The sequence below is a fragment of the Triticum urartu genome, chromosome 5A, assembly GCF_056163025.1.
Source record: "Triticum urartu cultivar PI428250 chromosome 5A, HENAU_Tu73, whole genome shotgun sequence".
In the NCBI taxonomy this organism is placed as follows: Eukaryota; Viridiplantae; Streptophyta; class Magnoliopsida; order Poales; family Poaceae; genus Triticum; species Triticum urartu.
Window position 1 is genome coordinate 624749092 of NC_141877.1, and position 72089 is coordinate 624821180.

The 72089-nt window shown below is 46.2% G+C and overlaps 2 protein-coding genes across 2 annotated transcripts; one reads left to right on the top strand and one right to left on the bottom strand.

The window, feature by feature from the left end:
- The first annotated feature begins 7805 nt into the window (after positions 1 to 7805).
- Positions 7806 to 17992, top strand: LOC125511135 (SCAR-like protein 1). The gene is made up of 11 exons (XM_048676425.2): positions 7806 to 8416; positions 9566 to 9729; positions 9824 to 9947; positions 10034 to 10160; positions 10786 to 10844; positions 10986 to 12058; positions 12161 to 12562; positions 12672 to 17017; positions 17109 to 17273; positions 17356 to 17475; positions 17562 to 17992. Exons 1-11 carry the CDS (start codon positions 8262 to 8264, stop codon positions 17607 to 17609), a joined length of 6783 nt encoding a protein of 2260 aa, XP_048532382.2. The 5' UTR covers positions 7806 to 8261; the 3' UTR covers positions 17610 to 17992.
- A 143-nt stretch (positions 17993 to 18135) lies between these two features.
- Positions 18136 to 19127, bottom strand: LOC125511136 (CASP-like protein 4B3). Its single transcript, XM_048676429.2, has 3 exons — positions 18748 to 19127; positions 18520 to 18658; positions 18136 to 18419 (listed from the first exon to the last, which is right to left on the bottom strand). The coding sequence occupies exons 1-3, from the start codon at positions 18978 to 18980 to the stop codon at positions 18228 to 18230; spliced, it is 564 nt and encodes a 187-aa protein (XP_048532386.2). The 5' UTR covers positions 18981 to 19127; the 3' UTR covers positions 18136 to 18227.
- Positions 19128 to 72089: the final 52962 nt, after the last annotated feature.

Below are 72089 nucleotides of genomic sequence, written 5' to 3' on the forward strand. Positions count from 1 at the left end.
ATCACATCGAGCATATCGGTCATCAGCGAGTGATTCCGGGCTGTAGCACTGGGCTAATAGGACTCCGGGGAACCCGGGCTGTAGCAGGCTAGGCAGGACTCCGGATGTCACCGCGTGACATTTCCTCGAAGGGACAGACATAGGAACGACGTGAAACACATGCCGGCTAGTCAAGTGTCCTGATCAGTAGTGCTGGGCTAGCAGGGCTCCGGTGAACCGGGCTGTAGCGGACTACTATGGCTCGAGGAACACTAGACTACATTTCCCCATAAGAAAGGCTGCCAAGGATAAACAACTAGATTGTCGGATCCCACTCATACCAAGCATTTCAATCATACACACAATATGCCCGATATGAGTACATACAACATGGCATCACAACAAAACTCTACAACTCAAGTACTTTATTTAAAGGCTCCAGAGAGCCATACATAACATGTTCATACAGATAGGGGTCACATGACCCGACACTCAAGTCATACAATCATACAAGCACAAGCGGAAGCAACTAATCTGAGTACAGACGCTAGAAAGAAAGAAGGCTTCTCGAAGCCTGATTATCTACATAGGGCCCTCCATGGCCAGGATCACCACCTGGGTGGCTAGTCACTCGTCGACTTCAAGGTCTACGTAGAACCCATCGGAGGGGGCGGTGTTGTCGTCTGAAACAGTAATTAAGCAAACATGAGTACAAAGGTACTCAGCAAGTCTTACAACAGAACCTACTATACATGCTCATTCTCAAGAAGGTGGTGGGGTTATTGCAGCAAGCCAGCTTTGACTCTTGGCTAAGCTATCCTACGGAACTTCACTAGTAAAATAGTTTTCGCACACGAGTCCACTACTCACCAACACAATACTCCACCGGGGATCCTCCCTCGTCATCCTACGAGAGGGTCATCCTCGGTACTCACACTTATCTTGAGTCTTTTAGTAGTATCCATTAACTTGTCTATGAACTGTATAGGCAACCAAGTAGTCCTTTACCGCGGACGCAGCTATTCGAATAGTTTTATACCCTGCAAGGGTGTACTTCTTCATACACGCTTTCACCACTTACCGCCGTTTACACGACATGTACTCGGCAACCTTCAAGCGGAAGCCCAGCGAGGGTGTCGGCCACGGCCTACCTAAACACTTAAGTCTCTAGTCCAGGTTTATCGCCTATCCAGGTTCCATCCGCAGGGAGTCCGGCCGAGGTTTCCACATACGGCCCCGAACGATGTGAACAGGGTCCCGAGACGCCAAACGGGCGCCCGGCATACCCGGCCACGGTGTATCTACCGCAACATAGCCCACCCCTAGGGTCGGCGCTACGCACGGCCGCCAACACATAACCTACAAACACCAAAAACTATTTTCAACTCCTGGACAGAGTACTAGGGTGATTAAGAAGCCGAGAGGGTCCATTGGTTTCGGGCCCAATGTATGGTAGTAACTGCATCTTAAATCACACATACAGATCTCAGTTCTTATGGACGGCCTCAATGAAACAACCCACCATGTACTCCTACATGGCCTCTCATCGATACCTTTACCAAAACATGTTCAACACATCCCTCACATTACCGAGATAATCATATCACTCTAGCCCATCACCCAGATGAACCAGACCTGACACAACTCTAAGCATAGCAGGCATAGCAAGGTAGGAATCACATACATGGCTCAATCAACTCCTACACATGCTAGTGGGTTTCATCTAGTTATTGTGGCAATGACAGGTCATGCAGAGGATAAGGGTTCAACTACCGTAGCACCCAGCAGTTTGAATCGCGTTGTCTTAATGCAGTAAACAAGAGCAGAAGCGAGAACATGGGTTTGTATCGGAATGATCAATAGGTTGCTTGCCTGTTGTAGAGGTAGTAGGGTACTGCCCTTCAGACGGATACTCGGGGTTATCCTCGGAGGCAGAACCTACCACGAAAATCACACCGAACATAATCAACACATGGCAATATGCAACAATATGATGCATGCTATGACATGGCAAGATGAAAGTGTCTTGGCCTAGTGCAAGCTAAAACAGGAGGGGATGAACTCATTTGAATCAAAGATTCAAATATTAGCTCATTAAACATGGCCTTATTAGTGCATTACCTTATTCTGCTTAAACAGCAAGGTTAACTTGTTTTGTCATGCATGAAACCATTACAGATGGATAGATTGAATTTTTCTGATCATTTTTCATATATAAATCTTTGCATTTGGAGCTATGGTTGATTTTCTATGATTTTTAGAAGTTTTGAATATTTTCTGGAATTTCCTATATAAGAATAATTCTAGTAATTGAATTAATGCGTCAGCATGACATAGGTGTGACGTCAGCGGTCAACTGGGTCGGCCAGTTCAAACCTGACTGGTGGGCCCTCTCTGTCAGTGTCACAACTAGTTAACAGAATTAGATTAACACTAATTAGCTGTCAGTGGGGCCTGGGCCCACATGTCAGTGTCTAAACTAATTAGAATTAGTTAAAACTAATCTTAAACTGATTAGCAGACCGGCCCCACCTGTCATAGACCCAGGGGGGTCTACTTGGGCCCGCACAGGGGTCAAACTGAGTCAAACTCACCGGCGGCTTGACGCCAGCGACGTCAGACGCGGCGGAGGGGCTCGGGTTTGCGTTTCCGGCGACCAAAACGATGGCGGAGAGAAGCTACGTGACGCGGGGAGTGAGCCGCATCGTTTGGTGGAGGAAGTGGGGCTCGGGAAGGCCGGAAACGACGCCGGCGACGACCTTGGCGGTCGCCGGAGTTCGGGCGTGGATGAACCCGGCGCTATGGGGCACGGCGAGGCGCGGGGAGTGGTGCGTTAGGCTCCTGGGAGCGCGTGGAAGACGAAGGCGTGCTCGGATTCGAGCTTACGCGCATGTGGCCACGGCGGCGACATGGCCGGCGGAGCCGAGCTCTCGGCCTCGATGGCAGAGGGGGTTGGAGGACGCGGACGAGCGCGGGGAGAGGGGGAAACGGTGGCGGAGCTCACAGCGGTTGTAGGGGAGTGATCGGCAAGCTCGGGGAAGGGCTGGAGCGAGCGGGGCAGCGAGGGGGATCTCCGGTGGCCAGAGTTGAGGACGGGCTCGGTGCAGCGTCTCCGGGGCGAGCGAGCGCACGGGGCTTGGCCTACTTGATGCAGTCGACGGCGGCGGAGCTTCCTGGCATGTCGGGGCAGCAAATGGACGGCGGTGGCTGCGGTGAAGCTTGTCGACGGCGACGGCTGCGCTCGGCAGGAAGAGGGGGAGAGAGCCAGAGAGGGAGAGAGGCCACGAGGAGAGTGGGAAGAAAGAGAGGGGAATGTGGGGGTCGGCGTGGCACTCGTGGACGCCTCCAGGGCGTCGGCGGAAGCAGGAGGTGGCCGGCGTGTGGCCGCGGGCGCCGGCCACGCGCTCCTCGTCCTCCTGGCGAGAGGAGGGGGACGACTGGCAAGCGCCAGTCGACTGGGCCGAGCCAGGTGGGCTGGTGGGCTGCGTCTGGTAAGTTCTCTCTCTCTCCTTTTTTGATTTGTTTCCTTTTCCTATTTTTCTGCAACTGTTGGGCTTTATTAAAAATACCTAGACATCTTTAAAAATCCTGAAAATAATCAGGGGCTCTGTTTAGATTATTCCCAATAGCCCACACGTATTTCCAGAATTATTTGAGCATTTAAATTATTTTATAGCATTTAAATGCCCAAATTCAAATACTTATAATTTAATTCAGAGAATCCAGAATGTCCTAGAAAAGAGTGCACCATTTTTGCCAGGGGTTTTAGCCCAAACCAGAAATGGTGAACATTTTGTGAAGGACATTTTGGGTTCATTGAAAATAATTTTAGTAAACCCTAGTTGTTTCAGGGGGGGGGGTGCTGGGGGTTCTGTCTTCCCCATTTCAATTTTAAGGGAATTTAAATATGATGCACACTCTAATGCTTGAACTAGCTAGGGTGTGACATTAAAAATGATACAATATATAATTTTGTTTGTGTAATTTTGTAAATATTTTGTACCATTACAAAAAAGTTTGTGACATTTCAAAAATGTTGTAACACTTAGATAATGTTTCACAACTTAAAACAAACCATGGCATTTATGCAAATGTTCAATATATGTTGAAAAAATATTCATCATGTATTTAAAAATGTTCAATGAGCATTTAACAAATGTTCAACATGTATTAAAAAAATGTTCATCATATATTTTAAAAATGTTCAATGAGCATTTAACAATTGTTCAACATGTATTCGAAGAAATATTTAATGTGTATTTTGAGAATATTCAACTCATATCTGAAAAATGTTCAACATGTATAGAAAAAATGTTGAATGTGCATTTGATAGATGTTCAACATGTATTTGGATGAAAAGGTCAACATGTATTTGAAAAATGTTCAACTTGTATCTAAAAAAATATTCAACGTGTGTTAAAAATGTCCAACTTGTATTAAAAAAGCCGACATGTAACTGTAAAAATTAAGAAAAGCAAACAAAAAACAAAATGCAAAGAAAACCGATACAAAATACACACAGAAAAACAAAAGGAAAACAAAACTGGTCGGAAGTTTGAAAAACCAGTCTGAACCGGTCTATAGAAGCGTCACATAACAGTTTCCAGGAAGCTACAATATGCGGGAGCTCAGCATAAACCTGGGTTGCACTTCTCCGGATATCCAGTCCTTCTTCCTTCAGGCGAGCGGACAGCTAAGCTTCAAAAAGCAATGGCATATCACTTTCACGACATCCGCTGTTGCTCTTTGGCACACCAGAAACGATCGCGTTTTTAACGGAAACTGCTGGTGTGAGCTTAGGATCAGATTCTATGCTGCCAACTTAATTAGGACCACAAGAGCTCGTAAACAAGATGTTAAAACAGACATGCAAACGTGGGTTATGATGCTTGAGGCTTAGTTTTCCTGGTAGCACAGCATAACTGATCTTTCTGCTGCTTGTTTCTTCTACCCCTTTTCCTGTCGGCCACTTGCGGCCATGCACCTTGGTGCATCTAGCAAGACCCTGTAACCTGCTATCAGGCTTATGCCTGTTTTTGAAATATAAAGTTGGCCATGAGCCATCTTTCCTTACAAAAAACAATATGCGGGAGCATCAGAGGCAAGTAGGTGATATCTAGCATTTGCAGAAGAAAAATGCCCAAGCACCGGTGCCACTCAGTCAAGTTGGGCCGGCCCGTAGTGTAGCTTTCATGCATGATTCGTATACCGATTAAGTACTAATTTACAATCTTTGGTATACCATGAAGCTCAAGTCGTGGTCCATGAACTCTATTTGAAGAAGATTTCAATCACATGTGACTGCAAGCCGGTCATTGATGACATTGAAAATGGGACAGAAGGTCGACATAGCACAATACAATTATTAAGGAGATTATAGCTAGGAAACATAACGTTAATTGCTATGATCAATAAAGCTTAGCAAGTTTCTAGAAAAAGTATTCCCTCTGATCCAAAATAAGTGTCGCAGTTTTGAACTGGGGTTAGTTCAAAATCACGACACTTATTATGGATTGGAGGTAGTACTAATTTACAACCCCTAAAAAAATAACTACTCTAAACAATGATCCTAGAATAGAAATTTCCAGTGCAATCCTCCTTTTTAAACGAGAAAAATAATATGTTGATCACTGTGCAGGCAACAACGAGCCCAAGCAAAACATCGAGGCCCAGTTAAAACATGGAATACAAAAGACGGCATTAATTGCCTGCTCAGGGCCTTGTTCAGTGTTCATCATACTGGGTCTCGCATCCACAGATTTGACGCAGCTCAAATTTCCCACAGCCTGATGACAGAACAGGCAACAATGGGAAAAAGAAAAAGATGAGAAACCATCCATAGTACTGGTACAGTACAGTTGGTTATACGGTATTGTCAATTAAATTCGAGGCATAAATAAACTCTCACAACGTTGGCCCAACCGTGAAAATGTAGCTGGGCCACTGCCATGCCATGCCATGCCATGCTGGGCCCCAAAAGAGCCGGCCTCACTGTGAGTACATTACATACACCCGAAGCAGCCACGTGACTGTGAATGTGATGGTCGGAGCGCTCCTGGTTTCCAGTTCTGGACGGGGCCAATAGCAGCAACCAGCAAGCAACGAACGAAGTGCCCACGGTAAAACCACGGAGGAACGAACGAACTCCGTCCGGTGAAACGAAATATCTCCGCCAATGTAAGAGATGGCCGGTGGAGGAGGGCGACAAGGCAGTAAAGCCCAACCGCCGGACTTCACTAGCGCCGAGTGTGGCCCGGCAGGCACGCCATTATTGGCGGCAGCGCGATCTCGCTCGATGCCAAGGCTAGACGACGGGGCCGATGGGCCCGATCCATCCACCCACCCATGCATTGCATAGGGAAACTACTGTGCGGACGACAGTGGCCCGCATGGGGGATGGGGCACACCAAACGTCCGTCCTCGCCGGCGCCGTCGCTTTCCGGCCGTGAGGCGTCAGGACGAAACGACGGTGGCGAGCCGGCCGTAGCGACCGGCCGACAGCGCGCGCCTCTCGCGGTCTTGCTCGCATCACAGCTTGGAAAACTGTCCGTTGCTCTTGCTCATCTGAATCTATGATGGTGGTTTATCGTGAGCACGTGAAGGCAAACGCAGGTAGGCAGGAGTGGACTGGACTGGACTGGGCTGGATTTCCCCCTGGGCTTATCGGAGAGACAAGGAGAAGGTGACAAGCCAGCGGCAGCAGCACGTACACCTTTTTGTTTGGCGTCAAGTTGGAACGGGCACGGGAGGACTGTACATCTGTTAAAGGACTGTACCGTAATGCGTACGACGGGCATGCCAAACACTCAACGCCGGTGAAAGGCATTTTCCGTTCAAGGACACTCAAGACTCAAGACTCAACAGTCTTTGTTGCTTGATTAGGGAGGGAATCAGCTAGCCGGGTGAGGTGATTAATAAGCTCGGTGGAGCCCCGTACGTGCGTTCGTACGTACTGCTCGTGTCTGTTTCCATTTTAAATGCAGGGGTTGATTATTGCAGGCAGCCAAGAAATTTAGAGTATTTTTCAAGCCGCAGTCCACATCCAGTTAGGCGCAAACGTAGCAGTACTGCTGCTTTAACGGATGGAGCTGAATATAAATTCGGAGTGATGCCGATCGGTCGCGAGAGGAATTTAAGAAGCGTTTGACTCCGCACATGGCAGGCAGAGGTGGCGCGCCATGGCAAAAAGGGCAAGGTAAACCACAGTTTAAGCCAGACATAACACGAAGGATCTAGTTGACCCCCAAGACGTCCCTGTACCTGTACGTATCATCAGCCTATCTTCAGCTCCACTACACGCGTCTGCACGCGTAGCGCCTTCAGTTAGCAGCCCATGCACGAAACCAACCTGACTGACATTCAGTGGTGTGGTGGTTGTCAAGAGAAGAAGTTAAGTGCAGAAGATGGAGATCTTAACTCCACGACTAAGCGACACCTGACCAGACAAACACCTGCGTTTTGCTCGCTGATAAGTTTAGGCCGGCGGCAGCACTGCCTGCTTGCGTTGCGTGTTGCCTCTGCTGATGAGTGATGGCCACACACATGTAAATGCACTCGAGGAGATGGAAGGAAACAAATCTCATCTGCATTTGTGGCTCGCTAATAAATGTTTGGTTGGGTTGGAGCCTCGCCCAACCCACTCGCTATTGCTAGACTAGTTGCCGCCTGCCATATCGCATCATGAGATGATGAGCTTCCGACTTCCAAGCGCTCACTGTCACCGGCCCGAAGGAATAAATAGCCACTCTCCCTCCCTCACCCCAGCTCAGCACGATCCGGCCTCGGCTCCACCACCGTCAAAGCCTAATCTACTCCGTGGAACCCCTAATCCCGGCGCTAATCAGACAACGCGGCCGGAACGGCTTTGATCCAAACCCTTCGTACCCAGAGACTCACTGACGGAGCGACCACCACCGTGTTTGGCCTGAGACCGGGCCCGCCCGCCAGCGAGGAGGGTAGAGGAGCCCTGCGTGGGCGCGAACCGGGGAGGGGTCACGGGCCGCCGCGGGGAGCACGAGGGCCCACGTGCCAGAGAGCGCGCCCCGTGATAAGAATGTGTTCTCACTTTCTCTGACGCCCCACCTCGTCTTCCTCCCGTCTACACTGAATCGAGTAGTGGTGGCGGAATATTTTTCTTTTCCACGCGCTACGGCCACCCGAGCTCACGCGCTGCTGCTGCTGCTGCGAGTGGAGTTGTCCTCAAGGAAGGCGGGGGAGGAAGAGGAGGGCGGGCGCTCCTCCAATGGTGGCCGAGTCCTGAAGGCTCAGGGGCGGGCGCGGAGATGATACGGTACCAGGTGCGCAACGAGTACGGGCTGGCGGATCCGGCGCTGTACGCGCCGGAGGAGGAGGAGGAGGATGACCCCGAGGCGCTGCTCGAGGGCGTCGCCATGGCCGGCCTCGTCGGCCTGCTCCGCCAGCTCGGGGATCTCGCTGAGTAAGTGCCGCTACTGTACCCCCCGCCCCCGCCTCCTTCTGTGCTGCAACCTTCAAGGGCACCAATCCGGGTTCGTTCGTTCGTGCTGCGCCGGGCGGGCGAGTTACGTGGCTGGCCTCGCCGCGGCGTGCGATTCTGCGAAACAAAAATTAAAATAATTGGGCGGGCGTATGCTGTTTTTGGGAGCATCTATGTGTAGATAGATAACTTTATGAGTTTAGTCTAGTTTAATGCCTTTTAGGTTTGATTTGAGGGAGGTTTCTGCGCATTATGGGCGGGTGGTTGGTCTCGTCCGCGCAGTTCGAAGGAGCCAATTGGCTGGGGAATTCGATTCACGGGCAGCATTTTGCTCCGAATTCTGAACTATTATTAAGGGATACGCCTCAGAATTTTCAGTCCAATTTGGGCGGCCTTTAGCACTTTCGACTTTGAGGGTGTGGAATTGTTTCCCCATTCATACAAGGAGGAACGGGTTTCGATTTTAACGGGGTCGAATTGTTTCCCTGCGTCTGCGTCGTGAGCTTGGCCAATGCCTGACGTTGCGCCATGTTTTGGTAATCTATACTGCGCGCTTTGTGGTTTCCCAGAGAATTCATCTTCTGCATGCTGCAGTTGGTAGTTGATTTTTAACAAGGACTCTAGTTATCAGAGACAGCTTTGAGGTTGCACTTTAGGACACAAGTCAGAATTTGGTAGGTTAGGTAACGCTCTTGGGCTGAATTGAAAAGATACTTGCCTTCATTTTTCTTCTATTTCTGCACATCCTTATATCAGAATTGGGATTTATCTGGAGAACTGCCAAAGGATAGCATTGTTGTGAATCTCATTACAGAAAATAAAATTTTGGTCAGGTAATAAAGTCGGTCTTTAGAAAAACATTCTATCCTAACCCATCATGCCCCCAATTAGAACTACACAAATGTGAATTGTCATGTGAACACTTTTACTGGCTCTTGGCAGATTTTGTTGTTAGTTTTGCTTTCTTCTTGAAGTTTTGTTGGAACCGTTGGCAGTGTAATGTGTATCTTGTCGATTACCAATGCTTCCATCCATGTTGTAATATGTGTACCAAAACAGTGTTCTAGAAGTGAATATGTCCTTCTTTCCATCCGTACTGAAGAACTTTTGTGTTTCCCTTGTGCAAAAAAGGTTCGCCGCAGAAATTTTTCATGACCTGCATGAAGATGTGATGGCCACTGCTTCTCGAGGGCATGGTTTGATGCTTAGATTGCAGCAGCTAGAGGCAGAATTTCCTGCAGTTGAGAAGGCAATTATAGCACAGACTGACCATTCAAATTACCTACATGATAATGGTTAGTTGGAAGTGGGAAAATACGACATGATCTGATTATTATTTTGTACTGCTATGGTTCTTACTTCAGAAGTTTTTGGTACACTCTCTTGTAGGTATTGAGTGGCACCCAAATCTTCAGCTTAATCAGAATTTGATCACGATAGGAGATATGCCTCGTTTCATTTTGGATTCATATGAAGAATGTCGTGGCCCACCACATTTATTCACGTTGGACAAGTATGTGGATGCTTTTATTTTTATTTTTATGTGGGTATATACCATGGATGTGTTATCAGCAATTTCACACTAGGATTGTTCTTCAGGTTCGATGTTGCTGGTGCCGGGGCCTCCTTAAAACGATATTCAGACCCCTCTTTCTTTAAGATGGGACAGACCTCCAACATGATTGAACCGGATTACTTAAGAGAGAAGAAGCCCCGTAGGATAAAGGCAAGTAATACATTCTCAATTACTGCAAACATTTCTACGGTAGTTTCACTTTGTGCTAGATACTTTACTGAGAGAGCCTCCTTCATGAACTTAAATAACATTTCTATTTGAAAAATGCTCGTGTACTCCCTCCGTCCGAAAAAGCTTGTCCCTCAAATGGATGTATCTAGCACCAAGTTAGCGCTAGATACATCCATTTGAGGGACAAGATTGGGACGAGCTTTTTCGGACGGAGGGAGTAGTATTTTACCAAATTGACCATGTGCACTTGAAGTTTAGATTTGTCTTTACAACACATAAGCGTAGCTTTAGCTTGAGATTTGGCGTCATCCAAATTGGACAACACAAAAATAATAAATACAAGGAAAAGCTGCCACACAGTAGTGTTTATTGATTTTGAAGGACCGTAAAGAGAAATTGCATTTTTCAACTATCAATAGCTGATAATAAGTTATCATCTCAACTTGCCTCGGACTTTTGAGAGTAGAACCGGTTCTTTCCCGTGCTATGTTTGTCATATCATTTACTCTGTTCAAATATACGCAGATCTTCGTTGTCCCTAATATTTGTCGAATCAGAACAATTTCCTTGAAGTTAGAAACTTACCGAAGTCTTTCTCTTTCAGAAAAAGGCTATGCGAAGGAAAGGGGAAACACTCGAATCATTGCTTATTGCGAACTCTGAGTAAGTTTAGGGCCACTGGATTGGTCATGTGCATAAGATTCACCAAAAGGAGCCTATATACTAGGGGAAATTTAGTTCGAAACGATTTTAGATTGTATTTACCATGACACAATGTAATACTATTTGTTGCAAAATCTGCAGGTCTCAAATTACTTCATCAAAGGATCGATCTTCTAGAAAAGTTCCACCAAGGACAACAAAACTGAAATCCAGGCATTTACGGGATTCTTACAATAAAACTATAAGCAGAATCTGCAGGGAACAATTGCAAGAAGTAATTTCATCACAACAGAAGATCTTGTCAAATTGTTCTGCAAGGAACTTCCATGCAAAATTTAGGTCAACTGACTCGAGTGAAATAATATCTTCATTTGGAGAATTAGACAATTTCAGTGCTCCTGCTCAGTCTTTTACTAAACATGAACTGACGAAGGTTGTCCCAGTAGACGAATCTGATACTTTGGTGACTGCATCTGCACCCATTAATGGACCGATTCATCTTGAGGTAGATGATGGTCAATATCTGGCAACACAACAGGAACATTTCGAAATGGAACAGATCTGCAAGGGATCTCCATTGCAGTCAGTGCAGGAAGAGAAACTTCAATTGGCTGTAGTTCCTGTTTACCATGATGATGATCCCTGCAGGCCTGATGATATTGGTAGTGATCAAGACAAGTTTATTGACACCCTTAATATAGAATCAGAAGGTGAAGCCGATCATAGCATGAAAAGTCAAAAGAATCTCAGTGCCGAAATGGAAGTGGATAATTTGAACTGTGATGGCAAGGAAGCTGAAAGTGTGCTGGATGTACAGTTTTCAGAACCAGGTCCTGCAGAAGACCTGTCATCAGGGTTGAGCAATCCATGCAATGACACAGAACCAACCCGTGCAGACTCATTTCTGCTAAGTGATTCTTCTCCTTCTGCAGTGTCAGACACAAAAGATACAGACTCTGATTCAGATTCTTGCAAACAAGTGGGTGCTGATAATTGGATCAACGACAAAGAATCTTGTAATGATGTTGATCTAATGGATGTCAGCTCATCATCCAGTGTAACCTCTGATGACAATGGTAACTTTGAAACTGACACTAATCTCAATGGCTGTGTACAAAACCAGGAGGCGTCTTTTCTCCCTACCAACGATTATCATGCTGTTGCTATCCCTAGTTCTGAAAAACAGTTATCCCAGACATCTAGTGGCTTGGATGGTAATTCTTTCTATCTTCTTGTATATGTTTGGATAGACCCAAATTGCCTCAATGAGTTTTCTTTTTCTTCTCTTTGACCTTACATAGTTATTGTGTTGCCAGGTTTGGCTAGCATTAGCAGTAATTACCACGAAATAGCATATCGCTCAGCGGAGGATGGCCGAAATAATGTGGTAGATGGTACTTCTACGATATCTGGACAACCCAATGATGTTTCACATGCTGTTGGAGAAGTTGAAGTTCCACATGCTGATGATTTGTTACTCCAGAGTGGCACACACAATCAAGAACAAATACAGTTGTCCAAGAAACCATTTGAAGAATGCACATCTATAGCTACAGTTGTCCAAGAAACAGATACCAAAGTTGCATCACTGCCAGGCATGGATCCTGTTGTGCACATGAATGACTTGGAGTTCAACAATGTTGCACTTCCTGCAGAAATTGACACGAGTACAAAACCAACTAGTTTGGATCCTGATGTTACCCACAAGCATTCTGACAGTAAGTCAACCATTTGCTTTTCTTTCACCTCCGCATTGTTTTACTTAAATTATTTGTTTAGCTCAATTGTTTACTGTATTACATCGGTTTATTGGAACATTTTTTGTAGAGCTTGATTCAGGAGTTATACCTATTCATTCAATCACATCAGATAATCCATCGTTTGAATCAGATCAGGGTGAACTGGTTGAAGAATCACACTGTTTACCAGATGAAGATCTATATAAGCATATCACAGAGGATCAAGAAATAGCTGCACTGGAAAAAGGGCCCTGTTCAGTTAGGCTCGACACACACAAAGAAGATTCTATGCAGGCGTCTGTTGTGCCCATGCACTTCTCTAATATTCAGGTGATCCCAGGACTTGCTGAATCTGTACCTACTTTTCAAGATGACACAGAAGCTCATACAAGCAAGATGCTGGAACAATCTCCACGAGTATTGAATGATGATACAAAATCATCGTTGGTTGATGTCCCATCAGCTTCTAGTACTGCCCCTATACTTGATACCGTCAAGTCCTGCATGGAATACCATGAATCCATTGAAACGATAAAAAATGTGGAGCACAGTGAAGTTCTGGTTGATGCTGAGGTTGTAGAAGAATCAACTACCGGCAGGTTTGATGATGACAGGATACCTTCTGAAGAGGAGCATACTGATGGTGTCAAACATACCGAGAAAGCAGAGGTTGATGCCGAGGTTGTAGAAGAATTGACTACCGGCAGGTTTGATGATGACATGATACCTTCTGAAGAGGAGCATACTGATGGTGCCAAACAGACCGAGAAAGCAGAGGTTCTGCCTACAAATTCTAGTCATGATATACCATTGCAATCCAGTCCTTTCAGAGAAGACATTGAAGCAGTTGAAGCTACCTGTGAAAACCTTGGATCACTAGAAGAGTCAAGAGGACATATCTTTAGAGAAAGTATGCTGCAGAAGGAAAATACACAGGAGCTCCTGCTGCAGACAGCCAATCTTCCACACCCTATTGAAATAGAAACGTCAGGCGGAACACTGGGTGGCAGTGATGACATTCTATATGTTCCGCCATCGCATTTTCCAGAAGATTCTTCTTGTCAAGAGGATTTATCAGAAGAAACCACTCTAATTGCTGAAGAAGTTCCATGTCAGAGTGATTTGGATAAGGATGTTACAGTAAGCCCGAACAGTAACATGGTGTGGGAGCAACTATCAGATGTCGATCAAGACTTGGTGAGGGAGTTATCTGCTCAAGATTCTTTTGGCACAAACCCATTCGTCGATCCTGGGTACATGGTGAGCTCTACTGATCCTTTGCCCAGTATGAGCTATCAACCATGTTGCTCTGAAGAAGAAGATGATTTTCTCTCAGAACTTCTAATCCAGCAGTGTAAGATCGAAGCAAAAGCGAACCTGTATCCACTTGATGATTCTCTTTGGGAACCTGCAACTCCACCCGATGAAGCACCATTACCATCAGAAGTTATGACTGAACAGGACTTCAGATCCTTGTGCCATGAATACCATGAGATTGATTTTACTGCTGCCACAGAAGGTTTTGATCATAAACCATCCTCAGATACTAAAGATATTACAAATGCTTCTGTGGTCAGTGTATTGGACTTTCCTAGTTCTGTATCTGTGCTGCCAGTGGAATTAGACCAGGAAGCGGTTTGTTCTAAGCCAGATTCTCAACGTGCTGATTGTTCTTCTGCCAGGGATATATCAGGCGAAACATTCGTGCCCTTATCTGCCATAGAAGTTCCAGATGCCGAGAAACAAGCAGCGGATTCTGACTTGAGATCTCACGAGTCTTTCGGTGATGAGAAAAATCTTGAACTGGATATCCTTTCCGTTCCAGTGAAATCAGAGCAGGAACAACGTCCCTTGCCTGAGGTTGTTCCAGTGAAAGAAGAGCAGGACCCCTGTGCTAACCTTCCTCCACATGCTTTTATAAATGAAAACGTAGGTGAACTGGATGTTCACTCGAGTAACTCGCCAGTGGAACCGTTGGTAGGAGCACGTGGCTTGGATGAACCGGATGTCCTTCCTTTAAGGAAACCTACTCCAACCCAGGAATCAGACTCCTGTGTCTTTGATGGACCTAACTCTCAAAGTGTTCCATCTTCCTCAATGGATAAGACGGTTGACGATCTAGATGTCCCTCCTCCGAGGATTGCTCTTGAAGCTGAGGAGTCAGAAGATCAGTTTACAGGTGAAAATGATTCTCAGATTGGTACATCTCACGTTTGTGAGAAGATTGAAGAACCTGCTGCCCCTCCAAGCAATGCTGTTCTTGTTGAAAAGGAGGCAGAAGTTTGTGCTCCAAGTGAACTGGATTCTCAAATTGCTTCATGTTCTTTGCGTAACAAGAAAATAGACGAACTAGATTGTCCTCCTTTGAGTGGTTCTGCATTGATAGAAGATGAGTCGGAAGATCATATCTCTGGTGTTCCTGATTCTCAAATTGCTCCATATTCTCCAGTAAATGATAAGATTGTTGGACCAGGTGCTTCTACATCAGTAAATGATAGAGAGGCGGGGTGGGAAACTTGTCCGTCTCCTGAATTGGATCCTCAGTTTGCTCCATGTCCCTTAAGTGATTACAATGTTGGTAAACTAGACGTGACTCCATCATGCAATGTCCAAGTGGAAGCAGAGAATGGACCCTATCATTCACCTGAATTTGGTACCCGAATTGCTCCATATTCTTCAGTAAATGATAAGATTGATGTACCAGGTGCTGCTACATCAATACATGATATGGAGGTGGAGCAAGGGTGGGAAGCATGCGCATCCCCTGAATTGGATTCTCAAATTGCTCCATGCCCCGTGAGTGAGGACAGGGTTGGTGAACTAGATGGATCTTCATCATGCAATGTCCTAGTGGAAACAGAGAATGGACCCTATCACTCACCTGAATTTGGTACCCAAGTTGCTCCATATTCTTCAGTAAATGATAAGATTGATGTACCAGGTGCTGCTACATCAATACATGATATGGAGGTGGAGCAAGGGTGGGAAGCATGTGCATCCCCTGAATTGGATTCTCAAACTGCTCCGTGCCCCATGGGTGAGGACAAGGTTGGTGAACTCGATGTATCTTCGTCATGCAATGTCCAAGTGGAACCAGAGAATGCATCCTATTGCTCACCTGAATCTGATTCCCAAATTGCACCGGGTTCTTTGAATTCCAGTGCGCTAGCTGAGAGATCAACAGCGGCTTCTACTTCTGTCATGCATAGTACCGAGGAAAACTATCGGGTCTCTCCTGTTCCACCACACACTGAACCGTTTCAAAGTGTATGCAGTGAAGATCCTCCGAAACTACCTCCTCTTCCTCCGCTTCAGTGGAGGCTTGGAAGGCCTCGTTTGGGACTTCTGAGTACAAAAGACCGTGCGCCTGACCCTGCAAGCAGAACAACTTCCATTTTGCCTGTATCAAGCCAAAATATGGATAATGGCCTAGTTTCACTTGACGGAATGGCAGAACCAATAGCCTTAGTTTCCTCTCAAGATATCAAAGAGAGGCATCAGAATTCTGTGGTGGACAATAGTGATCAAAGGGTAGAATCTGGAATGCCAAGGGAAAATGACAGGCCATTTTCAGAGGCTTGTTGGAACATCAAGCATCAGGGGCATATCATTTCATCACCATCGGAGGCTGAAGAACATCTGAATGACAGTGGGGCCACTGCACATGTAATTAACCAGCAAGATCGTCAACAGCACCTCTTGTGTTCAGATATTTCAGACATCGCTAAGCATCTCAGTTCTACAGATCCAGCTGCATCTGAGGATGACAAAATGGTGGATGATCACAGTGCTGCACGTAGCGTGCATTTCCACAAAGTGAGCTCTTCAACACCAGGGCATGTTTCTGAAAATGGTAGTTGCCAGCAATCTCAGCACGGTGAATCATTATCAGGGACTTCAGACAATGAAGAGCATAGTTCAAATTCATCAGATGAGGAGAAGAATCTGAAAGACCAGCCAATCACAAGAGGATTACCTTTAGACACAACAAAACATACTGCATCAGGCTCAGTGTTAGAAGAAGGCAATAGCCAGGAGAGTCAGTTACAGGAACAAGATGCGGATAACCTCAAGGGTGGTCCGTCTGAAGGCCAGTCACATACTGCAGAATCAATGGTATCTGAAGATTATCCCCATGGTGATCATAATTTGGACACAGAGAGTATACTTCAGCCAAACCCGTCATGGCCTAGCAATATAAGTAAATATCTTGGTGACCTTGATGAAGGCGGCTATGCACACGTTGAGCAGCCACCAGTGATGGGATGGACTGTTGGACCTCAGATGCTTCATCCTAATTATGGAATATCAACGGAAGGGAGCAGATTTGAACCAGAGGTCACAGATTATCGGTTGACCAGAAAGCCAGTTTCAGTGAGAAACATCCCAAGAAATCCACTGGTTGATGCTGTTGCTGCTCATGATAGAAGCACGGTATTCTTCTGCCTTCCTCGTGAACATTCTTGTGTGCGTGCTCTGCTTATGTTTTCTGTGTTTACGCTAACTCCATTTATGCTTTGTGCAGATGCGGAAGGTTTCAGAACTTGCTCCCCCCACAGATAAGCCAAATACCGATGATAAAAACCTGTGGCTTGAGCAGATAAGGAACAAGGTTGGAGAACTTGCCCCCACCGCAGATAAGCCAAATACCAATGATAAAAACTTGTGGCTTGAGCAGATAAGGAACAAGGTTGGTAAATAGAAATCCCTCCCTTCTCCCTGTAGACCCTCTCACTATCTCACTGACTTGCTTGCTGTTTGCACTTGATCAGACCTTTGACCTGAAACCAGTGGGTTCTGCTAAACCGACATCCATGATAGCCCCTGCTAGAGCCTCTAGTGGAAACCTGAGAGTTGCTGCAATAATAGAGAAAGCGAATGCCATACGCCAGGTTGCCCATCTAAAGTTCACCTCCAATGTTGCTGCCAACATCTTTTCAGTTATTTGTATCTTACATATGTTTCTGTTATGGATCAGGCGGTGGGAAGTGATGACGAAGACGACGATAATTGGAGTGACACATAGAGAACCCATTATTTTGCCCTCCTGCTGTTTTTTCCTTGGCAGAAAGGTGCCAAACCAGCAAGATCTTGGACAGGGTGCACAGCCATGCCATCTTATGGTCCTAACATTCTTAGCCTTGTCTCTCTCTTGTATATATAGTGTAGGGAAATGCCCATATGTTCATGTTTTTTTGCCATTCTTCTCTGCATTCTTTTTGGCCTCACAGTGTGTATACTTGCCTCCCCGGGCAGCAAAAGGCTGTCGAAGGTAGGCATGTTCTTAGGAGACCAATTTGTTCAGGTCTAATGTAAATCGTTAACCTCTCTTTTAAGTCTTAAACTTTTGCTTGTATTATATAGATTTGTAGTAGATTTATCTTGAATACAAAATGGGTTAGCATGCTCTGATTAATATCCCCTCACTGTGGTACCATGTGGCAATTGGCTTACAGTTTACAAAATCCTGAGTATCCATTGATCCAATTATACAGGTGCTTTCCCTAGAATCATGTGTGCTTGTGATTATCCATGTGGAAATTGACTTGCCATTTTACAAAATTCTGCGTGTCCATTGATCGAATTGTACATGTGATTTCCCTTGGTGACATGCCACAGGACAGGGAAGAATAATGTGGCTCTGCTAAACAAGGGCTTCTAAGGAAAGATTGTACCCAGAGATGAGGGCAGAGAGGCCGATGGCCAAGAAGGCGAAGAAGGCCAGGCTAATGGCGGCCGCGGCCGAGTCGTTGAACAGGTTGTCGGCGGCCTGGCGCATGTAGTCCGTCACCGGCGCCGCCGCGGACAAGCCCGATATCAGGGAGTAGGCCACCACCTGCCACGATAAAAATTTCAGACCAGGAAACGCGTTCAGGTTGTTGGCTCCAAGCCGGTTGGCGATATTGGTGGTTAGACAGACAGCTGGGGGTTGGTACCTGATCTCCGGCGAAGTCGAGGACGGCCGCCGCCTTCCTCCCGGCGACGAGGTCCCAGCCGGAGCTGAGCCTGTGCGCGTCGCGCAGCAGCTGCGCCGTGGCGTACAGGAGCGCGATGATGGACATGCCCAGGCAGTAGCTGCACGGTAGGTGAAAGAAAGGGTCAGATCAGGTGATCATGAGACGGATGATGAGATGGGGATCAATGGATGGATCTAGTCGACGTGCTTGTATTCCGGGTAGGTGCTGAAGTCCTGGGCGCCGCCGCGGCCGTGCACGTCGGTGGCCATGACGACGAGGGCGAGCAGGGAGAAGAGCCACGCGAAGGCCCGCAGCAGCAGCCGCGCCCGCACCGGCGCGGCTTCCATCTTCCACCGCTCCGCGATCGACCTCGACGCCGGCACGCTGCTGCCGGCGGCCGGCGCGTCGTGCGGCTCGCTGCTGGCTGGGGCGGACGACATCGTGGACCGGGCTGTCGGAATGGACGGCGATGAGGCACACTTGGCGCCGAGCTGATGACCTGGTATATAAAACTCGAGCGTGCCGGCCGCACGCCGGCGGGCCGATACTGCGGTTACAAGCCGGCGCGGTTTCGCCGTTGGTTAATCTACCGGCTAAGTCACTTCGACTCTGGGTGCTCGATAGTATAGCTGGCCAAACGGGCCAGCCCGGCCCAGTCCATCCTAAGTCTGGCCCGGCCCGGCCCACCGAGGCACGATTATTATATGGGCCGTGCCGTGCCGGCCCACGTGCTGCAGCCTGCAGCCCAGGCACGGCCCATATGTTAATCAGGCCAGCCCACCGGCACACTAGGCCCGCTAATCTACCTTCTATTTTGTGCACAGAGCGTTTTTAACCTATTTTTATCTGTTGGGCCACATTAGGATACATAAAAAAAATACAAAAAAGATAATCGAGCCGTGCCGTGCCAGCCCGCGTGCTCAGCCTTCAGGCCCAGGCACGACCCTTGGCGTGCCGCGTGCCGGGCCTGGCCCGTTTAGCACGTGCCGTGCCGTGCCAGACCCGTGCGGTGCCAGCCGTGCTACCGGGCCGGCCCAGCTATCCCGACCCGTTTGGCCACCTATACTCGATAGTGGCATAATTTTATCTTATCGGTTTATAACATGTTTTTTTTTCAAAAATCAGGGGCCTCCCCCGGCTCCAAATTTCATTGAAGAAAGATAAGCCATACGATCGCCACAACAACGGAAAACTTGAAAAAAAAACTTCGGTTGCTATGGTAAAAGCAAAAGCTAGTGATTCACCATGCTGGAAATCCCTTTTGAAAGTGAAAAACTTATATATGTTGGGCTGGGGTATCAAATTGAATAGGGGGATGTGGCCAGACTCTGGTTCGATGAACTGGAGGGTAGGACTCCCTTTAAAGAAAAATTCCCATTGTTGTTTGAAATTTGTGTTGAACAAAATTGTATTGTTGACAGAATTGATTCGTTGAATCAAATCTCCTCCTTTAGGAGGAGGATGTCTCCTGAGATGATGAAACAATGGGAGGGGATGAAGAAAGAGGTATTGACGCTAAAACAAAACGATTTGCCTGATGAGGTGTATTGAAAGTTACACAATTCAGAAAAGTTTAAATCCATGTATAGATGGCTGGAAAGTGAGATTGCTGGTTCTAGCTTCAAATGGGTTTGGGATGCCAAACTACCTCTTAAAATTCAAATTTTCCTGTGGCAAGTGGGGCAAATGCTATCCTGACTAGAGACAACATGAAGAAAAGACTTTGGCCGGGGAATCCTTGTTGTTCCTTTTGTGATCAATTGGAAACAATCCATCACTTGCTATTTTTATGCCCTGTCTCTAGAGTGGTGTGGAGAACTGTAGGATCTCTACTTGAGACTCATTGCTGTCCTAATTCTGTTTGGCAATATTATGCTTGGGTTTATAGTTTCTTGCCTGGCCTTGATCAAATTTACACCGTTGGTTTGGTAGCTATATGCTGGGCTATCTGGCTGGCTCGGAACCGGGCCACCTTTGAGTACAAATGGATTAACACTCCGTTTGAGACTGTGTTCACAACTTGTGCCTTTTTGATGTACTGGGAAGGTCTCCAGAAACCTGAGATGGAAGGGATGGTGAAGAGGGGCGTGGAGATGCTGAAAGAGAACACAACACAGATGATGATGCTATGCGGTCCTCCGGCTCCGACCATGGACGGGCGCGATGGGAACTGAGATAAGCTGCCTCGCTCATCATGTTTCTTGGGCTACCATGGGGACACGCGCTGGAAGATCCTGCTAGATATCAATAGAAGTTTTGGCTTATCATCTTTTGCCGGAAAATGTGTTGTGGGTTATGGTGGGGGGTCTTTTCTTCTGGTAATTGCTGGTACTTCGGCCTGAGCCTGATGATGGCGTTTGTAATATGTGCGGTACTTGTTTAGGTTCTCATAGTGCGGCTTTGGGTGACATCAGGTTTTCACCCCATGATCTGTCGTTCCTGATGACAGGCGCAGATAGTGGGTTTCCTGATGTTGCTCCGAACTCGCTTTTCTTCTTTCCCTAGCCCTGATAGTTTCAGTTCCTGAGACAATGTATTTCCGTTATGAAAGTAATGGAAGGGGAAAAGCCCGATTAAAAAAAACCCGGAAAACTACACCAATCTTACTCGAAACCAAAACAGGGGTTGAAACAGTTCCCTGCATGCCTTATTACAGACCCAAAAGCTAGTATCTCCCCCTAAGCAAACCTAAAGAAAAACCATTCCACGCCCAGGCACACCGTAGGAAGGCCAGCCTCCTTCAGCAGATTTGGATCTATACCCTCACCAGCCCAAGAAGACCACATGAATGGAATCAGCTTCTTGAGGGCTCTTCTGCTGGTACTCTCCCGGTGCGCCGCCCCTTGGACCGCCTTAGCCCATGTTAGAGAACCAAAGCCTTGTTTGCAGGTCGTCGGCCTGGTTCCAACTCCAGCGGATTTTTCAGTTTTCTTTAGATCAGATCATGGAACTCCAACAGCCTGCCTCCTCTTAGATCCTCGAAGGGTTTTGTCTAGTCCTTCAGGTAATGCAGAACTAATCCAAACACCTGCTTCATAGAGCTCCAAGAGCATTTATCAAAAACAAGAGAATTCCTACAATTCCACTATCCTCACTGGATTGCTGAGGTGACCACATTCAGATGCAAGCTTTTTCTTTCTCACAGAGCCACCACCTAGCAATCAATTCAAAGTTAGTAATAGAAATACCATACAAATCTTCCACCTCTCTCCAAACTAGCCTAGCCACTATACATTCAAAAAACAAGTGAAACACTGATTCTATCTAAGTGTAGTGCACACATTCAAGAGGTTTAGCCAACCCCCTCTTTCTCAAATTATCACAAGTCATAATATGATTATGAGAAAATAACCAAAGAAACCCTTGTATTCTGGGTGGGACCTTGATCTTCCAAACACCAGGAAAGGAAAATAGGTTGCACCCCTCTAAAATTCACAAATAGCATACAACTGTTTTGTGGAGTAACCCCCCTTAGATTCATATTGCCAGATCAGAGAGTCCTCATCCTGACAAAACCTAGTAAGCTTAAGGATGTTAACTAAGTCAAACCACTGAATCATCATATCATAAAAAAAACTCTCCTAAAGGTACATTTAAGTTCTTGCCCACCCCAAAGCTCTGGAATAGTGTTATTCTTTTATTTAACCAAATAATTAAGATCCTAGGATTGAGTGGCCAAAGGAGCATTCCCATGCCAAATATCTCCCCAAAACCTAACCATTCTGCCATTGTCCACAACCCACTTATAACCAATCCTAACAGCCTGCATAGCTCACATGAAATTTTTCCAAAATTTGTCATGACAACACATGATGTTAGGGCTCATGGTGCTATACTTACTGTCTACCACCCTCCTCCAAAGAGAACCTTCCCCATCAATATACCTCTTCACCCAAGAACCAATCAAACAAACATTCATATCTTGCAAAATTTAAACCCCCAAATTCTTTCTTCATACAAATGGAAGGTCAGTTAGCTAAGTGAATTTTATGGTTCCCCTCACAATCACTCCATAAGCAATTTGCCATGTGGGGGCTAATAAGTTGGAGAGACCATTTGGGGAATTTAAAAAAGATAACAGATAAAGAGGGATCTAACTAAACATGATTTAATCAGAGTGATCTTCCCTAGATAGGAAAGCAGCTCCCCCCTCCACCAAGTAATCCGAGCCAAGATCTTATCAATCAGGAATTGTAAATCCTCTCTACTCAGCTTATTATAGCTAAATTAGAATTAAAATTGCCCTTAAATTGCACGAAAAAAATGAGGCAAGTAAATCAAGTATGTGTCTTTCTTCTTTAATGAGAATTGAAACTCTCCTTAAATCACGCGAAAAAAATAATCCTTTCTTTTTCAATGAGAATTGCAGCTCTCCTTAAATCACGCAAAAAATTAGGCGCGATACTGTCGCAGGATGAAACTCTCCTTATATCCCGCGAAAAAATTGGGCATGATTCTGCAATGGGAGTAATTAGGGCGAGCAGGGAAAAGATGGACGCCATTAGACAAGTGAGAGCAGCAGGACGGAACCGCGGTCGCGTAGGATGCGGATTGGAGGGCGATGGGTGAGTTCGGTCGTTTTGTAAAAATGATTTGATGTGCCACATACATTAATCGAATATAAGGACATCTTCAACGGCAACCCGCAAATTTTCTCCAGCATCTGGTCGCGGACAGGGCAGACTAGTCCAAGGATACGGATGCGGAAGCCGTCTATCCAACGCTGCCCGCATACATTTCAACCCGCATGTGAACTAACTGAACGAAATTCATGCAAACCGGCCAATATTCATCAAAGTTCGGATAGAAAATAACACAAATCATCCATACATAGCATGCAACTTAAGTCTAGTACACCAATGTCTCAAATTCGACTAGATTAACCTGATGTCCAACAAGTTTTTATCAACGGATCATGTCATCCCACTCATACTCTCCATTCAGCTTTATCAAATAGTGTGTGTACGTAAATGGCCGTCCCACTGTCCTGTGGTACATCACGGCAACGCGTGCGGGTCACGTAATGTGTAGATCAACATTGAGTGAATGAATTAACCAATAAGTTGAGTAAGAGGAAGCAAAACTTACGATCTCGTCCTCTGCCGCGTGCAATGGCCACCTTGCCTCCAGCTGACGAACCACATTATAAAGCTTCGTGACGCTGGTCCGGATAGCGTACCAGCGATACAATAACAACCTCACATTGCGTTCTTGAATGATGTATATATCGTAGGGCGCAATGTGCTTTCGTGCATGAAACGATTAATGCACTTGCCACCAGAAGCCCCCTGCTCCCGCCTATGGAATCCGCGGATACGACCAACCACACATCACACAACAACTCATCCTCCATGGTCGAGTAGCTTGGCATCCTTCATACTCTAAAAAATGATGTAGCGTTTGAAATAAGCTCAATGGCATTTGATCGAACACCTGTCGGGCGTGGTGTTGACCATGGAGGTCGTCGGCAGGGGGCAGAGTGTACCTGGGTGCAAACAAATCCAGGGTGGACAGTCGTGTCGTAAAGGCGAGCGGCCGCGTCGGTGCTGCTTGCGGAAGTCCGACAATGCCTCTGTGGCGGCCGAAGACGTACAGTGGCGGCAGCGGAGGTGGAGGATGCGGATGCAAAGTAAGAAGGAGAAGGGACGTAGTGAGAAAATGGAATCGGGAGAGGGGATTGGGTGGGCCGGGGGTGTCCGAGTCCCACTCCGTCTCCAATTTACAAGAGAAAACGTGATCGAACCATCCCGAGAATCGTTACAGGACCGTGTTGGATGGCTTTCGCGATTTGAATAAAGACGATTTGGACGGTTTAAGAGATGACCTAAAATACATGGCATTCATCGATACGTGGATGTCTTGACGACATAAAAAATGGATGACGCGACGAGAACAGGACGATCAGCTAGCTTCCTATACTAGGGCGAGCAGGAGGCTGCAGGAGCCGTGCGCCGGCGGCCGGCCTGCTACACGTCAGCTCCACACACCGGAGCCAAGGGCTAGTTGGGAGGCTCGCGGGGGGCATGGGCATCCCAATGGCGTCACTCTCGGCGTGGTCTGCTTGGACGTACGAGAGGCCACGCTCTCCGCGGTAGCTTGTAGGCGGTGTGGCAACACGATCATGCCTAGAGCCTAGATTCCATCGTGTGAGGCAGTTATAAGCTTGGGTAAGCAAACACATTCGCAGCCACAGCAGCTATTGTGTTCTCCAGCCTTCCATTTCAGAACAATCCACCGATTTATCCTTCTGCCTGCTATGAATGGGTTGAATGTGGGAGCCGACTATCCAACGCCATCTGCATATATTTCAAACAACGATTCAACTAACTGGACGAAATTCATACAAGCAAGTCGGATTTTCATATAAACCGGACAAGATTCATGCAAACATGACGGATTTTTATTACATTTCGAACATTTAAAGCAAAAAAAGTGGTTCGACCCTAAACCTATCCTACAGCGTCAGGCGTGGCCCACTTCCTTTCTATCCTGCATGCACCAGCGCTAGGTCTGGCGCCGTATCGTTGTCGGAGATCTCGTGCGAGCTGGTCGGCATGCCCTGCTCGATCCACCTGGTACGACGGGACTGCTAGGCGGCTGTAAGGGCGGCCACCTCGTGCTTCATCTCCGGCGACAAACTATCCTACAGAGTGTTCTCGCTCGCGGTCATGGGGGATGAGGAGCAAAGGATGATGTGTTGTGGTGTGCAGTTAGCCGGGTGTGTCCGCCTTTAAATAACGAATTCCTATGAGGCCAAGCGTCCGGATGCGTCAATATGCGGCGCCGGAGTTGGTCCTCCGCCGGCGAGCCTGCTCAATGTCAGCATACGGATGGACGGGCATTGAACTAGCGTGGTAGATATCTGTCCCGTCCCGTAAAATAAATGTTGCTCCGGCATTGAACGGGCGCGGACACCAGGGATGTGGTGTGGGCGGCTCTCTCGGCGGTGCTACGCTACAATGTCGGCGCCAGTGAAAGATCACGTCCGCTCTAGGCCGGTGTCATTGCGTAGAGGCCGCTCTACAGCGGCATGAATGCGGGCAGCTGGTGCCGAGTGAGAACGCACGCGAACAAGACAGGAGGGTTTTGGGCGGGCCAGGGAAGTTAGGAGCGGGTGTGACAGCGGTCCGCACGCCCGCAAAGCCCCCTTGTTTGTCTCCGATTTGCAAAAAAAAACATGCATCCATACCACCGAGCAAACAAATGCAGTACCATGTTGAATGACAGAACACATCCGGACACGGGCGGTTTGATTGTCTGGAGATGCCCTTAGTTGGCACTGTAGATAAGGTATGTATATTCGCATAGACGAGTGATCCCGCCACACAAAGGGCATGTACAATGGTGGCATATGGATACAGATGTCCCATGATAAAAAGTAATTTGAGGCATATATGTTGATTTTTTCTCTCACCAATGCAAACTACCACTAGTGGGCCTCATCAAAAAATAGAAAGTGATTCTCATTATACATGCATCTCTACTCTTCATCTCAACTTTTTGAACTTTATGCACCGGACCACACTTTTTCTCTCCAAACACCCGCCTCATGCAGAGGATTCAGCTTCCCCATTCGAACCTAACTACTTTTTCTGTCATCCGATCCTACATGGCATGTGAGGCATCACCCACTGGTAGAAAAAGGGCCTGTTGTCCCGGTTCGTAAGGGCCTTTAGTCCCGGTTCCTGAACCGGGACTAAAGGGTCGATACTAATGCCACGGCGCTTTAGTCCCGGTTCAGTCTAGAACCGGGACTGATGGGCCTCCACGTGGCCTGTGCGCGGAGCCCAGGCAGGAGACCCTTTGGTCCCGGTTGGTGGCACCAACCGGGACCAATAGGCATCACCGCGTCAGCATTTCTGTGGCTGGGGTTTTTGTTTTTTTTTGAAAGGGGGGGGGGTTTGGGGTTTTTGGGGGTTTTGGGGGGTTAATTTAGGTGTTTCATATATTGTGTTAGCTAGCTATAATTAATAGAGAGAAGTGTCCTCTCTTATGTCCATGCTTGGTCGACGCTACGTACTATACATACGTATAGAGTGTTGGAAATATGCCCTAGAGGCAATAATAAAAGCATTATTATTATATTTCCTTGTTCATGATAATTGTCTTTATTCATGCTATAATTGTGTTATCCGGAAATCGTAATACATGTGTGAATAACAGACACCAACATGTCCCTAGTAAGCCTCTAGTTGACTAGCTCGTTGATCAACAGATAGTCATGGTTTCCTGACTATGGACATTGGATGTCATTGATAACGAGATCACATCATTAGGAGAATGATGTGATGGACAAGACCCAATCCTAAACATAGCACAAGATCGTATAGTTCGTTTGCTAGAGTTTTCCAATGTCAAAGTATCTTTTCCTTAGACCATGAGATCGTGTAACTCCCGGATACCGTAGGAGTGCTTTGGGTATACCAAACGTCACAACGTAACTGGGTGACTATAAAGGTAGACTACGGGTATCTCCGAAAGTGTCTGTTGGGTTGACATGGATCAAGACTGGGATTTGTCACTCCGTATGACGGAGAGGTATCATCGGGCCCACTCGGTAATGCATCATCATAATGAGCTCAAAGTGACCAAGTGTCTGGTCACGGGATCATGCATTACGGTACGAGTAAAGTGACTTGCCGGTAACGAGATTGAACGAGGTATTGGGATACCGACGATCGAATCTCGGGCAAGTAACATATCGATTGACAAAGGGAATTGCATACGGGGTTGATTGAATCCTCGACATCGTGGTTCATCCGATGAGATCATCGTGGAGCATGTGGGAGCCAACATGGGTATCCAGATCCCGCTGTTGGTTATTGACCGGAGAGTCGTCTCGGTCATGTCTGCTTGTCTCCCGAACCCGTAGGGTCTACACACTTAAGGTTCAGTGACGCTAGGGTTATGAAGATATGTATATGCAGTAACCCGAATATTGTTCGGAGTCCCGGATGAGATCCCGGACGTCACGAGGAGTTCCGGAATGGTCCGGAGGTAAAGAATTATATATAGGAAGTGCTGTTTCGGCCATCGGGACAAGTTTCGGGGTCACCGGTATTGTACCGGGACCACCGGGAGGGTCCCGGGGGTCCACCGGGTGGGTCCACCTATCCCGGGGGGCCCATGGGCTGAAGTGGGAGGGAACCCAGCCCAAAGTGGGCTGGGGCGCTACCCCCCAAGGGCCCATGCGCCTAGGGTTTGGGGGGGAACCCTAGAGGGGGCGCCCCCTTGCTTGGGGGGCAAGCCCCCCACCCCTTGGCCGCCGCCCCCCCTAGTAGATTCCATCTACTAGGGCCGGCGCCCCCCCTTGGCACCCCTATATATAGTTGAGGAGAGGGGAGGACTTCATACCTCAGCCTTGGCGCCTCCCTCTCTCCCGTTACGTCTCTCCCTCGTAGTATAGGCGAAGCCCTGCTACTGTGACGCCCTGCATCCACCACCACGCCGTCGTGCTGCTGGATCTTCATCAACCTCTCCTTCCCCTTGCTGGATCAAGAAGGAGGAGACGTCTCCCGTCCCGTACGTGTGTTGAACGCGGAGGTGCCGTCCGTTCGGTGCTTGGTCATCGGTGATTTGGATCACGTCGTGTTCGACTACATCATCACCATTCTTGAACGCTTCCGCATCCGATCTACAAAGGTATGTAGATGCATCTGATGACTTGTTGCTAGATGAACTCCTAGATGGATCTTGGTGAAACGAGTAGGAAAATTTTTGTTTTCTGCAACGTTCCCCAACAGTGGCATCATGAGCTAGGTCTATGCGTAGTTCTTCTTGCGCGAGTAGAACACAATTTGTTGTGGGCGTAGATTTTTCAACTTTCTTGCCGCTACTAGTCTTTTCTTGCTTCAGCGGTATTGTGGGATGAAGCGGCTCAGACCAACCTTACACGTACGCTTACATGAGACCGGTTCCACCGACTAACATGCACTAGTTGCATAAGGTGGCTGGCGGGTGTCTGTCTCTCCCACTTAAGTTGGAGCGGATTCGATGAACAGGGTCCTTATGAAGGGTAAATAGAAGTTGACAAATCACGTTGTGGCTTTAACGTAGGTAAGAAGACGTTCTTGCTAGAACCCTAATTCAGCCACGTAAAACTTGCAACAACAATTAGAGGACGTCTAACTTGTTTTTGCAGCAAGTGGTTTGTGATATGATATGGCCAAAGTTGTGATGAATGATGAATGATCTATATGTGATGTATGAGATGTTCATGCTATTGTAATAGGAATCACGACTTGCATGTCGATGAGTATGACAACCGGCAGGAGCCATAGGAGTTGTCTTTATTCTTTTATATGACCTGCGTGTCATTGAGAAACGCCATGTAAATTACTTTACTTCATTGCTAAACGCGTTAGCCATAGTAGTAGAAGTAATAGTTGGCGAGCAACTTCATGGAGACACGATGATGGAGATCATGATGATGGAGATCATGGCGTCAAGCCGGTGACAAGATGATCATGGAGCCCCAAGATGGAGATCAAAGGAGCTATGTGATATTGGCCATATCATGTCACGTTTATTATTTGATTGCATGTGATGTTTATCATGTTTTGCATCTTGTTTACTTAGAACGACGGTAGTAAATAAGATGATCCCTCATACTAATTTCAAGAAGTGTTCCCCCTAACTGTGCACCGTTGCGACAGTTCGCTGTTTCAAAACACCACGTGATGATCGGGTGTTTTATTCAGACGTTCACATACAACGGGTGTAAGACAGATTTACACAAGCAAACACTTAGGTTGACTTGACGAGCCTAGCATGTACAGACATGGCCTCGGAACACAGAAGACCGAAAGGTCGAGCATGAGTCGTATAGAAGATACGATCAACATGAAGATGTTCACCGATGTTGACTAGTCCATCTCATGTGATGATCGGACACGGCCTAGTTAACTCGGATCATGTAATACTTAGATGACTAGAGGGATGTCTAACCTAAGTGGGAGTTCATTAATAATTTGATTAGATGAACTTAATTATCATGAACTTAGTCTAAAATATTTTACAATATGTCTTGTAGATCAAATGGCCCACGTAGTCCTCAACTTCAACGCGTTCCTAGAGAAAACCAAGCTGAAAGGCGATGGCAGCAACTATACGGACTGGGTCCGGAACCTGAGGATCATCCTCATAGCTGCCAAGAAAGATTATGTCCTACAAGCACCGCTAGGTGAAGCTCCCGTCCCACAGAACCAAGACGTTATGAACGCTTGGCAGACACGTGTTGACGACTACTCCCTCGTTCAGTGCGGCATGCTTTACAGCTTAGAGCCGGGGCTCCAAAAACGTTTTGAGAGACATGGAGCATATGAGATGTTCGAAGAGCTGAAAATGGTTTTTCAAGCTCATGCCCGGATCGAGAGATATGAATTCTCCGATAAGTTCTTCAGCTGTAAGATGGAGGAAAATAGTTCTGTCAGTGAGCACATACTCACTATGTCTGGGTTGCATAACCGCTTGTCTCAGCTGGGAGTTAATCTCCCGGATGATGCGGTCATTGACAGAATCCTCCAGTCGCTTCCACCAAGCTACAAGAGCTTTGTGATGAACTTCAACATGCAGGGGATGCAAAAGACCATTCCTGAGTTGTTCTCAATGCTGAAATCAGCGGAGGTAGAAGTCAAGAAGGAACATCAAGTGTTGATTGTCAATAAAACCACTAAGTTCAAGAAAGGCAAGGGTAAAAAGAACTTCAAGAAGGACGGCAAGGAGGTTGCCGCGCCCGGCAAGCAAGCTGCCGGGAAGAAGCCAAAGAATGGACCCAAGCCCGAGACTGAGTGCTTTTATTGCAAGGGAAGCGGTCACTGGAAGCGGAACTGCCCTAAATACTTAGCAGACAAGAAGGCCGGCAAAACAAAAGGTATATGTGATATACATGTAATTGATGTGTACCTTACTAGTGTCCGTAGTAGCTCCTGGGTATTTGATACCAGTGCAGTTCCTCACATTTGTAACTCAAAGCAGGGGCTGCGGAATAAGCAGAAACTGGCAAAGGACGAGGTGACGATGCGCGTTGGGAATGGTTCCAAGGTCAATGTGATCGCCGTCGGCACGCTACCTCTATATCTACCTTCGGGATTAGTTTTAAACCTTAATAATTGTTATTTAGTGCCAGCTTTGAGCATCAGGATCTCGTTTAATTCGAGATGGCTACTCATTTAAATCCGAGAATAATGGTTGTTCTATTTATATGAGAGATATGTTTTATGGTCATGCTCCTATGGTGAATGGTTTATTCTTTATGAATCTCGAACGTGATACTACACATGTTCATAATGTGAGTACCAAAAGATGTAAGGTTGATAATGATAGTCCCACATACTTGTGGCACTGCCGCCTTGGTCACATAGGTGTCAAACGCATGAAGAAGCTCCATGCAGATGGACTTTTAGAGTCTCTTGATTATGAATCATTTGACACATGCGAACCATGCCTCATGGGTAAGATGACCAAGACTCCGTTCTCAGGAACAATGGAGCGAGCAACCAACTTATTGGAAATCATACATACTGATGTATGCGGTCCAATGAGTGTTGAGGCTCGCGGTGGCTATCGTTATGTTCTCACCCTCACTGATGACTTGAGTAGATATGGGTATATCTACTTAATGAAACACAAGTCTGAAACCTTTGAAAATTTCAAGGAATTTCAGAGTGAGGTTGAAAATCAACGTGACAGGAAAATCAAGTTTCTACGATCAGATCGTGGAGGAGAATACTTGAGTCACGAATTTGGCACACACTTAAGAAAATGTGGAATAGTTTCACAACTCACGCCGCCTGGAACACCTCAGCATAACGGTGTGTCCGAACGTCGTAATCGCACTCTATTAGATATGGTGCGATCTATGATGTCTCTTATCGATTTACCGCTATCTTTTTGGGGCTATGCTTTAGAGACTGCTGCATTCACTTTAAATAGGGCTCCGTCGAAATCCGTTGAGACGACACCGTATGAATTATGGTTTGGGAAGAAACCTAAGCTGTCGTTTCTAAAAGTTTGGGGATGCGATGCTTATGTCAAGAAACTTCAACCTGAAAAGCTCGAACCCAAGTCGGAAAAATGCGTCTTCATAGGATACCCAAAAGAAACTATTGGGTACACCTTCTACCTCAGATCCGAAGGCAAGATCTTTGTTGCCAAGAATGGGTCCTTTCTAGAGAAAGAGTTTCTCTCGAAAGAAGTAAGTGGGAGGAAAGTAGAGCTTGATGAAGTATTACCTCTTGAACCGGAAAATGGCGCAACTCAAGAAAATGTTCCTGAGGTGCCTGCACCGACTAGAGAGGAAGTTATTGATGATGATCAAGATACTTCTGATCAAGCTCCTACTGAAATTCGAAGGTCCACAAGGACACGTTCCGCACCAGAGTGGTACGGCAACCCTGTCTTGGAAATCATGTTGTTAGACAATGGTGAACCTTCGAACTATGAAGAAGCGATGGCGGGCCCGGATTCCGACAAATGGCTAGAAGCCATGAAATCCGAGATAGGATCCATGTATGAAAACAAAGTATGGACTTTGACTGACTTGCCCGTTGAACGGCGAGCCATAAAAAATAAATGGATCTTTAAGAAGAAGACAGATGCGGATGGTAATGTGACCATCCATAAAGCTCGACTTGTCGCTAAGGGTTATCGACAAGTTCAAGGGGTTGACTACGATGAGACTTTCTCATCGGTAGCGAAGCTAAAGTCCGTCCGAATCATGTTAGCAATTGCCGCATTCTACGATTATGAGATATGGCAAATGGACGTCAAAACGGCATTCCTTAATGGTTTCCTTAAGGAAGAATTGTATATGATGCAGCCGGAAGGTTTTGTCGAGCCTAAGAATGCTGACAAGGTGTGCAAGCTCCAACGCTCGATTTATGGCCTGGTGCGAGCATCTCGGAGTTGGAACATTCGCTTTGATGAGATGATCAGTGCGTTTGGGTTTACACAGACTTATGGAGAAGCCTGCGTTTACAAGAAAGTGAGTGGGAGCTCTGTAGCATTTCTCATATTATATGTAGATGACATACTATTGATGGGAAATGATATAGAACTCTTGGACAGCATCAAGGCCTACTTGAATAAGAGTTTTTCAATGAAGGACCTTGGAGAAGCTGCTTATATATTAGGCATCAAAATCTATAGAGATAGATCGAGACGCCTCATAGGTCTTTCACAAAGCACATACCTTGATAAGATATTGAAGAAGTTCAATATGGATCAATCTAAGAAGGGGTTCTTGCCTGTGTTACAAGGTATGAAATTGAGCTCAGCTCAATGTCCGACCACGGCAGAAGATATAGAAGAGATGAGCGTCATCCCCTATGCATCAGCCATAGGTTCTATTATGTATGCCATGCTGTGTACCAGACCTAATGTAAACCTTGCCGTAAGTTTGGTAGGAAGGTACCAAAGTAATCCCGGCAAGGAACACTGGACAGCGGTCAAGAATATCCTGAAGTACCTGAAAAGGACCAAGGAAATGTTTCTCGTTTATGGAGGTGACGAAGAGCTCGTCGTAAAGGGTTACGTCGACGCTAGCTTCGACACAGATCTGGATGACTCTAAATCACAAACCGGATACATGTATATTTTGAATGGTGGGGCAGTAAGCTGGTGCAGTTGCAAGCAAAGCATCGTGGCGGGATCTACATGTGAAGCGGAGTACATGGCAGCCTCGGAGGCAGCACATGAAGCGATATGGGTGAAGGAGTTCATCACCGACCTAGGAGTTATACCCAATGCGTCGGGGCCAATCAAACTCTTTTGTGGCAACACTTGAGCTATTGCACTTGCCAAGGAGCCCAGATTTCACAAGAAGACAAGGCACATCAAGCGTCACTTCAACTCCATTCGTGAAAATGTTCAAGATGGAGACATAGATATTTGTAAAGTACATACGGACCTGAATGTAGCAGATCCGTTGACTAAACCTCTCCCTAGGGCAAAACATGATCAACACCAGAATTCCATGGGTGTTCGATTCATCACAATGTAACTAGATTATTGACTCTAGTGCAAGTGGGAGACTGTTAGAAATATGCCCTAGAGGCAATAATAAAAGCATTATTATTATATTTCCTTGTTCATGATAATTGTCTTTATTCATGCTATAATTGTGTTATCTGGAAATCGTAATACATGTGTGAATAACAGACACCAACATGTCCCTAGTAAGCCTCTAGTTGACTAGCTCGTTGATCAACAGATAGTCATGGTTTCCTGACTATGGACATTGGATGTCATTGATAACGAGATCACATCATTAGGAGAATGATGTGATGGACAAGACCCAATCCTAAACATAGCACAAGATCGTATAGTTCGTTTGCTAGAGTTTTCCAATGTCAAAGTATCTTTTCCTTAGACCATGAGATCGTGTAACTCCCGGATACCGTAGGAGTGCTTTGGGTATACCAAACGTCACAACGTAACTGGGTGACTATAAAGGTAGACTACGGGTATCTCCGAAAGTGTCTGTTGGGTTGACATGGATCAAGACTGGGATTTGTCACTCCGTATGATGGAGAGGTATCACCGGGCCCACTCGGTAATGCATCATCATAATGAGCTCAAAGTGACCAAGTGTCTGGTCACGGGATCATGCATTACGGTACGAGTAAAGTGACTTGCCGGTAACGAGATTGAACGAGGTATTGGGATACCGACGATCGAATCTCAGGCAAGTAACATATCGATTGAAAAAGGGAATTGCATACGGGGTTGATTGAATCCTCGACATCGTGGTTCATCCGATGAGATCATCGTGGAGCATGTGGGAGCCAACATGGGTATCCAGATCCCGCTGTTGGTTATTGACCGGAGAGTCGTCTCGGTCATGTCTGCTTGTCTCCCGAACCCGTAGGGTCTACACACTTAAGGTTCGGTGACGCTAGGGTTATGAAGATATGTATATGCAGTAACCCGAATATTGTTCGGAGTCCCGGATGAGATCCCGGACGTCACGAGGAGTTCCGGAATGGTCCGGAGGTAAAGAATTATATATAGGAAGTGCTGTTTCGGCCATCGGGACAAGTTTCGGGGTCACCGGTATTGTACCGGGACCACCGGGAGGGTCCCAGGGGTCCACCGGGTGGGTCCACCTATCCCGGGGGGGCCCATGGGCTGAAGTGGGAGGGAACCCAGCCCAAAGTGGGCTGGGGCGCCACCCCCCAAGGGCCCATGCGCCTAGGGTTTGGGGGGAACCCTAGAGGGGGCGCCCCCTTGCTTGGGGGGCAAGCCCCCCACCCCTTGGACGCCGCCCCCCCTAGTAGATTCCATCTACTAGGGCCGGCGCCCCCCCCCCTTGGCACCCCTATATATAGTTGAGGAGAGGGGAGGACTTCATACCTCAGCCTTGGCGCCTCCCTCTCTCCCGTTACGTCTCTCCCTCGTAGTATAGGCGAAGCCCTGCTACTGTGACGCCCTGCATCCACCACCACGCCGTCGTGCTGCTGGATCTTCATCAACCTCTCCTTCCCCTTGCTAGATCAAGAAGGAGGAGACGTCTCCCGTCCCGTACGTGTGTTGAACGCGGAGGTGCCGTCCGTTCGGCGCTTGGTCATCGGTGATTTGGATCACGTCGTGTTCGACTACATCATCACCGTTCTTGAACGCTTCCGCATCCGATCTACAAAGGTATGTAGATGCATCTGATGACTTGTTGCTAGATGAACTCCTAGATGGATCTTGGTGAAACGAGTAGGAAAATTTTTATTTTCTGCAACGTTCCCCAACATAGAGAGGACTAGACACGCTAACTAGCTAGTAAGCAAACGAAGGAAACAGAAGATCGTCATGAACATTTATGCATACAAAGAGAAGTGATATCGATCACCTCTCCTTCTCCGAGAGATTGGTCGAACAACAAGTTCTCGTATATCTATCCGACACTACCGGCTACATATATACAATAATTATCTCTTACAAATATAATCATACGGACTCATGGTCCATATAGTATTCTCCGTCTTCAGCGATCATGTGGTCAAGAAAGAATGCCGCCAATTCCTCTTGAATTGCTCGCATGCGAGCTGGTGCTAGGAGTTCATCCCGCTTCCGAAACATCTAATTTGAAGAAGGGGTCAATACATATACTCAAAACAAATGATGGTAATAAAATAAAATTGTGAATGTTGTTATTTATGTACTTCATATTGTTTGTCAGAGTACCCGCCCCGCTCACAGGTCGTGTGGCGGATGGACTCGCAGACGTAGTATCCACAGAAATCATTCCCTTGTTCCTGCCACAACCACTTTACAAGAAATAGAGGTCAATCAAACTGATAAGCAAGAATGCTAAATGGTATTGATGAAACTAGCGCTTGAATCACTAGGAGATGCGTGGAACATGCTACTATAGTACTTACTTTCGGGTGTCTAAATTCTAGCTGCTTCGGCAGTCCCGAAACTTTTCTGGTGAATTTTCTCCAAACCCTGCCGGACAAAGAAAACAATTACTTGATATCAGGAAATGAACAAAGTTGCTGATATGGTGGATAATGATCGATTTAACTTACTTCTTGAGGATTTCAGTCATGTCCGCATACTCCTGGGGATCTTTTCGTTTAGAGTCCAAGACAGTTACTACTCCCTGCTCAAGCCTAATCTCTAGGAGAATATAGTGGTACCTGCGCATGCATGCATAACTCATCAATTACATTACTATAACCTGGACTAATATATAAGGGAAACCGAATATGCACAAGACAGTAACACTCACTTGAAGTTGTAAGGAAAGAGTATTATATCTCTGTTTTCATTTTTTGAATGATCGTAGCAAGTTGGCCTCGGTATCTTCGGGACGATGTTCAACCTCAGTTGCATCTATGAGATATGTGTTAACGAACCCAATATCACCGATTTGTCTTTTCTTCAATTCGGCGATCTTCAATCTGCATAATATAGTGAGGATAATTATAAATACATGCAATGAAAGAGATGAGAGATATAGAGAGACTTAATGACAGAAGTAGTAGTACTTACAGACAGTAGCAGGTGACCGTTGTTTTATCGAGGGCCAATTGATTGAAAAACTGATAGAACTCCTCAAATGGAATAGGCAACGGTTCAATTCCGACGAGGTCATGCTCTGGTTTAACTCTCGCATACAAAGTACTCCTCCCCCCAGACTCTCTGCAGATTTTCAAGTACCAATCATGTAATCTTCGCATCATCGTTGTTAAAGATTTTTCATCTTTGACGAGAGGCTTCCCGTACTCGTATCTGTGTATCTGCACCTCCATGGGATCATAATGTACATCGTTGGGCAGGTAATCGTCAACATTGCAATAACCGGGCACCATCCTCAGATCGACGATGTCGCTAGGCACCTTGAGCGGGGGGCACGATTGCTTCGCTTGTTCGCCGAGCTGGGCAATTTGTTTCCCAGCTGCTCGTCGTTCTTTCAGCCTTTGATCACTGACTGTACTTCCCGACCGCTCCGCTTCGGCCCATGTCTTTGCAATAATGCGCTCATAGTTGCCTTTCAGCGGAGACTTGGGTGGTTTTGCCAGGGCAGCCAGAGTGCGCTTCACTTTCACCGGATCTACCTTCTCCTCCGGAGGTGGATGTCTCTTTGCTTTCAACCCTTGAAACCAGTCATCCACTTCGGTTTGCGCAATCTTCGCGTTCTCCTCCGGGGTCCTCTCGTATGGTAACTTCTGTGGACTCTTTAGAGAAGGACCGAATCTGTATGTCCTCCCGCCTCTGGTTGTACTGCTAGACGCCGGCCGAGCAGACGGAGCGGTTGTCTTCTTTACTTGCTTACGAGGCGGAGGAGAAGGACTACGACGCGCCGGAGCAGCTGCCGGAGCGGCGGCGGGTCTCTTCCGCCCTTTCTGACGAGGCGGAGAAGGAGGAGGCTGACTGCTCGGGCGCGCCGACGCAGGCGGAGAAGGAGGCGGAGTGCCGCCACGCACCGGAGAAGGAGCCGGCCGAGGGCCCTGATCGTCACTCGCCGGAGGAGGAGGCAGTGGAGGAGGCGGAGTGCCCTGACTCGCCGGAGGAGGAGGAGGAGGCGTCCAGTTCGGAAGGTTGATGAGCTCCTTCCGCCATAGGCATGGAGTCTTCAGAGCAGACCCCAGCCGAGTCTCCCCTTCACCGGTAGGGTGGTCAAGCTGGAGGTCCTCAAATCCCTCCGTTATTTCATCCACCATCACCCTAGCATATCCTTCTGGAATTGGCCGGCAGTGAAAAGTTGCGCCGGGTTCAGTAGGATAAACAGAGCCAACAGCCGCCTTGACCTTCAAATTCATCCATTGCGTCATAAGGTGGCAATTTTGAGACTCCGTGATAGCATCCAGGGGATAGCTGGCAGGAGCCGTCAAGGCATGCTCCGGCTGAAGCAGCTCGGTGGAAGCCATGCTGCTTCTGCGCTGAGATGGCGGGGTAGCTTCGGGGGAAGTTTCAGCAGTACGTTTGCTGCACTTTTTTCCTCCTCTCATGGGATTTGTAACCGCCTGCATCCGGAAACCCAACCTTCCACGGAATGGAGCCTGGCATGCCTCGTGTCCGTCCAGGGTGCTCAGGATTCCCGAGGGCCATTGTGAGCTCGTCGTTCTCTCTGTCTGGAAAGAACGTCCCTTGCTGCGCTGCTTCGATATACTGCTTAAGCTTCCTGACTGGTATGTCCATTTGATCGTTCGTCCAAATGCACTTCCCTGTTACAGGGTCCAAGGTTCCGCCAGCCCTGAAGAACCAAGTCCGGCAACGGTCTGGCCAGTTAATTGTCTCTGGTTCGATCCCTTTATCAACCAGATCATTCTCAGTCTTGGCCCACTTAGGCCGGGCTACGAGGTAGCCACCTGACCCCGTGCGATGGTGATGCTTCTTCTTCACAGAATTTTGCTTGTTTGTCGCCGACATCTTCTTACTCTTTTCCGATGTCTTGTGGGCCACAAATGCGGGCCAGTGATCTCTGATCTTCTCATATCTGCCCTTGAATTCTGGTATCTCATTATTTTCGACAAACTTATTCAGCTCTTTCTTCCACCTCCTGATAGTTCTGCCATCCTCTTAAGAGCAAAAGACTTGATTAATTGCTCTTTAACTGGGTTCTCTGGATTATCCTCAGGCGGTAGGGTGAAATTTGACTTCAGCTCAGTCCAAAGATCATTTTTCTGCATATCATTGACATAAGACACCTCAGGGTCTTCTGTAGCCGGCTTAAACCATTGCTGGATGCTTATCGGGATCTTGTCCCTAACCAGAACCCTGCACTGAGCAACAAATGCGTTCTTTGTTCAGATGGGTTCAATCGGTTGGCCGTCGGGCACGATTTCTATGATCTCAAACTTTTCATCCGAGCTCAACTTTTTCTTCGGGCCTCGTCTCTTTACCGAAGTTGTGCTCGATCCGGAGGGCTAGAAAAAAGAACAAAGACTTAATTAATATGTGTACATACCAAAACAATGAATGCATCAATCAGCTAGTCAGTACAGGCTTAACTAATATATATACCTGGCCGGACTCGGTTTGGTCACCGGGGCCGTCATCACGGTCTCCTTATTGCACCGGCATTGGGTCACCGGAGCCGTCCTCATGTTCTTCTTCTTGCACCGGCATTAGGTCACCGTAGCCAGCTTCTTCACCCTCTCCTTCCAGACCATCGGTGTCATTGAGAAACAACGAGACGGCATCACTTCCTTCTGCGATTATGTCCCTCAACAACGCTTCTTTTGCTTTGTCTCGGGCGGTGTCCATAGTTTCTACAAATATTTACAACATGGCAATTATTATTCAAACATGACAGATGGATATATTAGTGGCAAACGTAGAACTAGCTACCTAATCATAGTAAGGAATCATATATATTAATTAGTGGCCTCAACGCTGCTTCTCTAGGGTTTGGGGTGGCCTCGACAATGCTTCAAGGGTTTGGGGTGGCCTCGAGAACGCTTCAAGGAGGGGGTAATATCGACCCCCCCACGTGTTGAAGCTATTGGGAGGGGGTATATATCGACAACGACGACACTACATCTATGTCCCTTGACGACCCTCGTTCCCGATAAAAAAAGAGGAAGAAGAAGAAAAAAAAGAGGAGAAGAAAAAATAGAGGAGAAGAACTCCTCTATTCTTTCTTCTCCTCTTTTTTTTCTTCTTCCTCTTCTTTTTTTATCCTCTTCTTCCTCTCACGTTCGAGAGGATCGCCGAGGGGTCGGGAGGTTGCCTAGTGTCAAAGGATTCAACAAAACCATGTCGTCATCATTAGGCGAAAGTAACAGGTGCATGATGGTACGAAGCGCTCCAAAGTTATTTTGGAACGGAGTCCTAGATAGGATAATTCGCTTTTTGGTACAAAGTTTAGCAAGAACCTTCCAAATATCATTATTTGGAAGGCCTTTGCTGAAATTCATACAAAAAGGCAAATTATCCTATCCGGGACACCATTCCAAAATAACTTTGGAGGACTTCGTCATGCCCTGGTTACTTCTGGCTAATGATGAAGCCATGGATTTCTTCAATACTTTGACACTAGGAAATCTCTCTCTCGACCCCTCGGCGATCCTCGACCCCTCGAACCCTCGACGACCCTGGAACCCTCGACCCCTCGGCGATCCTCTTCTTCCTCTCATGTTCGAGAGGATCGCCGAGGGGTCGGGAGGTTGCCTAGTGTCAAAGGATTCAACAAAACCATGTCTTCATCATTAGGCGAAAGTAACAGGTGCATGATGGTACGAAGCTCTCCAAAGTTATTTTGGAACGGAGTCCTAGATAGGATAATTCGCTTTTTGGTACAAAGTTCAGCAAGAACCTTCCAAATATCGTTATTTGGAAGGCCTTTGCTGAAATTCATACAAAAAGGCAAATTATCCTATCCGGGACACCATTCCAAAATAACTTTGGAGGACTTCGTCATGCCCTGGTTACTTCCGGCTAATGATGAAGCCATGGATTTCTTCAATACTTTGACACTAGGAAACCTCTCTCGACCCCTTGGCGATCCTCGACCCATCGAACCCTCGACGACCCTGGAACCCTCGACCCCTAGACGACCCTGGAACCCTCGACCCTCGATCCCTCGACCCTATAGAACCCTCGACCCTGAAACCCTCGACCCTTGACCCCTTAACGACCCTCGACCCTCTACCCTAGTTCCCGACCCTCGACCCCTCGGCAATCCTCGACACCCTTGTTCCCGATAAAAATTAAGAAGAAGAAGAAGAAGAAGAAGAAGAAGAAGAAGAAGAAGAAGAAGAAAGAGGAGAAGAAGAAAGGAATAGCTAGAGGAGAAGATCGAAGAAAAAAAGAAGAAAAAAAAGAGGAGAAGAAGAAAGGAATAGTGGAGAAGAAGAAAAAATAGAATATATTATATTTTCTCTTCTTCTCCACTATTCCTTTCTTCTTCTCCTCTTCTTTTTCTTCTTTTTTCTTCTTCTTATTTATTTATCCTCTTCTTCCTCTCCTCTTCTTCTTCTTTCTAAGTCCTGCTTATATACACAGAGTATTGGTCCCAGTTCGTACCCCTCTCGACCCCTCGTCCCTCTCTCGACCCCTCGACGACCCTCGTCCCTGATAACATTTTTTTCTCCCCTCGACCCCTCTCGACCTCTCGTCCCCCTCTCGACCCCTCATCATCATCTATCAGCCCCCTCGTTTTCTTTAGCATATATCCATGAACAAAAAAATAATTCATATATAGAAAAAAATGCTATATGGACATACATACATATGAGCATATACAGAGAGCATATACATAGCCAAATCCATATACAGAGTGCATATACATACATACATATGAGCATATACATACATACATAGCCAAATCCAAATACATATGAGCATATACATACACATATGAAAATTTTTATCACACACAGAGAGCAGCGGCGGCGGCGGCAATGGTCAGAGCGACAGGGATCGATGGGAAAGGGGGAGCTCACCGCGGGCACGACGGGGAGGAGGCCGGGGATGGGGAGGAGGCCGGCGACGGCGCAGGGGAGGCCGGCGATGCGGTGCGGGGCGACGGGGAGGGGGCCGGAGATGGCGCACGCAGCGACGAGGAGGAGGCCGGCGACGGCGCACGCAGCGACGGGAGAAGGCCTGCGGCGGCGCGGGGCGACGACGACGGGGAGCGGGCGACGACGGGCTCGGGGCGGCGACGACGACGACGAACGGCCTGGCGGCGTCGGGGGGGAATGGGAGCGGTTGGCGAAATTTTCACAAGTGCTACCTTATATACCCAGAGCAATGGTCCCGGTTCGTGGCACGAACCGGTACCAATGCCCCCCTATGGTCCCGGTTCGTGCCACCAACCGGGACCATAGGTCTCTTTTCAGTAGCCGAAAGGGCGGGAAGCAGAGGCCTATGGTCCCGGTTGGTGGCACGAACCGGGACCATAGGGGGGCACTGGTCCCGGTTGGAGCCATGAACCATGACCAATGCACCCCTTTAGTCCCGGTTGGTGGCACCAACCGGGACCAATGGCCTTGTGCTGCCCCGCGCCCAAAAGTTTAGTCCCACCTTGCTAGTTGAGAGGGCTCGGGAGTGGTTTATAAGCGCTGCTGCGCCCACCCTCCCGAGCTCCTCTCAACTGCAGGCTTTCGGGCCTAATCTGTCACTGCAATGCCTGTGGGCCTACTGGGCCTACTGCGGGCCTGAATCCTGGCCCATGGTAGGGTTTCTAGTCGTATTCAGGCCGTGGTGGCCCAGTAGGTGGCATTTTTTTGTTTTTTTGTTGCTTTATTTATTATCTTTTGTTTTTTGCTTTATTTTTTAATTCTTTATGCTTTTAGTTTTAGAAAAATTATAAACTTTTTGTTAATGCCATTAGTTTTCAAATTTGAAAACACCTTTTTAGTTTTTTTTGTTTTCTTTGTTGCTTTATTTATTTTATTTTGTGATTATCTTTAATATAAAAATAGTTTTTTCCTTTTTTTTGATTTGTTTTTTGCATTATTTATTTTCTTTTGTTTTTTGCTTTCATTTTTAATTCGGTTTGCTTTTAGGTTAGCAAAATTATAAACTTTCTATTAGTGCCATTAGTTTTAGAAAAATTATAAACTTTCTGTTAGTGCCATTAGTTTTCAAATTTGAAAACACTTTTTTAGTTTTTTTGTTTTCTTTGTTGCTTTATTTATTTTATTTTGTGATTAACTTTACTATAAAAATAGTTTTTTCCTGTTTTTCTGATTTGTTTTTTGCATTATTTATTTTCTTTTGTTTTTTTGCTTTAATTTTTAATTCTGTTTGCTTTTAGGTTAGCAACATTATAAACTTTCTGTTAGTGCCATTAGTTTTAGAAAAATTATAAACTTTCTGTTAGTGCCATTAGTTTTCAAATTTGAATAGTTAAAATTTGAATTCTTTGAAAATTGTTTGAATCACAAGTTTGTGATTAACTTACTAAAAAAATTGAGAATAGATGCGCTTATAGAGAAAATTCAACCTAAATTCCTAGTAAATTTCTATGAATTTCAGAGAAATTCACTATGAATTTAGGTTAAACTTTTCTATATTAGGGCATCTATTTTCACTTCGAGAGGAGCTCAACAAGGCAGAGAGGGAAGGGCTTATAAACCGGTGTGAGCCCCCTTCGGTTGGCGAGGTGGGACTAAACTCTGCCTGCAACGAGGACCAACCCTTTAGTCCCGGTTTGTGGCACAAACCGGGACTAATGGTCATGGGCCAGGGGCGAACCATAAGACATGAAAGCATTTCAAATGAACTCTGAAAAAGTTGAAAGTTGGGATGGTATCATAATTTCACCCACATAGCATGTGCATGTACAAAACGGACAATGGTAGCATGTTCGTGTGTTACAAAGTTGGCATGGTATCATCATAATAGTTGCGGGAGAAAGTCTTCACTTTTTCTTCGCTTGTGTCATTTGCTTATTGCGCCGTAACCATGGATAATCTTCATTGTTTATCAGGATGCTTGGGTCATCCTTGACATTGAAGGGAGGAATTTCATGAAACTTTTCATAATCTTCAGACATGTCTGTCTTGCCGTCCACTCCCAGGATGTCCCTTTTTCCTGAAAGAACTATGTGGCGCTTTGGCTCATCGTATGATGTATTCGCTTCCTTATCTTATCTTTTTCTCGGTTTGGTAGACATATCCTTCACATAGATAACCTGTGCCACATCATTGGCTAGGACGAATGGTTCGTCAGTGTACCCAAGATTTTTCAGATCCACTGTTGTCATTCCGTACTGTGGGTCTACCTGTACCCCGCCGCCTAACAGATTGACCCATTTGCACTTAAATAAAGGGACCTTAAAATCAGGTCCGTAGTCAAGTTCCCATATGTCCACTATGTAACCATAATATGTGTCCTTTCCGCTCTCGGTTGCTGCATCAAAGCGGACACCGCTGTTTTGGTTGGTGCTCTTTTGATCTTGGGCGATCGTGTAAAATGTATTCCCATTTATCTCGTATCCTTTGTAAGTCAATACAGTCAAAGATGGTCCCCTGGACAACAAGTACAACTCATCACAAACAGTGTTGTCACCTCTGAGACGTGTTTCCAACCAACTGCTGAAAGTCCTGATGTGTTCACATGTAATCCAGTCGTCGCACTGCTCCGGGTGTTTGGAGCGCAGACTGTTCTTGTGTTCATCGACATACGGGGTCACCAAGGTAGAGTTCTGTAGAACTGTGTAGTGTGCTTGAGACCAAGAATATCCGTCCCTGCATATTATTGAGTCTCTTCCAAGAGTGCCTTTTCCAGTCAGTCTCCCCTCATACCGCGATTTAGGGAGACCTATCTTCTTAAGGCCAGGAATGAAGTCAACACAAAACCCGATAACATCCTTTGTTTGATGGCCCATGGAGATGCTTCCTTCTGGCCTAGCGCGGTTACGGACATATTTCTTTAGGACTCCCATGAACCTCTCAAAGGGGAACATATTGTGTAGAAATACGGGCCCCAGGATGACAATCTCGTCGACTAGATGAACTAGGACGTGCGTCATGATATTGAAGAAGGATGGTGGGAACACCAGCTCGAAACTGACAAGACATTGCGCCACATCACTCCTTAGCCTTGGTACGATTTCTGGACCGATCACCTTCTGAGAGATTGCATTGAGGAATGCACATAGCTTCACAATGGCTAATCAGACGTTTTCCGGTAGAAGCCCCCTCAATGCAACCGGAAGCAGTTGCGTCATAATCACGTGGCAGTCATGGGACTTTAGGTTCTGAAACTTTTTCTCTGGCATATTTATTATTCCCTTTATATTCGACGAGAAGCCAGTCGTGACCTTCATACTGAGCAGGCATTCATAGAAGATTTCTTTCTCTTCTTTCGTAAGAGCGTAGCTGGCAGGACCTTTATACTGCTTCGGAGGCATATCGTCTTTTTCGTGCAAACGTTGTAGGTCCTCCCGTGCCTCAGGTGTATCTTTTGTCTTCCCATACACGCCCAAGAAGCCTAGCAGGTTCACGCAAAGGTTCTTCGTCACCTGCATCCCGTCGATTGAGGAGCGGACCTCTAGGTCTTTCCAGTAGGGTAGGTCCCAAAATATAGATTTCTTCTTCCACATGGGTGCGTGTCCCTCAGCGTCATTCGGAATAGCTAGTCCACCGGGACCCTTTCCAAAGATTACGTACTATAAATCATTGACCATAGAAAGCACGTGATCACCGGTGCGCATGGCGGGCTTCTTCCGGTGATCTGCCTCGCCTTTGAAATGCTTGCCTTTCTTTCAACATTGATGGTTGGTCGGAAGAAATCGACGATGGCCCAGGTACACATTCTTCCTGCATTTGTCTAGGTATATACTTTCAGTGTCATCTAAACAGTGCGTGCATGCATGGTATCCTTTGTTTGTCTGTCCTGAAAGGTTACTGAGAGCGGGCCAATCGTTGATGGTCACGAACAGCAACGCCTTAAGGTTAAATTCCTCCTGTCTGTGCTCATCCCACGTACGTACACCGTTTCCATTCCAAAGCTGTAAAAATTCTTCAACTAATGGCCTTAGGTACACATCAATGTCGTTGCCGGGTTGCTTAGGGCCTTGGATGAGAACTGCCATCAAAATGAACTTCCGCTTCATGCACATCCAAGGAGGAAGGTTATACATACATAGAGTCACGGGCCAGGTGCTGTGATTGCTGCTCTGCTCCCCGAAAGGATTAATGCCATCCGCGCTTAAAGCAAACCATACATTCCTTGGGTCCTTTGCAAACTCATCCCAGTACTTTCTCTCGATTTTTCTCCACTGCGACCCGTCAGCGGGTGCTCTCAACTTCCCATCTTTCTTTCGCTTCTCACTGTGCCATCGCATCAACTTGGCATGCTCTTCGTTTTTGAACAGACGTTTCAACCGTGGTATTATAGGAGCATACCACATCACCTTCGCAGGAACCCTCTCCCTGGGGGGCTCGCCGTCAACATCACCAGGGTCATCTCGTCTGATCTTATACCGCAATGCACAGCATACCGGGCATGCGTTCAGATCTTTGTATGCACCGCGGTAGAGGATGCAGTCATTAGGGCATGCATGTATCTTCTCCACCTCCAATCCTAGAGGGCATACGACCTTCTTTGCTGCGTATGTACTGTCGGGTAATTCGTTATCCTTTGGAAGCTTCTTCTTCAATATTTTCAGTAGATTCTCAAATCCTTTGTCAGCCACAGCATTCTCTGCCTTCCACTGCAGCAATTCCAGTACGGTACCGAGCTTTGTGTTGCCATATTCGCAATTGGGGTATAACCCTTTTTTGTGATCCTCTAACATGCAATCGAACTTCAGCTTCTCCTTTTGACTAATGCATTGCGTCCTTGCATCGACAATGACCCGGCGGAGATCATCATCATCGGGCACATCGTCTGGTTCCTCTTAATCTTCAGCAGCTTCACCCGTGGCAACATCATTGGGCACATCGTCTGGTTCCTCTTGATCTTCACCAGCTCCCCCCGTTGCAGCATCACCGTATTCAGGGGGCACATAGTTGTCATCGTACTCTTCTTCTTCGCCGTCTTCCATCATAACCCCTATTTCTCCGTGCCTCGTCCAAACATTATAGTGTGGCATGAAACCCTTGTAAAGCAGGTGGGAGTGAAGGATGTTCCGGTTAGAGTAAGACCTCGTATTCCCACATTCAGTGCATGGACAACACATAAAACCATTCTGCTTGTTTGCCTCAGCCGCATCGAGAAACTCATGCACGCCCTTAATGTACTCGCGGGTGTGTCTGTCACCGTACATCCATTGCCGGTTCATCTGCGTGCATTATATATAATTAAGTGTCCAAATTAATAGAAGTTCATCATCACATTAAAACCAAAGTGCATACATAGTTCTCATATATCAACATATAGCTCTCCAGAGCATCTAATTAATTAAACCATACATTGAAACTATGTAAAACATTTCAATGCGAAAACAAATGCGATCATAATCGCAACCAAGGTAACAATTGATCCAACGGCATAATGATGCCAAGCCTCGGTATGAATGGCATATTTTCTAATCTTTCTAATCTTCAAGCGCATTGCATCCATCTTGATCTTGTGATCATCGACGACATCCGCAACATGCAACTCCAATATCATCTTCTCCTCCTCAATTTTTTTATTTTTTCCTTCAACAAATTGTTTTCTTCTTCAACTAAATTTAACCTCTCGACAATAGGGTCGGTTGGCATTTCCGATTCACATACATCCTACATAAATAAAATCTATGTCACGTTGGTCGGCATAATTTTCATAAACAATAAATGAACCAATAGTTATAAAGATAATATATATACCACATCCGAATCATAGACAGGACGAGGGCCGACGGGGGCGGATACCAAAACCATCGCACTATATAAGATGCAATAATAAAAGTAAGAAAATAATACAAGTATCTATGTAAACATACAAGTAAGAATATTTTTCGTTTCAGAAAGAAGATAAGAACAAGAGGCTCACCACGGTGGTGCCGGCGATGAGCTCGACGCGGGTGATCGACGGCGGTGAAGACGGGGACGGGGCGTGACGGACCGCTAAACCTAGACAAATATTATGAAAAATGGAGCTTGGAGGTCGAGCTTGGAGAGGAGAAAGCTTAAGTAGTGTGGCTTGGGCATTCCATCGAACACCTTGTGTGCATAGGAGGTGAGCTAGAGCATCATCAAGCCCTCTCCCCCTCGGCCAGAGAAAAATAGAGCACTGGGGTGCTCTGCTCGCGAGCGAGGGGTATATATAGGCACCTCATTGGTCCCGGTTGGTGGCATGAGCCGGGACTAAAGGGGAGCCTTTGGTCCCGGTTCAAGCCACCAACCGGGACCAATGGTGGTGGGCCAGGAGCGAGGCCCATTGGTCCCGGTTCATCCCACCAACTGGGACCAAAAGGTCCAGATGAACCGGGGCCAATGGCCCACGTGGCCCGGCCGGCCTCCTGGGCTCACGAACCGGGACCAATGCCACCATTGGTCCCGGTTCTGGACTGAACCGGGACTAATGGGCTGACTCGGCCTGGACAAAGGCCCTGTTTTCTACTAGTGACCCCGGGGCTATGCATTGGCGATGCCCTAATCGATCTTCATACAAATTCGTCCAACTCGGTGTAAAATTGGAAATCTTTTTCCCAAGCGGATGCATGCCTCTCAATTTTTTTCTTCTCTTTTTTGATTTGATGAGGAATGTGTGGGCATCTTTGCACTTACGGTACAGCAAGAACAACAAAATTTCTTCTTCTGTATGTAGGAGAAGACGAAAAGGGAGACGTCACACAACGGCTCGCCCACGAGAGGACATAGTACGTCTGTACGTGTCTGACAGGGTACAAGGCCACGAGCGCATGTACAAGTACAAGGATCGGGATCAGATTTCTCAACCTAGACTAGAAGGTCTACGTGAGCGTCGCCGTATAAGACTGCATGGATCGAGAGACGTATGCGACATGCTTCAGTGTGCTCCACATATACACACACTTTGTACGTGTGGTTCTGTTCGAGTCTTTGTTTTGTGATCGTATACGGTGTATGTGCCTGCATATGGTCCGTTCTGAGCCATGTTTGTTTGTGATGACGTAATCCCTTACGTCAACTTTCAACAAAGTCATGCTGTGCTACTCCAAAACCAGCACGATCTTATGTTGTCATGCATGCGGCGGACCTGCGGTACGGCTAACTGTGTGCCCATCTCTTTCCTTGTGGAGTCGTACGCGCGGACGTAGCATTTGTCCATATTGTTTTTTTGAGGAACACTGATTTGTCCAGCTACGGGGAATTCTTTATTTTTTTCAGCAAAAATAGTATTTCAGCAGATAAAAAAATCTGAAAAAATACAGACATATACATATATTTGTAGTGTACACGTACAAAATTTCATGAACACATGTGTTCATATGTGATGTACACAACAAAAGACATATGCATAGATTAAAATGGGCGTTTTCCTTTGTTGTATTTGTCTTTGTTGTATAGGTGTGGAGATAATCTCACTAATTTGAAATGGTTTCATCTCCAAATTTTGTTTTGTGGCATGTATTTGAAAAGTTATATCTTACAAACAACGGAGTTAGAGCCTGACCTATTTGAGCTCCGCTAGCTCTAGGCTTGGCTTCGTTCGAGCCTCAAACCAGCAGCTTCAAGCTTGCACTAAAGCTTGTGAGCCTAATGAGCTCTAGCTTGAATATCTCAATAAGGCTTGCTCCCACGCATATTGATGTAGGGCCTCTTTGATTCAAAACACAAGAAGAAGGAAAATAAATGATCTGAGTGGCATGCTCAATTGAATTCTATAGGATTAACGGGTCACATGAATCCGAACCAGAGAGTGTTTGATGCCACAGAAAAAGCAACGAAATTGTAGAAAGTAGTTGGAATCGATGCTAGATTTTCAATAGAATGTAATCCTCGCTCCCTAGTTTTAAAAAACCCACATTCAATTGAGGTATTCAATTAGAACTGGGTCACCTGATTTTGACGGGTCAATAATTTCTCAAAGCTCTCTCATTCAATTCTTTTATACTATACACTATGCTTCCTAATTTTTAAGGCCACACAATTAATTAAGGTATTCAAATTAGAATTGGTTCAGCCGATTTTGTCCGGGTCAATACTTTCTCAAGCTCACCCATTCAGTTCTTTTCATTCACTATGTTCCCTAATTTTAACACTCTTTCACTCAATTGAGGTATTTAATATTGGATTTGGTTTACGATGTTGACCAGGCCAATGATATGTCAAATTAATTAGCAGCAAGCGGTCCATAAAAACATATCAATCCCATGCACCCTCCCATCACCCAGAAAAAGAAGCCCCACCATTATTGTAGCACCAATATAGTAGTACATGCGACCATTGATACGGAAATTTTCCCACATAAATATATGTTGGTTAGCAGATAACACAAAATAACACCACGAAAGGTCCACCAAATCACAACATTATAAATAAAAATAAAACACACTCTATCATCTCCCCCACCCGCCAAACTAAATATTCCATCAGTTCCAAAATATAGGGGGTATTAGTTTTATTGAAAGTCTAATTTCTTTAACTTTAAGTAAATTCGGAGCAAAAATATCGGCATCCATAATATTAAATAGAAAAAGTATGGAAATTCATTCATGATGAATTTAAAAATACTGATTTGATATTATGGATTTTGATATATTTCTCTACAAATTTGAGAAAACTTAAAAGGTTTGTCTATTCAAAAAAAGTAATACACCTTATATTTTGAAACAGAGTGGCTATTTTCTAAAGAAACCCAACAACACCAACCCTTCTAGTACAAATGATTCCTTATGAAAAATTCCTATAGGATCCAATCCAACAAATCAAACAACCAATGTAGGACAAAATTTGAATGATTCTAGTCCTCCAAAAATCTTATAAAATATAGCGATCCGACCTCAGACGGTCAAATCTCTGTGTATAAGTGTCATCCCTGGATCGGTAATGCTGACACACACAATACTCGAGGATTTATAACAGAGTTCAATCACACACTTATTATATCGAATGTCTCAAAAGAGAGTACTTGTTACAATAATATGGCTGAAGGCCATCTAAATAAGATAACAGCGGAAGCTTCGAGGGTAAATGAGTCCATCAACTCCAACGGCATAGCTGAGTGCATGACAATGACCTAGCGCACCTTACTCTTCGTCTGAAAACTCTGCAACATAATATGTTGCAGCCTGTGTAGGTCAGCACATGGAATATGCTGTCAAGATAACACTAAAGAGCAATGAACAAGTAACAACTATAACTATATGCATATATGGCTGGTGGGGGCTCTATGGTTATCATTTTGCGTAAAGCCAGTTTTTCCCTACAACAAATGAATATATTTTATTTAACTACAAATTTTGTTGAAAAACATTGAGAATGGTAAACCCATCTCAATCCTAAATTAAAAGTTAACAACCCAACAAACTAATTAAGTAAAGTGATGAGATCAACATAGAAATTCAAGCACCAGATATTCAAGATGTCCATAACCGGGAACACGGCTAACCATGATTAGTTTATACACTCTGCAGAGGTTTGTGCATTTTTACCCACAAGACTCGATCTCCTCCGTTGAATTTCTCGCACTGCATGACGTTTGAAAAACGGATGACCGAGACACAGTCTTTCCGAAGAGGTCACCTTAACCGATAGATAGGCTGGTACACCTACAATCCCCTACATCTGCTAGCCCATCATGGAAAGGTTTCCCACAACTTACTCAACTATGCCAGAGCCCATAGTGTCTTGTGGCTGCACACGGAAGTTTCCAGCATGAATAACATAATGATCCCTTTGAGCCTGGGTGGCGAACCATAGGAAAAATCACACGGATACCCCGGGATTCTCCTTTGGACAACACTGGATTTCCCCAGGTGCCCATGTGACGCCCGGGTAATCATGCTACAGTAATTCCACGCTAATGATGCCACGTCACCTCGGTTACTGTTATTAATCTCGCGATGGTTCAAAAACGGTTCGAATTCAAATTTAAAATCAAGTCAAACAATTAAAGTTTTCAAAAGTCAAAACTAAAATGTTCTTAATGTGACAAATAAATCATGGATATTATTGGTGGAGTAACAACATCTTTATAAAATATTTAAATACCTTTAAGTGATTAAAACAACATCAAAACAATTAGTTATACTCCTAATATATTTTACCAAATACTAAACTATTTTTATTCTGGGGTAAAACTTCTTAGAACAGTGGATTAATTTGACACACTATTTTTGGAGCTGTTTTCATATTTTACTAAACCAAAAATATAGTGCAACTAAAATAAAAGAGAAATGAATAAAAGGTAAAACAAAAAAAACAAAAGAAAGAGGAAACCCCCTTGGCCAACTGGGCCGAACGGCCCAACTGGCGCCGAACCAGGCTACCCGACCGGCCCACCCCACCCCTGCTTAACCCCCCACTCCCACCGAACCCTAGCCCATATCCCCCACTCTCCCCCCCGCTTGGTCCACTCGCTCCCGATCCGATCTGGATCGGGATCCCGTTGACGCCGCCGCCGACCCCCGCGGCCACTACGCCGGAGCTGCCACCGTCGCCCTCCGCCTCGACCCTCCCCCCCCCCCCCGCCGAACAGCTTCATCCTCGTCTTCCCCTCGCCCCTCTCCCCCTGCGTGCCCGTCGCCGCCTGGACCGCGCCGGCGCCAGGAGCTCCCCCACCGGCCTGCTTCCCCATCGCAAGTCGTCTCCGTCCTTCCCCCCCGACAACCGCTGCCCTAGACCCTACGTCTCCGTTGAGGCTACGGCCTCCGCGCCCCTCCTCTCTCTCCCCCTCGCTCGCTCACCGCGTCGTCCGCGCTCCGGCACGCCCGCGCCTCGCCGGAGCCCGCGCGCGCCCGCGCGGCCACAGCCGCAGTCCCGCCACTGCCCACTGCCCGCGCCCACAACCGCACGCCCGCGCCCCGCCCCACTTCTGCTGCTCGTCCGCCAAACCGCCGCCGGAGGCACTCGCTGGCGCACCGGCACACGCGCCCCACCTCTGTCCCCGTTGGCCGCGGCCACGCTCGCCGGTGCCCGCTCTCGCGCGCTCCGTCGCAGGACTCCTCTCCGTTGCGGTGGCCGCCGGCGCTGCTGCCCCCACCTACCGCGGCCGTCGCCGCCGGCTATGGCCCGCGCTGGTCGCGCCCGCTCCGGCCCCGAACCGGCCTCGCCTCGCTATCGGGCAGGGGTGCGGCTTCGCCCGCACCAACCTGCCCGTATGCCCGTTAAGGGCCTTGGCCCTATGACAAGTGGGGCACACGCCCCAGAACGTTTTAATTAAAAAAAGAAGAAAAGAATTAAAAAAATATAATTAATTAATTAATTAATTAATTAAGGAATTAATTAAGTTAATTAATTATAATTAGATTAACCTAATCACTAATTAACCTAATTAACTATTAGTTAATTAAAACAGAGTATGACGAACGGGACCCACCTGTCAGGTTGACCAAGTCAACTACTGACGTCATGTTGACGTCATGATGACGTCAGCAGACACTATTCTTGATAATGTTGATTAAATTAAATAAATAAATCCTAAAAATGATTTAAATCTTTTAAAATTAATATAAAATAAACCGTAGCTCGGATGGAAAAACTTTGTACATGAAAGTTGCTCAGAACGACGAGACGAATTCGGATACGCAGCCTGTTCGTCCGCCACGCATCCCTAGCATAGCAAACACGCAACTTCCCCCCTCCGGTTCATCTGTCCGAAAACGCGAAACACCGGGGATACTTTCCCGGATGTTTCCCCCCTTCACCGGTATCTCCTCATACCGCGATAGGGCACCCCTAGCACCGCTACTTGTCTTGTCATGCATCGCTATGCATCTGTTTGATTAAATATTTATTGTTTCTCCCCCCCTCTTCTCTCGCTAGACACCGAGACCGACGCCGCTGCTACCCAGTACGACTACGGAGTTGACGACCCCTCTCTCTTGCCAGAGCAACCAGGCAAGCCCCCCTTTGATCACCAGATATCGCCTACTCTTCTCTATACTGCTTGCATTAGAGTAGCGTAGCATGTTACTGCTTCCCGTTAATCCTATACTGATGCATAGCCTGTCCTTGCTACTACTGTTGTTACCTTTACCTGCAATCCTATTGCTTAGTATAGGATGCTAGTTTATCATCAGTGGCCCTACATCCTTGTCCGTCTGCCATGCTATACTATCGGGCCATGATCACTCGGGAGTTGATCACGGGTATATACTATATACTTTATACATGATACATGTGGTGACTAAAGACGGGTCGGCTTGAGGAGCACCCGCGAGTGGAGTTTTGAGGCGGAGCGGCAGGGCAGGTTCCGACCACCTAGGAGAGAGGTGGGCCTGGCCCTGGTCGGCGTTCGCGGATACTTAACACGCTTAACGAGATCTGGGTATTTGATCTGAGTCTGGCCATTTGGTCTATACGCACTAACCATCTACGCGGGAGTAGTTATGGGTATCCCGGCGTCGTGGTATCAGCCGAAGCCTTCGCGACGTCAGCGACTGAGTGGCGCGCGCCGGATTGGACTGGAAGGCCACTAGGCTAGGTCTGCTTTCGGCCGCGTTCGCAACGTGCAGGTGTGCTAAGGGCGATGGGCCCAGACCCTTGGGCGCTTAGGTTTAGACCGGCGTGCTGACCTCTCTGTTGGTCTAGGTGGGGCTGCGACGTGTTGATCTTCCGAGGCCGGGCATGACCCAGGAAAGTGTGTCCGGCCAAATGGGATCGAGCGTGTTGGGGTATGTGGTGCACCCCTGCAGGGAAGTTAATCTATTCGAATAGCCGTGATCTTCGGTAACAGGACGATTTGGAGTTGTACCTTGACCTTATGACAACTAGAACTGGATACTTAATAAAACACACCCTTCCAAGTGCCAGATACAACCGGTGATCGCTCTCTCACAGGGCGACGAGGGGAGGATCATCGGTTAGGGTTATGCTATGCGATGCTACTTGGAGGACTTCAATCTACTCTCTTCTACATGCTGCAAGACGGAGGCTGCCAGAAGCGTAGTCATCGAAAGGACTAGATATCCCCCTCTTATTCCGGCATTCTGCAGTTCAGTCCACCTATGATAGCCTTATTCCAGTTGATACCAATGCATACATATGTAGTGTGGCTCCTTGCTTGCGAGTACTTTGGATGAGTACTCACGGTTGCTTTCTCCCTCCTTTCCCCCTTTCCTTCTTCCTGGTTGTCGCAACCTGATGTTGGAGCCCAGGATCCAGACGCCACCGTCGACGACGACTCCTACTACACCGGAGGTGCCTACTACTACGTGATGCCCGCTGACGACGACCAGGAGTAGTTAGGAGGATCCCAGGCAGGAGGCCTGCGCCTCTTTCGATCTGTATCCCAGTTTGTGCTAGCCTTCCTAAGGCAAACTTGTTTAACTTATGTCTGTACTCAGATATTGTTGCTTCCGCTGACTCGTCTATGATCGAGCTCTTGTATTCGAGCCCTCGAGGCCCCTGGCTTGTAATATGATGCTTGTATGACTTATTTTATTTGTAGAGTTGTGTTGTGATATCTTCCCGTGAGTCCCTGATCTTGATCGTACACATTTGCGTGTATGATTAGTGTACGATTAAATCGGGGGCGTCACAAGTTGGTATCAGAGCCGACTGCCTGTAGGAATCCCCTTTCCAACTCCTTGGCCGAAGTCGAGTCTAGACATTGAAAACTATTTTACTAACATGGCTGTGCGGCCCATGGTCCCACGTCGCCATTAGGGTGGTATTAGGATCTTTTACTCCTCGTCTATACTCTGGGATTCTGATCTCTCTTCTATTCGGGTTAAATGATTTTGCTAAAATCTAACTCTAGGTTCTCGCTACCACTTCCTGCCGGAGAACCCTTTCATTACGGATGGTCGACTGCTTCAACGGAATATTCTGACAATACTCTCCGATATTTTCTCGAGACCTTATGCCTATTGCTTTTGCAATTCCCTACCACCGAAAAATCCCTATGGATAAATACTTACACCTGTCATTTTTACTTTTATTCCCAGTTGGTCTTGTTATTACAAGATACCCCGAAACACTCGTCGTTGTTTCGATACTCCTTTGAGCTTACTGCCTTGCAGTTCTTGACACATGAATATCCCTACGGATAATTTCTCACACTTACCGAGTATCCACTCATCCCCAGTTGATTCATGTATGTCATCAATCTTTGAAATACCATTCGATCTTCCAAAAATCCTCAGGAGCCTATTGCCCTTGAAATTCTTGCTTGCTTACATTTTGGTTAATCCCATAAATCTAGTAATCTTATTGGCATCCTTTGTCACTATCATTTAAGTCCGTTGATTCTATATGTGTGCGAATGCACGCAATCATCAGTTGATCCTTATAAATTATCTTTCCGCTCAGACGTCTTTCGAACATGAGCTGGTTCTCGGCCAATCAGATTGCCATCGATGGTACCCCTAAGTCTATTCAACTTATCCATCCTTGATCAGAGCGTTGCTCCTGATCCCTTGATTTAAAAAAATCATAATTCCTTTGCTATTTAAACGTTGAATTATTCAGATGTCCTATAAACCAATGCATTTGCATTCTTTCCTCCTCTGATTGGGTATCGATACTCACATCAGCTCCATTGTGGATCGCCATATCCACTGTTGGATTATTCTCCGACAGTGTCCTTCATAACTAATCACCTTGTGAGTTCTTTCTCCGATACATAATGCCTTTGGTAAATTGTATCCTCTCCTTTTGCCAACCATGCTCTGCTTTCGAGCTGGTGATATCTACTCTTGAAGATTGTGGTATATGTTTCCACGATACCCTAACGGGTTGATCCGATGCCTTCCTTTATATGTGTGAACTCGGAAGTTTTCACGAGTCATACTCATCAGGTATTTCACCAGGTAAAACTTTCAACACTAATGCCTTTATCAAAGCGAATAGTGAATGGAAGGTTATACATTGAAGAAGTGGGAGTCGACCTTGAACCTTGCGTTCATGCCCAGGGACATGATGTATAACTTATCATGGAAGCTGCTCGTAAAAATAATTATTCCTTTGGTATAAGTTCATCTTATATCTGGGATCTGGCCTTTTGCAATCGCGGTTCCGACCATGTTCTCCTTTAAATAACATTTCTCGTGCAAGTTTAAGCACTTGTCTTCTACGGGGTAATACCCCAGTCCAACCTCTACTTTGATTTGCCTTCGAGTATTACCCCCTGGTATCTCAAGATTATCACGGAACTGCATAACTTCTTATGAGTTCTTCATCAAGTGCTACATTCTCATTGATTCCAATTTTTCATGGGCTCTAAGTTATTAAACACTCAAAGACACCGATAACTGAACCGAGTCCACGCTACGGTTCAACAATTCTTAGTAATCTTCTTTAAGTACGAGTTTGAACTCAATCACGTCATTCCAAGCCTACTCGACTATATCATTATCGTGCCAAATTTTAACTGTGCTACCTGGTCCTTCTTTCCGGAGCACAATTTTGACGATGGGCTAAGCTTACGTCGATCTTCCTTGTCTTATCGTTTCACCTCAAACAACAAACTTGATTTCAAGTTTGTGACGTACCCATGGTTCCAATAACCTTTCGCTTCATCATTCGTTTGACTTGATGTCATCGCCGACCGATTACATCTCCATGAAACCTCTCGACAGAAATTGTCATGATCATCATCAACATTTCGAGCTCCTTAAGGATATCAATTGAATTCCTGATGAGAAATACCATCCTTGCCCTCGATGATTTGTGTTATCATCGACCACTCGATTGCCTTCCGTTCAACACAAACTTGTTCGTGTTCTGTGTTATACCTTGAGATCCTTGCTATCCAGCATTTGTTCTCCTTTACCTTGGAGTATTGCCATCTTTTATGTCAAGAATGTTGTGAGAATTTCACCACCTCTTAAGAATTCTTGGTATCGTGATACTTCTCACCATCACCATTCTTTCTTGGTCCTCGTGTTGATTCCAACCGGGGTACCAACAAGTGAACGGTGTTGTTTGGATTCTGCACTTCTAGCAACCCTATTGCTTTGAAATTAATGGTCGGCCGTTCGTTCTTAGACTATTGATTATTGAATCACCATTCTGACATTGGTCGTGCAACCCAACCCATATTTTGGGCGCACCTTTCAACCAATGTTTAATTGTGTATGTTTTCCATGAGCATACTTCCTTATATCATTTGATCTGACAAATGTTATCTCCTTGTTCACTTAATTGTGGAAATCCATCTTTTGGAAATCTCGATGAATTGCCGTTGAGTTCACCAGACACCTCTTTGTCCTCTCCTTGGATTAATGATGAACTCTTGTTAACGGAAATCACTTCATAGTTCATTCCCGAGAATCTTACAATGTCGTCTCGTCAATTTGTCTTGCACCTTTTCTTCTCAGGCATCTTGAGTCTGAGGTTTCCTAACACCGATCAGATCTGAATCTCGGTCAGATATGATGGTTGGAACATACTTTCAAGAGTTATAACATTGATCCTCATATGACCTGGTAAGGTGATGTCATGCCTAGCACACCTGGCTGGAGGCCCAATTGTTATAGTTTCCCTTTTCAGCCAGGCTATCCTTTCTTCCATGAGAAAATTGTAAGACTTATTCTATAAGTTCTTCCTGATGGACCCTTTTTGTTTCCAAAGTCTGAACTTGCTTGAAGACCATGTAATGCTATCTCGAAGCATGTTTGTGGTACTCCGATTGTCAACAAGGACATTTGAAGCCAATGCTAAATGTTTCCTGTTAAATTATCCAAACACCGCTGTATGGGTAATGTCATGAAGTTTCTCTCCCCGTTTCTAAAGGGTTTTCTACATTATATCCTGTCATGGATATCATACTCTGCTTGTCCTTGGGAAGGATTTACCCTTGAAATATGTGTTTAAACACATTTTCCTTTCCATTGTTCTGCTTAAAACCTGACAATCACTTTTCCTTTCCATTGGGATTGTTTAAACCTTCTTGTGATCTATATGATGTAAGCAGTAGTTTTCTCCTACTTAGGTAAACACCTCGGTGTACAATTCTGTCAGTAAGACCTTGTTTCTATTGTTGATGACATTCCGGTAACCACCGATGGATGAGAACTTTGCCTATTGGTCCGCCTCGTTCAACGAGCAGGAGAATGGTTCTCTTCGTCCCTCGCCCTTGGTATCGATGTTGTTGCCGACATAACTGACAGACTAGCCTCTGACATGCCTTGCTATCGTGACCATGCAAGATGTCACCCCTCCTACTTTTATCCCACATGGTGGGCCCATAACCCATAGTTCCACAGGATCGAAACCTGACTCTCCTATACAACACCTGTTCCTAAGGTTGTTCCTCACGCTCGACTTCGTATGTAATTCACGGACCACCTGTCTAGTGATCTATTCTGGTATGAGGCGCAATACCTATTCTCGTTGCCCTAAAACCCTTTCACCTTCTGATTAGGCATCGAACGATTGCCTATCCGTTTGAAACTTCTCATGGTACCTTCTTACTTTGCTCTCGATATCTTCTTAAGTTTCAAATCGAGAGAAACTTATGCTTCTTCCCTGAGTTAACCGTCTGATGCTCGATCTTGTTAGAATCCATCCATATACAGTTTTCCCTTCTCACCCTTTCGTAAGTTCGGTGATGGTCCTGAAGGAAGGACAGTGACTTCATCATGACGACCTGAAGCAGAGGACCGAAGACATCAATGTAATGGATCGACCTTTTCGAGAAGAGCAACTATGACTGAGAAGAATCTTTAGAATTTCGTAACCAGATCCCTTCCCCTTGTAACCGCTCCTAAATCTCGGGATGAGATTTCTTGTAGTGGAGGAGAATTGTGACGCCCGGGTAATCATGCTACAGTAATTCCACGCTAATGATGCCACGTCACCTCGGTTACTGTTATTAATCTCGCGATGGTTCAAAAACGGTTCGAATTCAAATTTAAAATCAAGTCAAACAATTAAAGTTTTCAAAAGTCAAAACTAAAATGTTCTTAATGTGACAAATAAATCATGGATATTATTGGTGGAGTAACAACATCTTTATAAAATATTTAAATACCCTTAAGTGATTAAAACAACATCAAAACAATTAGTTATACTCCTAATATATTTTACCAAATACTAAACTATTTTTATTCTGGGGTAAAACTTCTTAGAACATTGGATTAATTTGACACACTATTTTTGGAGCTGTTTTCATATTTTACTAAACCAAAAATATAGTGCAACTAAAATAAAAGAGAAATGAATAAAAGGTAAAACAAAAAAACAAAAGAAAGAGGAAACCCCCTTGGCCAATTGGGCCAAACGGCCCAACTGGCCGCCAAACCAGGCTACCCGACCGGCCCACCCCACCCCTGCTTAACCCCCCACTCCCACCGAACCCTAGCCCATATCCCCCACTCTCCCCCCCGCTCGGTCCACTCCCTCCCGATCCGATCTGGATCGGGATCCCGTTGACGCCGCCGCCGACCCCCGCGGCCACTACGCCGGAGCTGCCACCGTCGCCCTCCGCCTCGACCCTCCCCCCCGCCGGACCGCTTCATCCTCGTCTTCCCCTCGCCCCTCTCCCCCTGCGTGCCCGTCGCCGCCTGGACCGCGCCGGCGCCAGGAGCTCCCCCACCGGCCTGCTTCCCCGTCGCAAGTCGTCTCCGTCCTTCCCCCCCGACAACCGCTGCCCTAGACCCTACGTCTCCGGTGAGGCTACGGCCTCCGCGCCCCTCCTCTCTCTCCCCCTCGCTCGCTCACCGCGTCGTCCGCGCTCCGGCACGCCCGCGCCTCGCCGGCGCCCGCGCGCGCCCGCGCGGCCACAGCCGCAGTCCCGCCACTGCCCAGTGCCCGCGCCCACGACCGCACGCCCGCGCCCCGCCCCACTTCTGCTGCTCGTCCGCCGAACCGCCGCCGGAGGCACTCGCTGGCGCACCGGCACACGCGCCCCACCTCTGTCCCCGTTGGCCGCGGCCACGCTCGCCGGTGCCCGCTCTCGCGCGCTCCGTCCCAGGACTCCTCTCCGTTGCGGTGGCCGCCGGCGCTGCTGCCCCCACCTACCGCGACCGTCGCCGCCGGCTATGGCCCGCGCTGGTCGCGCCCGCTCCGGCCCCGAACCGGCCTCGCCTCGCTATCGGGCAGGGGTGCGGCTTCGCCCGCACCAACCTGCCCGTATGCCCGTTAAGGGCCTTGGCCCTATGACAAGTGGGGCACACGCCCCAGAACGTTTTAATTAAAAAAAGAAGAAAAGAATTAAAAAAATATAATAATAATTAATTAATTAATTAAGGAATTAATTAAGTTAATTAATTATAATTAGATTAACCTAATCACTAATTAACCTAATTAACTGTTAGTTAATTAAAACAGAGTATGACGAACGGGACCCACCTATCAGGTTGACCAAGTCAACTACTGACGTCATGCTGACGTCATGATGACGTCAGTAGACACTATTCTGGATAATGTTGATTAAATTAAATAAATAAATCCTAAAAATGATTTAAATCTTTTAAAATTAATATAAAATAAACCGTAGCTCGGATGGAAAAACTTTGTACATGAAAGTTGCTCAGAACGACGAGACGAATTCGGATACGCAGCCCGTTCGTCCGCCACGCATCCCTAGCATAGCAAACATGCAACTTCCCCCCTCCGGTTCATCTGTCCGAAAACGCGAAACACCGGGGATACTTTCCCGAATGTTTCCCCCCTTCACCGGTATCTCCTCATACCGCGATAGGGCACCCCTAGCACCGCTACTTGTCTTGTCATGCATCGCTATGCATCTGTTTGATCAAATATTTATTGTTTCTCCCCCCTCTTCTCTCGCTAGACACCGAGACCGACGCTGCTGCTACCCAGTACGACTACGGAGTTGACGACCCCTCTCTCTTGCCAGAGCAACCAGGCAAGCCCCCCCTTTGATCACCAGATATCGCCTACTCTTCTCTATACTGCTTGCATTAGAGTAGCGTAGCATGTTACTGCTTCCCGTTAATCCTATACTGATGCATAGCCTGTCCTTGCTACTACTGTTGTTACCTTTACCTGCAATCCTATTGCTTAGTATAGGATGCTAGTTTATCATCAGTGGCCCTACATCCTTGTCCGTCTGCCATGCTATACTATCAGGCCATGATCACTCGGGAGTTGATCACGGGTATATACTATATACTTTATACATGATACATGTGGTGACTAAAGACGGGTCGGCTTGAGGAGCACCCGCGAGTGGAGTTTTGAGGCGGAGCGGCAGGGCAGGTTCCGACCACCTAGGAGAGAGGTGGGCCTGGCCCTGGTCGGCGTTCGTGGATACTTAACACGCTTAACGAGATCTGGGTATTTGATCTGAGTCTGGCCATTTGGTCTATACGCACTAACCATCTACGCGGGAGTAGTTATGGGTATCCCGGCGTCGTGGTATCAGCCGAAGCCTTCGTGACGTCAGCGACTGAGTGGTGCGCGCCGGATTGGACTGGAAGGCCACTAGGCTAGGTCTGCTTTCGGCCGCGTTCGCAACGTGCAGGTGTGCTAAGGGCGATGGGCCCAGACCCCTGGGCGCTTAGGTTTAGACCGGCGTGCTGACCTCTTTGTTGGTCTAGGTGGGGCTGCGACGTGTTGATCTTTCGAGGCCGGGCATGACCCAGGAAAGTGTGTCCGGCCAAATGGGATCGAGCGTGTTGGGGTATGTGGTGCACCCCTGCAGGGAAGTTAATCTATTCGAATAGCCGTGATCTTCGGTAACAGGACGATTTGGAGTTGTACCTTGACCTTATGACAACTAGAACCGGATACTTAATAAAACACACCCTTCCAAGTGCCAGATACAACCGGTGATCGCTCTCTCACAGGGCGACGAGGGGAGGATCATCGGTTAGGGTTATGCTATGCGATGCTACTTGGAGGACTTCAGTCTACTCTCTTCTACATGCTGCAAGACGGAGGCTGCCAGAAGCGTAGTCATCGAAAGGACTAGATATCCCCCTCTTATTCCGGCATTCTGCAGTTCAGTCCACCTATGATAGCCTTATTCCAGTTGATACCAATGCATACATATGTAGTGTGGCTCCTTGCTTGCGAGTACTTTGGATGAGTACTCACGGTTGCTTTCTCCCTCCTTTCCCCCTTTCCTTCTTCCTGGTTGTCGCAACCTGATGTTGGAGCCCAGGATCCAGACGCCACCGTCGACGACGACTCCTACTACACCAGAGGTGCCTACTACTACGTGATGCCCGCTGACGACGACCAGGAGTAGTTAGGAGGATCCCAGGCAGGAGGCCTGCGCCTCTTTCGATCTGTATCCCAGTTTGTGCTAGCCTTCTTAAGGCAAACTTGTTTAACTTATGTCTGTACTCAGATATTGTTGCTTCCGCTGACTCGTCTATGATCGAGCTCTTGTATTCGAGCCCTCGAGGCCCCTGGCTTGTAATATGATGCTTGTATGACTTATTTTATTTGTAGAGTTGTGTTGTGATATCTTCCCATGAGTCCCTGATCTTGATCGTACACGTTTGCGTGTATGATTAGTGTACGATTAAATCGGGGGCGTCATAGCCCACAAACCAATCCACCCAGATGTGTGTTAAAGTAGCCACCTTAAGTAAACCCTTAGTTCATAATAATACTCACAATTGTCATGAATCACTCAAACCAAACCACGTCTACAAGCATAGCATAGCAAAATATAATAAGCGTAACGTAGTAACTCCCAAGGTTTGAATAAAAGGGCAATAGGTACTACCTCAACAACTACTTCCCAATATCCACATGTTAAACAGATCCTACTCATGCAATGTTTGAGGATTGTAACTAATGCAGAACAAACTGGGTAATAAGGGATATGATCAAAGTGTTACTTGCCTTGCTGACAATCTGAAAACCCTAGTGACTCGTAGTAGCACGCTTCGCACTCCGGAAACTCTATTGTGAACAAACAATAGCATACATAAGCACTCAAGCATAAGATGCAAAGGTAAAACTTCAAGGGAAAAGATCCAAACTGAAAGTTCAACTGAAGAGCTTCGATTTGCCAAAAGAATCAATCGAATCGGAGCTACGAAACTCAAACTACGATAAAAAAAGTTCAAATTAAAATCTGCTTGCAACCAAATTTTAGTTTGTCAAAATCATATTCAAGTTGATTATATGGAAAGAGGGAAACAAGACGAAGATTTTGGCGTTGGTTTCACTGGATTTGAACGAACGAGCAAAAAGTTGCGAAGGTTTGAAGATCATGGACTAATATGTGAGAAAAATATTCGCGGATAGGTTCCTGGCCAAAAATAAAATAAATAGAAAAACCTAACGAACGAACGTTCGCTACGAAACCCTAACGAATGAAAACGACCGCTACCGTGGATTAACGGACGAATGTCCGCAAATTAGAACCGAACGTAAAAACTGAGAAAAAACCCTAACCCTAAAAAATAAACCATGAGAAAACCGGAAAAAATGAGCCAGATCGGTTTTTTTACCGATTAACCGGACTTGACCGGTGGTAGCAACGGCAACAGCAGCAGCACGGCGGCTCCGCGTGAGACGGCGGGGCGGGGCGACGCGAGGCTGCGGGGCAGGGCGGCGGTGCGGCAGCGAGGCGGCGGGGCGGCTCGGGTTGCAGGCGATGACGGCTAAACGCGGCGGCGGCGGCTTGGTTCGGGGTCCCAAGGGGGGGCCCCGGGGTTGGTATTTAAGGGAGGGCTGCCTTGGGCGAGGGGCGGCGCGAGGGGAGTCCGAGCCAGACTCCCTCGGCGTCCGTGCAGCGACGGGACGCCTCCCGCTCGGGAGGAAGGCGGCGGGGCGGGGTGGGCTGCGGCCCGGCTCGGCTGGGCGTTCGGCCTAGTCGGGCGGCGAACTTTTTTTTATTAATAAATTTCGCTCAAAAGGAAAATCCTAATAAAATATAAAAAAGTCTAAAATTACCAGAAACAATTTTCGCCATCTAAACCTAATATTTAGAACAAGGTGAACATTTTTCTGGCCTAAAAATGCATATTTTTCAAATTCAAATAAAATAGCGAATAAAATGCAAATAAATTATAAATTTGATTTTAAAATTTCTTCTCCAATATTCCTTTCTTTTGAAGAAGTCCTATTATCTTCTCTCATTTATTTTTATTATTGGAAATAATTTGAGAGAAAATATTAGAAACAAATTGATCCTCTTTTCAAATTTGAGAAAAATTCAAATATGAAAATGAATGAAATCTCCAACTCTCTCCTTGGGTCCTTGAGTTGCTTAAGATTTCTAGGATCACAACCAAAATGCAAATAAAATATGATATGCATATGATGACCTATGTATAACATCCAAATTGAAAATTGGGATGTTACAAACCTACCCCCCTTAATAGATGAATCTCGCCCTCGAGATTCGGGTTGGATATAAAATAGGTGCGGGTGGTCTTTCCGTAGGTCTTCTTCTCTTTCCCAGGTGGCTTCATCCTCAATATGGTGGCTCCACTGAACTTTACAAAACTTGATAACCTTGCCGCGAGTAACTCGCCTGGCAAACTCGAGAATCTTGACGGGTTTCAACTCGTAGGTTAGGTCACTCTCCAACTGAATTGCTTCCAGGGGCACTGTATCTCTCAGAGGAATATCGGCCATCTCAGCATGGCACTTCTTCAACTGGGAAACGTGAAACACATCATGAACTCCTGACAATCCTTCGGGTAACTCCAACTTGTAGGCAACTTCTCACATACGTTCCAAAACTCGATATGGTCCTACAAATCTCGGGGCTAACTTTCCTTTAACTCCAAACCGTTTAAGTCCTCGCAGTGGTGACACACGAAGATATGCTCTGTCTCCAATTTCATAGACTACCTCCTTGCGTTTAGTATCGGCATAACTCTTCTTCCTGGACTGAGCTACCTTCAATCTATCTCGAATCAACCTAACCTTCTCTTCAGACTCTTTGATCAAATCTGGTCCAAACAACTGACAGTCTCCAACTACATCCCACATCAACGGTGTCCTGCACCTTCTTCCATACAAAGCTTCAAAAGGGGCCATCTTCAAACTATCCTGATAACTGTTGTTGTATGAGAACTCTACGTAAGGCAAATTATCGTCCCAACTAGATCCATAATCTAGCGCACAAGCTCTCATCATGCACTATAAAAAAATACACTTCCGTGGTGATACGTGTTTGTCACAGTATGTCATGTTTTCTGTCATGCATGTACATCCATGACAAATTTATGACAGAATCAAGATAGTCATACCTGTGCTGTCGTAGAAGTGTTCCATGATATTACCAAAATTATCATCATGGAAGTGTCCACTTCCATGACGATAAATCGCGCGTCACAGAAGTGCTTTCGTCAAGGGTGATCAACACGTGGCATCCACCGCAACGGATCGCCGTTAAGCTATCGGATCCAATTTTGGATCCAATAACCCGTTAACAGCTCTGACCAATGGGGATTTTTCACGTGTAAAATCATCATTGGCTGGAGGAAACACGTGTCGGCTCACCGTTGGGACAGATGTCATCCACTCATTGGACCCAAAGCGCCTATGATACGTCGACACGTGGCACGGCCCAACAGAGGCCCATTCCTATGAAAAGGTCGGGTCGTTTGACTTGGTCAAAAGGTGGTGGGCCGGCCCACGGCAAGCCTGTTAACGGAATGTTCGCATATAGCCCATCTACAGCCCTCTAACCCAGGGCCCGTTTACGGCCTATCCGAATTAGGCCCAGTAGCGTCATCTGGGCCGTCCAATATAATTCCAGCCCGTTTTAACTTCCGGCCCATGTATGGCCCATGACGTCTTTCGGCCCATATGAGGCCCTTAGTAACCCTCAGCCCATTAACGACACATGGTGAAACTGGCCCGTAATGAAAAGTGTATCACTTTATGCCCATTAACGGCCCATTATTCCGTTGGGCTGTTTCCAACCCATGTTATCTTTCGGCCTTGTCAGGGCCCATTTATTCTTGGGCTCATTTCCAGTATTCGTTTACTTACGGCCCGTTACTATCATTTTCTGCTTGTGGGCCAAATTCAGCATGTGATTACAGTCGGCTCATTTGTGGCCCATTAATACGTTGGGCTGTTTTCATAGCATCATCAAATACGGCCGATTAACGACGGCCCGTTATGGTCGGCCCATGAACGGACGATTTCAACTCTAGCCCATTTACGGCCATAATGTGGTCTGTTATTGGCCCATGTTTGGCCAACCGATCATACAGCCCAGAGAAGGCCCATTGATGATACGGCCCGTAGAAGGCCCATTGTGTCTACGGCCCATATAAGACCCATTGTTTCTATGCCCCGTAGAAGGCCCATTGTTTCTACGGCCCGTAGGAGGCCCATGTTAACTACAGTAAATATGTAGCCCATGGTTATTGAGGCCTAGTTTTAAAAATAGGTTATTGCGGCCACTAGCAAACCGCGGAAAAAGAACTGCACTGACTACAAGAAAACAAATAAACAAGACAATAAGGAAATAAATTAGCAAGCAACTTACGCTAGGCTATCACGGCTATTAGACATATTACATCCACTGGGCATCAAAGTTCGCCACCAGTGCAAATATAGGGAACAAAGCAGCATATAAACGCCGTAGCAAAACAAGTCCAGAACTGAAACCACTTCAGAAGAGCTCAATAAACAATATCCTGGGTACCCATAATGCTGGCAAGATGCTTAGCAAGCTTATTAACTTTCTCTTGTTTGGCGCTTAGATCCTCCAGCACTTGCTGTTGCACCAGAAAGTATGCATCTGAATTCTGCAGGGACTTCCTCAGTCCTTCGGCTTTCTGTCGCATAACATCCGATCGATGTCTTTCAACTTGAAGTTGAGACTCAAGAAGCCGAACTAATTCAGGCAGCGAGTTCGAAGAGCTGGTGCCAGCAGTAGTAGCCAGTAACTCGAAGACTACATCAAGACAGGACTTTGGGGTTGTCTCAGTGTCTTCAATATAGTTTTTATCAGCTTTATTGGAGACCAACAGGGATGTCTCACTATCTTGAACCTTATCTGCATTACTTCCTTTACCATTTCATAATGGGGTACTCTTCTCCAATATTTTATCCGTGTTCTAAAAGAGAAACAAACAAACACATCACAAGTTTACAATGTAGTATATGAAACTCATTTTGGTAAACCAGTTCAGTAGTAAGGTGGACATGATAACAACATGAAACAAACATATATCTATGTAGTATGGTCACTGTATGGTCTATATCATTCTAGTTTATGTTGCCAAATCAAGATAGATACAGTTCGAATCATATCTATTTAAGACAAAGCAACATAGACAGAATATAAGTGTGGGAAACTACACAACAATAACAACACTTGTAATGTGCATGGGATGAGAACATTACTGTTTATTCAATTGAAACTGAAATCAACATAGAGCAAGTTACAACAGCAAACACGTTAAAGAAACAGGCTTAAAACATACCTGTTGCGCCATTGGAGTTTCAATTGCATCCTTCAAATTTGAAATTAGTTGGTATGAGTAAATACAGTGATGCAAGAGCAAAGTAGTATGAACCATAGCTACGGAACCTGACCTGAGAACAATTCTGCTTCTGCTTTAAGCGTTGACTTGGGCACTGCAGTTGCCTTACTAACTGCTCGTGTTTGGGTGCTCTGTGGTGGAGACGGTGTTGTGTCAACGGGAACTGGGTTACTATCTGCTGGGGTTGGGGTTAGAAGGGGTGTAGCTGGTTCTCTATCCAACTGGGTAGGGATACAATCTGCGTGAGTCTGGGTGATGTGTGGTGGGGCTGGTTCTTGGGCAAGTACAACCGTGGTTCTTTCTCCATCGATAGGTAGCACGATCTTTTCTGAAGATCGTTTTTTACTCCCACAGATACTGCCATCACCCCCTCCAATTGAAATGGCTGATAAACAAGAAAAGTAATTGAATGTACAGACATTGTAAGATAGACAGGTGCAATGGATAGTAGGGAAGAAAACATGGCATGAAATAATTCACATTTATGTGGTCTAACCAAACAGAATAGCAGGACATAATTTCACATATATGATGGCTAATTAAACAGGATAGCATGACACAATTTCACATGTATGATGGCTAACTAAACAGGATAGAATGACATACTTCAAAATATGATGACTATGTAAACATAATGACATGATATAACTATACGATGTGTCTATTAAAGTGGTTGTCATGCCATAAATCACAAACATGCCGTTGATGGAAACATGATGGCATGATATAATTCACGGATAGAATGACATAATTCAAAATATGATGACTATGTAAACAGGATGAGATGATATAACTATATTATGTCTTTAGAAAATGGGTTGGCATGCCATAATTCAGATACATGCTGTCTATGTAAACATCATGTCATGATATAATTCAAATATATGATTTATATACTAAGGAAGTGAGCAGAGGGCAATTGCATATATGATGTGTCAACTAAGGTGATGGCATCCAATATCGTGAATATGATGTAAAAACTAAGCATTGCAATACAACATATGCATGATATGAGTAATATAACCCTGCCAAGTTTGAGCATACACCTCGGGGGGGATAATAGGACTGGTCATCTACCTCTGAATCCTCCTCTGAAGAGCTATCTGTAACCAGCAAGATATCTGCTTCAGCAGGTAGCATTGTGCGCTGTAAAGACCTTGTTTTCACTCCAGATTTCTCCATCACCAATTCAAATGGCTGATGCACAGGAAGAGCAGTTGAATATACAAACATTGTCGACAAAAACAATGAGAAATGCAAAAAAGGATGGCATGATATAATTCACATATATGACGCTTGGCTAAATAGCATGGCATTGCATAATTCACATATATAATGCCTTGCAACAAGATAGCATTGCATAATTCACATATATAATTTCTTGCAACAAGATGGCATTGCATAATTCACATATATGGTAATTAGACACTAAACAGGTGGCATTCACACAAAGCATGTGTAAACTAAGCAAATGACATAGCAATGCAAGATACCATACGCACGATATGAGCAACATAACCCTGCCAAGTTAGAGCACACACCTCGGGGGGGGGGGATAGGACTGGTCATCTATCTCTGAATCCTCCTCTGAGGAGCTATCTGTAACCAGCAAGACATGTGCTTCGTCAAATATCATTGTCTGCTCTGAAGACCTTGTTTACACTCTAGATTTTTCCATGACCGTGCCGAATGGCTGATGCACAGGAAGAGTAATTGAATGTACTAAAATTGTTGACAAATTTAACACGTAATAAAAAATGATGTCATGATATAATTCACATATAAGATGACTGGCTAACCAGGGTGGCATTGCAAATTCACATATATGATGCCTGGCTAAACAAGATGGCATTGCATGATTCACATATACGATAAAGAAACTAAACAGATGGCATTGACACAAAGCATGTCTAAACTAAGCAGATGACACCTTTGATGTATACAATAAGCAATGCAAGGCACCATATGCATGATATTACCAACATCAACATGCCAAGTTAGAGCAAAGACCTCATGGGGTAAATAGGAGTGGTCTTCTGCTTCTGAATCCCCCTCAGAATAGTTATCTTCCTCTTGATTACGATCCGAAATGGGTGGAGGGGGGCTGCCTTTGCGCCCACCATGGAGCGACGTCTGCATGAAATTTTATTGCCACGCAAGGCTCGTCTCTTTTGCTCTACATGTTCAGTTCCATTGTGTACAATAACTGACATGCATAGGAATAAAACATAGTGAGATTATGTAAGGAGTGCATGCACAAATCCAGAGTGATGGTAGCAAACTGTGGATAGACCCAAAACCAATGAGAGCAGGCAGATAATAGCTTTAGTTAAAAAATACAGATAATGGCTCCTTTAATGTTTATTTGCACCCAACATGAAACTCATAGTAGACACCCGAGATTAACCAGATAGTAGACAAATAGTACTGATTGCTGCCCCAATATGTACCCCACAACCATTTAAAAACTCAAGTTTCAGCATAAGTTTGGAACTGACTCGGAGTCTAATAGGTGAACACGATGATAAAGTAGCATGCCATCATATTAAGCGATGCAAAATGTAAGCAGACACGGAAGAGTGCGACCTCTCTTGTGGACCTGTGTAGTCCTTAAGGCCATCTGCTCAGTTGATGATGGTAATGCAGTTGTCGTGGGTGTCGGTGGCGGGGAAGAAGATCTAAGACAGCGAAAGACAGTCTGGAGAGCGGATCCCTGTTGTGCTGAACGCTTCCGTCGTTGGAGCAGCTGAGCTGGGGTGGAACACAGCACCGCAGGAGCAGGACAAACCACGCAAGGTTTTCTTTGACACATATCTGTAACAGAAGTAATTGTGTAAGGGCTTGTTTGAATTTGAGGATTCTAACAATGCAGGGATAGGAAATAGACAAGAATAGGATAGGAATGCACGTGCAAAACAGAGAATTTAAAAACACATGATTTCTGCCAATCTGGGTGTTTGGTTCACAAGAATTGGAAGAACACAGGATGCAAAGAAGCATGGTGAGATTAAGTCAAACCACAAGAAAATGTACGGTTATAATGCTATTATGCTACTATCTCTTAGTCTTGTGCTTCATGAATAGGAATTTGAAAAGGAGGACAAGTGGACATTAAAATTCCTACGGTTTTTCTTTCAAGGAAACAATAAAGGAACAAATCCTACAGTTTTCCTTTGCTCCATTCCTTTGCACCAAATTCATGAAAAGTAGTACCATAGGAATATTTCCAATTCCTATGTTTTTCATTCACTTTTCCTTTCAAGCACTGGCGATTCTAGTAGGCAGGCTTGAGCAAGGAAAAGCCTACACTAAAAAATGTTTTTGTGCCACTTCTATTACTTTGGACCCAAGCCAGTGCCCTACTAGCTCAGCTCCCAGGGCCATCGACAAATGCACAGCTCAAACGCGCAGAGATAAATAATGATGGTGTTCAAGAGAGTCCATCACGGATAGCTAAGTTGCCAGGTACCTCACTACTTGTCATATAGTAGGATAAAATAATCGTATTTCCCGTTACTCCGTGTGCTCAGTGGACAATATATATAACATGTAGAGTAAAAAAGAGATGCAACAAGTGTACAACCTCTTTGGCGAAGCCATGTCGATCTTAGCATGATTGGGTTGGCTGGTGAGGATGCTTCGGCTGACTTGGCTGTCGGAGGAGGGGAAGAAGATCTTAGGCGTTTGGAGATGGAGCCCGTGGTACTGCTGTCGGTGTCAAAATCGGCGGATCTCAGGTAGGGGGTCCCGAACTGTGCGTCTAAGGCTGATGGTAACAGGAGGCGGGGGACACAATGTTTACCCAGGTTTGGGCCCTCTCGATGGAGGCAATACCCTACTTCCTGCTTGATTGATCTTGATGATATGAGTATTACAAGAGTTGATCTACCACGAGATCATAGAGGCTAAACCCTAGAAGCTAGCCTATGATTCTGATTGTTGTTGTCCTACGGACTAAACCCTCCGGTTTATATAGACACTGAAGGGGGCTAGGGTTACACATAGTCGGTTACAGAGAAGGAGATCTACATATCTGAATTGCCGAGCTTGCCTTCCACGCAAAGGAGAGTCCTACCCGGACACGGGACGAAGTCTTTGATCTTGTATCTTCATAGTCCAACAGTCCGGCCAAAGTATACAGTCCGGCTGTCCGAGTACCCCCTAATTCAGGACTCCCTCAGTAGCCCGTGAA

Bases quoted from the DNA above. Each gene is read 5' to 3' on its own strand.
- LOC125511135 (XM_048676425.2), top strand. From the start codon at position 8,262: ATGATACGGTACCAGGTGCGCAACGAGTACGGGCTGGCGGATCCGGCG. The intron at 9,948-10,033 runs GTATGTGGATGC...ATTGTTCTTCAG, and splicing joins CATTTATTCACGTTGGACAA to GTTCGATGTTGCTGGTGCCG. The intron at 12,563-12,671 runs GTAAGTCAACCA...CATTTTTTGTAG, and splicing joins TACCCACAAGCATTCTGACA to AGCTTGATTCAGGAGTTATA.
- LOC125511136 (XM_048676429.2), bottom strand. From the start codon at position 18,980: ATGTCGTCCGCCCCAGCCAGCAGCGAGCCGCACGACGCGCCGGCCGCC. The intron at 18,659-18,747 runs GCACGTCGACTA...CCTACCGTGCAG, and splicing joins AGCACCTACCCGGAATACAA to CTACTGCCTGGGCATGTCCA. The intron at 18,420-18,519 runs GTACCAACCCCC...TTATCGTGGCAG, and splicing joins TCGACTTCGCCGGAGATCAG to GTGGTGGCCTACTCCCTGAT.